General features: G+C 40.0%; 1 protein-coding gene and 1 pseudogene across 3 annotated transcripts; one reads left to right on the top strand and one right to left on the bottom strand.

The window, feature by feature from the left end:
- The first annotated feature begins 27,201 nt into the window (after nucleotides 1-27,201).
- MEP1B (meprin A subunit beta) lies at nucleotides 27,202-57,467 on the top strand. Of its 2 annotated transcripts, none has more exons than XM_025365416.1 (15): nucleotides 27,202-27,311; nucleotides 29,003-29,021; nucleotides 29,840-29,884; nucleotides 29,971-30,014; nucleotides 32,615-32,693; nucleotides 40,297-40,414; nucleotides 41,576-41,754; nucleotides 44,622-44,840; nucleotides 45,485-45,637; nucleotides 47,867-48,082; nucleotides 50,482-50,925; nucleotides 52,455-52,634; nucleotides 54,026-54,152; nucleotides 54,799-55,003; nucleotides 57,296-57,467. In XM_025365416.1, the coding sequence occupies exons 1-15, from the start codon at nucleotides 27,249-27,251 to the stop codon at nucleotides 57,308-57,310; spliced, it is 2,106 nt and encodes a 701-aa protein (XP_025221201.1). In that variant the 5' UTR covers nucleotides 27,202-27,248; the 3' UTR covers nucleotides 57,311-57,467. The 2 variants fall into 2 exon arrangements, with proteins under 2 accessions (XP_025221201.1, XP_025221202.1); XM_025365417.1 differs by having other exon boundaries at nucleotides 57,299-57,467.
- LOC112611510 lies at nucleotides 33,302-34,035 on the bottom strand (annotated as a pseudogene). Its single transcript, XR_003116674.1, has one exon. The product of XR_003116674.1 is annotated as a clustered mitochondria protein homolog pseudogene (transcript).
- Nucleotides 57,468-72,089: the final 14,622 nt, after the last annotated feature.

Here is a 72,089-nt window from a genome sequence, read left to right on the forward strand (position 1 = left end):
GTGGTTGCTCAATATATGTCTGCTGAACCGAAGGGAAACAGAATATATATTTTGGAAAATGAAAGGTGTGGACACAGTAGCAGAGGAGTATTTCAACATAGTGTAGAGGATCATAAAGGGGCAAAAGGGAGAAGAGAATATCCACCTCTCTGCTACTTCTCAGAGCAAACCTGCTGTACCCAGGGTTCCATGAAACTCAAGGTCCCGTTCCCTAGTTTTTTTGTTTGTTTTGAGACAGTCTCACTGTGGCCCAGGCAGGAGTACAATGGCATGATCTCCGCTCACTGCAACCTCTGCCTCCCATATTCAAGCCATTCTCCTGCCTCAGCCTCCCAAGTAGCTGGGATTACAAATGCGAGCCACCAAACCCAGCTAATTTTTTTTTTTTTTTTTGAGACTGAGTCTCGCTCTATCGCCCAGGCTGGAGTGCAATGGCTTGATCTTGGCTCACTGCAACCTTCACTTCCCGGATTCAAGTGATTCTTATGCCTCAGCCTCCCGAGTAGCTGGGACTACAGGCACATGCCACCACGCCCGGCTAATTTTTGTATTTTTAGTAGAGATGGGGTTTCACCATGTTGGCCAGTCTGATCTCAAACTCCTGACCTCAGGTGATCCACCTGCCTTGGCTTCCCGAAGTGCTGGGATTACAGGTGCAAGCCATCATGCCCGGCCCTAATTTTTGTATTTGTATTTTTATTTTTTATTTTGAGACAGTGTCTCACTCTGTTGCCCAGGCTGGAGTACAGTGGCATGATCTCAGCTCACTGCAACCTCCACCTCCCAGGTATTCAAGCAATTCTCCTGCCTCAGCCTCCCAAGTAGCTGGGATTATAGGTGCCCACCACCATGCCAGGCTAATTTTTAAAATATTTTTAGTAGAGATGGGGTTTTACCATGTTGGTCAGGCTGGTCTTGAACCCCTGACCTCAGGTGATCCTCCCGCCTCGGCCTCCCAAAGTGCTGGGATTACAGGTGTCAGCCACTATGCCCAGCCCCCTTCCTTGTTTTGATCCATACTATCACAATGTCTACATGTCCTTCTAGTGATTTGAACAGCAGCCTTTATAACATAATCATGAAACTTTAGATTTCTAGAAGACAAATGACATAAGAGTCAATGCCTTGTCTGAAAGATCATATTCGCATACCTTGCCCAGAGTAGGCATTTAATAAAGGTTGTTTATAAATTTAACCCACTCAATAAGAAGTCCAAAAGCTAAGCACAGAACCACACGAATGTGGGAAATTACTGAATTAAAAGGAAATGTTATTTAAATAAACCATATAGATAGATACTACCTAAAACATAGCTTTTGTTAAACTTCCAACAAATCAAAATTATATTTTAGTAAAATCATATTTTCTCAGACCAGCAGTAGGGTAAAAACTATGGATATAGGGCAAAGGGTGTGGTATCATCCTGTTTCCAGGAACTTATAACTTACTGGAAAATGATAACATATCTGTAAGTGCAGTTTCGACAAAATATGGCAAAAATAGGTGCTATAGATGCTCAGAGGAGGGAGGAAGTCTTCGTAGAAGGGATTAGCATTGGCCTGGACTTTGGAAGGTGAATCATAACTATATAATAACAGGAGCGGGAAGCATTCTTGGGGCAGAGGCTCAGGAAGGTGTGTTCAGGTGAGGGTGAGAACAGGGTGATCAGAGCAGAAGTTCAGGAGGGTGTGGCATGGGGAGATAAGACTGAGATGCAGAGGGGCCACATCGTGAGGACGCCTGGGAGTCTGTCCTCAGAGTCTGTCCTTTACCCCAGAGGCACTGCAGGCCTTTGAACAGGGTAATGACGTGGTGGAGGCTAAACTTTTGAAAGATTATGCAGGATATATTGACATGGGTTTAATTAGAGACTTAGATGTTATTTTGTTTTATAAAAGTCATCCAGACAAGCTGGGCATAGTAGCTCATACCTGCAATCCCAGTGCTTTGGGAGGCCGAGGCAGAAGGATCACTTGAGATTAGAAGTTTGAGACCAGTTTGGGCAACATAGTGAGACACTGTCTGTACAAAAAAAAAAAAAAAAAAAAATCAAAATCAAAAAAGTTTGTCAGGCATCGTGGTGCGCTTGCAGTCCTGGCTACTGGGAAGGCTGAGGTGGGAGGATCACTTGAGCCCTGGAGATCACAGCTGCAGTGAGCTGTGATCATGTTACTTCACTCCAGCCTGGGTGACAGTCAGACTGTCTCAAAACAAAACTGTTTGGGGGATGTAGCTTTGGGGAGGGATGTGCAAGGAAGCTGTAAACACTTGGTATAATTGGCATATCAAGTACAAGATTGGAGGGGACAGGAGATCAACAACTAGGCAAAGTTATAAATACAGAGGGAAGACCTCCAGCGCCATGCTGTCTAGATTGCATTGACTCTTGTAGCTTATAGGCTGCCACTGAAGGGCCGAACCCAGAAAGTGACATGGTGTCTTGCATTTTGGACAGACCACTCTGTACATACAGAAGAGGGGGTCATGTTGGCAGAAGGAGCCAGTTAGGAGGCCAAAGTCCAGAAGAGAGAGATGCTGAGAGCCTGAAAGGATAATGTGGTAGGGGATGATGGGTGGGGAGGAGAAGGGGCTTTCCAAAATGTTGAGGAGGAAAAATGAGTCATGCTTGATATGGCTTAGGTGTGAATATGAAGGACAGGATGAGGTCCAGAAAACTCAGGTGTTCTTAGTGATGTGCCCAGGTAGGGGGAGGAGCCATTAACAGAGAGAAGCTTGCAGGAGATAGGTTTTCTCTAGGAGGAACAAAGTGAATTGAGTTCTAAATGAGTTGATTTTGAGATATGTCCAGCAGGAGCTGGATTTTGAATGTGAAGGTTAAGGATAGGAGGTCAGTGAAACCATGAGAACAAATTAGGTCACCCAGACTAACATGGAATAATATCTAATAGGTGTTAACATTCACTACACCTCTCCTATGTGTTCATATGTATTAACTTACTTAATTCTCCCAAAACCCTATTTATGTAGAAATGAGAGGTTAGAAATAATAAGAGAACTTCCAGTCTCCCTACCCCCACACCTACCTATCTACTCACCTCAGTCTGCTGACCTCAAGTGCTTGGTCTTCTATGGATGAAAATAACTTTCCTCAGAGTGCAACCCCTCCACAGTGGAATAGATCTCATCCTCTCACACCTACTAAAATAACATTGCTTCAGCAATTGTCCCCTCCTTCTGTCCTTCATAAAATCCAGCCTCTCTACGGATCATTCCTCAGTATACAAACATACTATTATTTCTCCCAGTTCGAACAAAGCCAAAACCACAACCACAACCAAACCCCTTCACCCCATCCTGCCTTCCAGCTTATGTTCCATTTTTGTCCTTCCTTTTACACCTCAAAAGAATTGTCTGCACTCATTGTCTCTACCTTCTCTATTTCATTCTCATGCGAACTCATGCTGGTATGGCTTTTATGGCTTCCACTCTGTCTAAATTGTCCTTAACAAGGTAGCCAAAGACCTTCATTTTGGTAAATCCAACAATCAGCTCTCAGGTCTCATCTAATTTGACCCGTCTGCAGCATCCTGACTCAGCTGATCACCTCCTCCCTCTTCCGTCACTGGAGTTGGAGGCTACCAAGCTCTTGGTTCTTATCCTACCTCTCTGCTCACTCCCTTAGTTTCTTTTCCTTATTCCTCCTCATGTCCCTGAACTCCTCGTGTCCCATTCTCCTGCCTCAGCCTCCCGAGTAGCTGGGACTACAGGTGCCCGCCACCATGTCCGGCTAATTTTTTTGTATTTTTAGAAGAGACGGGGTTTCACTGTGTTAGCCAGGATGGTCTCGATCTCCTGACCTCGTGATCCGCCCGCCTCAGCCTCCCAAAGTGCTGGGATTACAGGCGTGAGCCACCGTGCCTGGCCTGGATTCCTCCTTTTCTTTGATATTCCACATCCAGCCCAAATTTCCATGGACTTCACCTTTAAAATATTCCTGGGATCTGACCTCTCTGTACCATCCTCACTGCTGCTCCCCTGGTCTGAGCTGTCCTCAGTTCCCCTGTGGATTTCTGCAATAACCTCATAATCTGCATTTGTCAATCTTTCAGTGTATTCCCAATAGAGCAGCCAGAATAATCCTGCTAAGACTCATTTGATCTTGTTATTCCCCTGCTTAAAAATCATCCAGTGGACACTTATGCCACAGCGAGTAGGAGCCAAAGTCTTGGAATGTCCTACAAGCCCTTCCCTCTCTCTACCCCACTCCATAAACAAATTGAGCTCCCCTCTTGCTACTCTCTTCATTTGCTCCACAACTCAGGGCCTTGTATTTGCCATCTCCTATGGCTGGAACTCTCTTCCCATAAAATCCCCAGAGCTTGCTCCCTCACTTCCTTCATATAATTACTCAGATGTCACCTCCTTGTTAAGTCCTTCCCTGACAATCCTATTGTGTATTTCTTCCCCTCCCCTGACACTCTTTATTCCCTCTCTTAACCATGGTGGATGAGTGTTGTGCTAACTTAGCTGAGCTGGAGTTATTCCCAGATTCTCTTTCCTGGAGAGCTCTGAAGTCACATGGGCCACAGATAGGTGTCTCACATGCAGACACATAGGAACCTGACATGTGATAGGTACTCAACAAATATTTGCTGAACTAAACCAAACCAGGTCACGCCTTGACAAAGTGACCTGGCAGAACTGAAGGAACCACCATCTTGTTTTACACTTAGAAGACTGGCGCAGCTCAGTGCACTGTTGCTACATGTTGGCCTGATGAGCACATGGCAGTTGCTGGACCCTTGACAACTCCTCTAGCTCTAGCTGGATCTTCCTCTAGTTTTTCAGACTCTTAGGTGAGGGATGTATTTAGCTTCATGGTGAAGGAGGCCAGCTTCTCCCTCAGTATCCCTCCTGCCACCCTCCACATCACCAAAGTTAGATGCTTAGAGATAGTGAGAGTTCCATAAGAATTCCAGTCAATCCTCTTGGCTTACAGCTCAGCTGTGTAGGTTCCATCTTGCTTCCCTTACTTCATGTCCATCTTCCTTTCCTGACTACCTGCCCTGTTGATTTCAGGCACCAGCGCCTGACACAGAAGCAATAGTGTCCATATAGACTGTTTAACCAGCCCCCACATTTGCATAAAGGCAAATCCCTATAATAAGTGCCTATAATAAGCCATTCCACATGTTTACATGTGGTATGTGGATAAATGTTTAACAACCAGCTTTCTGGAAGAAAAAAAAAAAACCAAAAAACCCTAATTTGTAGCATTTGCCAATTTCCCTGGTATAAATATTCTTACTACGGCCAATTTCAAGCCACTAATGTTACATCACTGAATGGGAAGGAGAGAGAAGAGGAGATGCTAATAGTTCTCTCAGTCCAGTCCTAGCCAGCTCCAGCCCACCACTGTGAATACCTCTTAATGGTCTTGTTTCTCTGGTCAAATCCTAATAAACCTATTTTTTTCCCCCCACATCTCTTAGCACCTTCTCCCATGCTCTATATTTTAGTTATCTGTGTCCTGCTTTGAAATGTAAATTCTATCAAGGCAGGGATTTTTGCCTGTTTTGCTGTATTCTTGACTCTCAGAACAGATTTTTTTGCCTTTTTTTTTTTTTTTGAGACGGAGTCTCACTCTGTCACCCAGGCTGGAGTGCAGTGGCACGATCTCGGCTCACCACAAGCTCCGCCTCCCAGGTTCACGCCATTCTCCTGCCTCAGCCTCCCAAGTAGCTGGGACTACAGGTGCCTGTACCATGCCCGGCTAATTTTTGTATTTTTAGTAGAGACGGGGTTTCACCGTGTTAGCCAGGATGATCTCGATCTCCTGACCTCGTGATCCACCTGCCTCAGCCTCCCAAAGTGCTGGGATTACAGGCGCGAGCCACTGCGCCCGGCCTTTTTTGCCCTTTTATATAATCATAAAATTAAGTTTATCAAGTAAATTTGATCTCTAAAAATGAGCATGTAGAACAGCTCCTTTATGATAGCTTCTATATATGTTAAAGTTGTTTTTTATTATATTTATTTATTTTTGAGACAGAGTCTCATTCTGTCACCCAGGCTGGAGTGCAATAGTGCCATCTCAGGTCACTGCAACTTCCGCCTCCTCAGTTCAAGCAATTCTCATGCCTCGGCCTCCCGAGTAGCTGGGATTACAGGTGTACGCCATTGCTAATTTTGTATTTTTAGTAGAGATGAGGTTTCACCATGTTGGCCAGGCTGGTTTCAAGCTCCTGGCCTCAAGTGATCCACCCATGTCAGCCTCCCAAGGTGCTGGGATTACAGGCATGAGCCACTGCGCCCAGCCAAAATTTTTTTTTTTTTTTTTAATACCAAGGCAACTATTTTAACTCTCCTTCCCTAGTTTCTTGTATAGAAAGAAGCCTTTTCTGTACATTTCTATCTTATCAGAACAGATCTTGGCACTTAATAGCCATTCCACATATATTTACTGAGTGAATGAACGTAGTATGGGAGGATGCGGCAAGCATAGAACCCTGGGTCTGGCAGAGGAAGAACCTGAGTAAGAATTCTTGGAACTTGTCAAGGCGTGACCTGGTTTGGTTTAGTTCAGCAAATATTTGTTGAGTACCTATCATATGTCTGGTATCTTGCGAGCTACTGAGATCATAAAAAGAATATGGTATGTTTGCCAATCTGGCTGAATTCAGCAAGGTTAGAGAAAAAGGGAGAGAGGTTTCAGGGTAAGCAGGACATAGACAGTTTCTAAAATGAAGAAATATTCAATAGAGCCAAAGGCAGCATAATGGATGATTAAGAGATTGAGAAGTATCTTCTTTACAGAGCAATTGGAAAAGTTACAGCGGATTTTCTCTGAGACACTACTTTCTCTGATGTTATATTCTCCAATACTTTGACCATGTTCTGTTGTAGCCATCTGATGTAATTCATTTTCCAACAGCCATCCCTTTTGGCCTTTTGGCAGTGGGATCTTTTTTTGTGGTGGTGGTTGTTTTTGTTTTGTTTTTGAGACGGAGTCTCACTCTGTCACCCAGGCTAGAGTGCAGTGCTACGATCTCAGCTCACTGCAACCTCCGCCTCCAGGGTTCCAGCAATTCTCCTGCCTCAGCCCCCGGAGTAGCTGGGATTATAGGTGCGTGCCACCACATCCAGCTAATTTTTGTATTTTTAGTGGAGATGGGGTTTCACCATGTTGGCCAGGCTCATCTTGAACTCCTGACCTCAAGTGACCCGCCTGCCTTGGCCTCCCAAAGTGCTGGGATTACAGAAGTGAGTCTCGCCCCCAGCCTAGCAGTGGGATCTTAGAGAACAGGGCTGATAAAAACTTGTGCCCTTGGTGCCCAGGCCAGTGCTCGGCACTTGAAGACCCACAGCACCATGTTTGATCAACAACTAAATTACAAAGAGATTTAAAACATTTTAGACATCCCAGCTATTTGTTACAGGCTTTTCTTAGTTTTTCCCCATTGTTTTCCACGGAAACTTATCAGAAATTGAAATATTATAATACCAACTGTATCCTTCAGTTCTCCAAAATTCTGATTTTGGAACCAGAAAAAATATTAAGTTGCAGTTTATAATGAGACAATTCACATTTGGGATTAAGGGAAGGTTGATTTGAGGCCCAAATAAATCTTTAGTTGGGAAATGCCACTGTGTAATTAATAACTAGCCTAGATTTCTTTTACTTATTTTCTTAGAAGGTTGTGTTTTACAGGATCTCTAATCCTGAAAGGTCCTTCCCCCACTCCCCCCTCAGAAAAACATTTAATAGTGACTTAAGAAATCATAGAAGTCATGTCTTGGGTAGACGTGAGGCTAATCCTGGAACTTTGATTACTATGCCCACCATTCACTAAATTATGCTCTTCTGGTCTAAGAAAAATGTCATCTGACTGGAGATTCCTCCTCTGACCACATCGTATAAAATAGCTCCCCTCCTCAGCCTTGCTGCCTCCTTTCTCGAGTTCTATTTCTTCCCCGCACTTATGTATCCCTGACATTGTGTTCCGTGGTAACTAATTGGTAATTGTCTTCTCTCCCACGGGAATGCAAGCTCCACAAGGGCAGGGTCTTTATCTGTTTCGTTTACTGCCTCATCCCCAGGACTGAGAACAACACCGGCAGAAAACAGTTACGGGAAATACGTTACATGGATGATTATGAGCTTTCTAGAGCAATAAGTTGATTTGTCCTTTTTATTAGGCATATTACCCTTTTAGAATCGGTTTTCAAAAACTGGTAAAGACAAGAACGTGAGGGCTGACTATGAGGCCTGCCTAGTTCATGGCACTAGCCCATTCCCCAAGTTAGCCCCTTTCTCCTTTTCGTAAAGTTAAATAGATGGGTCTTCAGCTGTGTCCCAACCCTTCCCTGCCCCACTCCTCCCCACTCTCCCCAGGCCTCCCTCTCGTTTTCTCCTCTCCCCAGTCTCCACTGGCTCCTGCTTTGCTGCCAGCATGCCAAGGCTAGGTCTAAGCTTTGTTAGAACCTGCTGCTCCCTTCGTTACTACCCTACCTTTCTCCTTTCTCTCACCACCCAAATCCTAAATCGTGAGGATAGTGCTGACAACTCTTTCTTTCCATCAATTCCTCCCTGAAACTTTTACCATCTGGCTCCTATTCCTAGATATTTCTGGAACCTCCTTCTTATGTAACTATCCTAAATGGTCTCTCTGCATCCTATCTGTATTAGTCCGTTCTTATGCTGCTATAAAGAACTGCCCGAGACTGGGCAATTTATAAAGGAAAGAAGTTGAATTGACTCACAGTTCCAGAGGGCTGGGGAGGCCTCAGGAAGCTTACAATCATCACAGAAAGGGAAGCAAACACGTCCTTTTTCACGTGGCAGCAGGAGCGAGAAATGAGTACCTAGTGAAAGGGGAAGCCCCTTATAAAACCATCGGCTCTCGTGAGAACTCACTGACTATTATGAGAACAGGATTGGGGAAACTGCCCCCATGATTCAATTATCTCCACCTGGTCCCTCCCACAACACGTGGGGATTATGGGGACTACAATTCAAGATGAGATATGGGTGGGGGCACAGCCAAACCATATCACTATCTTAACCTTTTGGAACCCATTTGCTAAACAGGCAGCAGAGCAATCAAAAGGAACATCTGTTCCTAAAGGAACACCTGATCATGAGAGTTTCCTGCTTAAAAACTGCAGAGGCTTCCCAACTTTTTTAGGATCAAGTTCAAGCCTCTTTCGAATGGCATCCTCAGCTGACATGGCTGGCTCCTGACCACTCTGCCCACCTCATCTCTCAACATTTCTCTGCTGAGAATTGATTGGGTTCTTTGTCCGAATCCATTGTTTCATTCATGCACGCAGCAACTCTTTCTTTGCTGTAATTCCTTTGCTCTGGGTGCCCTCTGTCTAAAATGTCTGAATTTCTTCTCTCATCTCCATCCAGCTTACTCCAGTTGATGTTTTAATACCCCGGTCTTTTAAATTTTTTGAAATAATGAAGTATCTATCTGTCCTGTCATCTGTTGACAACCCATCATTTCTCCACTGATTTTCAGTGTCTCCTCCAGCATGTGGTAGATTCTTACGTTTAGGTCTGGTTTGGGGCCTTATATTATTTAATCTATTAATACATCCATTCCTGTGTTGTTATTATTTTTATTATTAAAAATTTCAAATGACTTTTAATATCTGATGTGAGGGAAGGCAAGCGTCTCCCCCCTTTTCCTACATAGTTACTAATATCCACCACCCCATCTGTCAATTTTTTCTTTTTATTTTGAGACTTTTTTTTCCTATTTTTTTCTTTTTTTTTTCTTTCTGAGTCTGACTCGGTTGCCTAGGCTGGAGTGCAGTGGCATGATCTCAGTTCACTGCAACCTCCGCTTCCCAGGTTCAAGTGATTCTTGAACCTCAGCCTCTCGAGTAGCTGGGATTACAGGCAGACACCACCCTGCCCAGCTAATTTTTATATTTTTAGTAGAGACAAGGTTTCACCGTATTGTCCAAGCTGCTCTCGAACTCCTGGCCTCAAGTGATCCACCTGCCTTGGCCTCCCAGAGTGCTGGGATTACAGATGTGAGCCACCGTGCCTAGCCATATCAGTCAATTTTTGGTCAAATTTTCTTGACTATTTTCAGATGCTTACTTTTCCAAGTGAGTGCTAGAATCTCTTTTTTCACATTTCTCCTTCTTCAAAACAAAAAAGGGATTTAGATTGAAACTACTATAATTATAAACAATTTTATTTTATTTTATTTTTTTTTGAGACGGAGTCTCGCTCTGTCACCCAGGCTGGAGTGCAGTGGCCGGATCTCAGCTCACTGCAAGCTCCACCTCCCGGGTTTACGCCATTCTCCTGCCTCAGCCTCCCGAGTAGCTGGGACTACAGGCGCCCGCCACCTCGCCCGGCTAAGTTTTTTTTTGTATTTTTAGTAGAGACGGGGTTTCACTGTGTTAGCCAGGATGGTCTCGATCTCCTGACCTCGTGATCCGCCCGTCTCGGCCTCCCAAAGTGCTGGGATTACAGGCTTGAGCCACCGCGCCCGGCCATTTATAAACAATTTTATAAAGTATCATTTTATTCTTACAAAGTCAGAAAGAGGAAAACGAAAGAGCTAGCAATTGTTCAACTATAATTTGTGTAGTCCTTACCATTAATTTGTTCTGTGCATTGGTTTTTGATAAGGTAAAATTGTTGATAAAATGATGTATTATCAAGAAAAATAGTCCGAGATATAAAAATTGGCTAAACAGAATGCCAATTTCAGTGGAGTTCTATGTACAGTCCAGAGAATGTTATCTGATTTTATAGGGATGTGTACCTTTGATTGTCTCCTAATGACTAGGGCAGAATTGAACTTGCAGGAAACTGGTAGTCATGGCAAACAATTCTTGTCAACAGAAATGCAAATGCTTTTGTCCAGTAGAGATATAATTGATTTCTGACCTGTAGAAAGATTATCCCAAATGCTGCATTTCATTTTCTTACATAATATTAATAAGTTTTACAACCATTAGCATATTTATTTCAGCATTCCTAATTGCCTCTGTGTATATATGACTGTTCAAATTTTCTCTTAAACTGATTCTTACATCTTACTGGTTTCTTTCTTGATTGAATACAATCTTTGACATACATACATTTTATATTTGCATGAGGGTCATAATATGAGCTTCTAAATATTGTATTGTAGTTGTATTGTGCCTTAACAAAACTATGTGAGAAATGTGATTAAAGCAAATTCCTTTGCTTACACCCTTTAAAGGAATTCTTCTAGAAATGTAATATATGCTTATAAAGTAATTCAACTGTACAGAAGCCACCGTGCTTAGACTTAAATTTCCGAAAGAACATATTGCCCAACCTCTTATTTGAAAACAAGAACAACAGACATGCTAAATTTCTCAGACGATTTAATCATAAACAGATAAAGTTTATGACAATGTTGCATAAACAGGGAGAGGCCTTTGGGAGGCAAACTGAAAGATTTATGCTCAGTAGGACTATTTTATAGAAAAAGAGAATATTTATATAATCCTTGTTAGATTAAATACAGAAATTTTACAAGTTGGTCAAAAGCAGCTAACAGTAAAACAGGGGGCAGGGAACTAGATTCCCAGAACAAATCTTAGTCCTATTAAACTTCCTCAGGGCTGGGCGTGGTGGCTCACAACCTGCAATCCCAGCACTTTGGGAGGCCGAGGCAGGTGGATCACCTGAGGTCAGGAGTTCAAGACCAGCCTGGCCAACATGGTGAAACCCTGTCTCTACTAAAAACACACAGACACACACACGAAAAACAGCTGAGCATGGTGGCAGGTGCCTGTAATCCCAGCTACTTGGGACGCTGAGGCAGGAGAATCACTTGAATCTGGGAGGTGGAGGTTGCAGTGAGCCGAGATCACACCACTGTACTCCATCCAGCCTAGGCAAAAAAGTGAGACTTGGTCTCAAACAAAACAACAAGCAAGCAAACAAAAAATCCTCCTTAGAAAATGGCTTATTAGTTTTATCAGGAATGCTAATTTCTTCCCACGAGAAGTTCTTTCCAAGTCTAGGCTTTGGGACAATGTTGTTTGCACAAATCTTACATTTTAGTGTAAGTGTGAGGAAGAACATTAATGTTTTGATTTTTCCCTGTCTTTGATGCCCTTTAAATAAATGTATCAAATTTCAAATACTTTTCAAATTGTTTTCTTCTAATTTTTAGTTTTTGATATGTAGAGACGGGATCTCGCTATGTTCCTCAGACTGGTCTTGAACCCCTGGGCTCAAGCTGTCTTCCCACCTCGGCCTACCGAAGTGCTGGGATTACAGGAGTGAGCCACCAGGCCTGGCTTTTTTCACTAAACTGGGGCTTCTTTACTTTTCTTAGAGAGTGAAGTGCCCAGGAGAGGGCAGTGAGGCTGAAAATGAGGGCTTGGAGAGGGCAGCGGGAGGATTGGGAAGCCCACAGGAGGAAGGGGAAAGGGATGTCAATGCTGGAAATCTTCCCAAGTCCTAAACTCTGAGCCGAGAGGACAAGTCACAACTTAGAGTTGGCATGGTTTTGCAACCTAGGAAGACTTAACCCTTTCCCATCTTGTTTTGGAGCCCACCTCACACCTTGTCAAACATATTAAAATGCAGACATTCCACATCACATAAATAGATTCTTCTTCCCATAAAATATTGGGCATATTTTTATAATTCTGCCTTTGAAAACATTTGGCTATGAGTAACTTTTAATCTTTTATGCCTTTCTTCATAACCATGTTTACTTGAGGCTTCTTGCAAAGTGAGAAAATTTGATATGTCATTTTTTAATGCAAAAATATTTATGAATATTAAATTTAACGACAGATGAGTTTGACATATTATTTGGTAGAATGTTTAATTAGACATTTATTGATTCACATCTGTAGCTTTATTTTTAGTTAGGAGCAAATAATTTTTCCCCCTAGGTCTGTCTCAGGCATGTTTGTAGACTGCATTGTTCAAGCTCATTGGCCCTGGGCCCTGTTTCTATGGTTCCTAATGGATAAAACAGCTTGCTGACAGTCCTCTGACTTGATGGTTTGGGCTGCTTCCTGGAAATGCCATGAAAACACTGCCTATCCCTTCATGAGAATTCAGGGCAATGTCTATGCAGGGACAGTGGGGACAATTGAAAGAGGCAGCTTCCATTCTAACAGTTTTGAGCCATGGACTTGTTAGTCTAATGAAGCTCATGGATGCCTCCTCAGAATAATGTTTTAGATGTGCAGTATAAAATACACATAGGATTACAAAGGAAATCAATTCTTATTGAGATACTGTTAGGAAAAAGAACAAATTCGTGATATAGTAATACACACGTTTCTTTTTTTAAGTTATTAAATGACAAGATCTAGCTGTGGGCCTAAGAACTATAGTAATTTCAAAGTAGCAATGAGTATAAACAATATTTTGAGATATAGGACTTTAATGTGATCTGATATGAAAATATTTGATGTGTCTATTGATGACAAAATCACAGGTACTTATACCATGACTATGACTTTTTGCCTATTTTCTTTTTAAAATTTCTATGTATGTATCTATGTATCTATCTATCTATCTATCTATTTATCTATCTATCTATCTATCTATCTATCTATCTATCTATCTACCTACCTACCTACCTATCTATCTATTTTTGAAGCCTACAGCACCCAGTATTCCCAGGCTGGCTCTCATCCAAATACTATCTGGGATTGACCCTTTTTAGCTTTAGCTTTGGAAATCAAACAAGATTGGGTGGATTCAGGGTGGTAAGGATGTAGATGTCTATTTTCACAATGGAGAGAAATGCTACATTTTAATTACAAGCTAATGAAATTAAGGTGTAATTATTTTTTTCTTTCTGATTCTCAGAACCTGTGATTTCTATCCATGGCTGTGGGCCCCAAATTAAGATCAACGGAGGTGAAGAATGTCCCCACTTTGGTGAATTATTATGGCGAGAGGATGATAGATACCATACGACTCTCAAGCTTGAGAGATTCTGAAGCAGAGTCTATGGATCTCTCAGCTCCCAAAGACACGGTCTTGAATTCTTCTGATGTAGTATCAGTGGAACAGAAAGTAAGTGGCTTTGCTGATACAGAGTCCTAGAAAATTTCACAGGATTTCTAATCTCCTGTTCCAGGCCAAGATTATGACTCTCAAGTCTGCTTTCTATTCTCTCACCAAATGGCCCCCAGAAAGCTCTCCTGAGCCTCCCTACCTTGGAAGCTTTTAATTTCATTCTAAAATTTATGTACTTTAAAGTTCATACTTCACACCAAACCACCCACTAACCCACCTTCCCATCCATCCATCCATCCACCCACCTATCTACCCATCCACCCATCCACCATTCCATCTACCCATCTACCCATCCACTCATCCATCCATCCATCCACCCACCCACCCATCCATCCACCCATCTACCCATCCACTCATCCATTCATCCACCCACCCATCTACCCATTCACTCATCCACTCATCCATCCATCCATCCATCCACCCACCCACCCATCCATCCACCCACCCATCCATCCATCCATCGATCCATCCATTTAGTAATGAGCCCACACCATAAAGGTATGAATGTGTAACTTACCTCCCTTTTCAAAATCTCCCCTTGTTCATAACCTCATAGTAAGAAATATCTACATTAGTGCAAAAGATTGTGCATGCTAAAGTCATCCTCAGATGTTTCTAGCATAATTGAAGCAAATCAAGTCATTGCACTATGCAGTTTTTGGGCCAATTTGTGAAAACTGGTAGTTATTCTTGACTTCTGGTCCTCAGATCTTAAATGTCTAATACTGATAGTAAAATTGCCTATCCCACATGTAAGTGTGGTCATGATTTCCAAGACTGTTCATTATTTCTCTGGTTTTTTTTTTTCTTTCCTCTCTCAGATGAAGACAGACCAGCAGCTTGTACTTCCTTTCTTTTTTGTCATAAAAAAATGATAAGCTAATATTCCGTGCCTGTATGGTGGTATTCTTTTGTGTTCTGGGCCCTGGGATACCCCTTCAGAACTCTCATCTGGTAGCTGACTCCATGGAAACACTTACCTGTGACTTAAGTTAAGACACTTGAACTGGGAAGCAAATGTTTTTCTTTCCCTTTTACTGTAACCAAAACCTGCAATGAGTCACATCTCACCCACTCCATGCTCATCTGGCCCTTCTGGCCACACGGAGCAAAGTCAACAACTAAGGCCCAGCACACGCAGCAGCTGTCAAAGCTGAAGTCCTCAGTCATTGAACAGCTGAGTATTATCATAGATCCTAGGGTTCCCGCAGTCCATATGTAGGGGAAGCAGCTTCTTCTCACCACCATGGTGGGGATCTGAAAACCCAGCACACATGACACTCTTGCCTTGACCCACTTCCCCATCCAAGGGCAGAGTTTGAAGTTCAGAATGGTGCGGCTCCCTCTCTCCCTCTCAGCCCATCAGGCCCTTAGGTGACTCAGTAAACCTTGCCAAAACTAGGCTCTCTGTTCTCTTCTCTACTTGGACTGACCCAAGTAGAGGGGGTCCTCCCTTTTAAATTGGCTTCCGAGGTCCAGATATAGACTATGAGCAAGTATTTCACTGCTTGACCTTTATACTTGGTGGATACCTTTCTTATAACTGATCAGATGAAGCCCTTACAGTCTATTTAAATGCTTGTGCCCCCTGTAAACTATTTAAGAGCAGGGATTATGCCAATTGTTTCTATGTCCCCAGTATCTAGCGCAATGCCAGGATGTGGTTTTCCATAAATATTTTGAATGAATGCATGAATATGTCAATTAAAGAACACTTTAGTTTTCTCTAATAATTCCCTTGTGCATGAACTTCCTTACATACATGTCTGTGGTCCATATTGTAGTGTTTGTTCTAATTTCCAGGCACTTACTTTACATACATAATTTTTAATACGCTAATCCTGTCCTTTTACTACTTTCATTTTATATGTAAGAAAGTTGAGGCTGGGCACAGTGGCTCAGGCCTGTAATCCCAGCACTTTGGGAGGCTGAGGTGGGAGGATTGCTTGAGCACAGGAGTTCAAGACCATCTTGGGCAATATAGGGAGACCCCATCTGTACAGAAAAAAAAAGTTGAGGCTCAAGGAGTTTAACTTTCTTATGCTCAGGTGGCTAATACAAAGCTGAACTTCTCAGCTAAGGGTTCAAACCCCAGTCTTTTTTAGTGCAGCTCTATCTTCCCATCACCATGATGCAACAGTGTCAAGGTGTGTTCCATAGAATCCTGAGGGTCCTTGAGACTCTCTCAGAGCCCACAGGTCAAAACTATTTTTACAATAATACTGACATTTTTTGTATTTAAAAAAAAAACCAAAAAACTATGTTGAGAACTGTACCTTGGTACAAAAGCAGTGATAACAGTAGTCATTGTGTTTTTCACCACTGTGCACTTTCAGTAAAAACAATAATAACAAAACAGTCTCACTTTAAAATGTCCAGATGATGCTATAAAAATTAATTTTATTATATCTAGACCCTTGAGTACACATCTTTTTAATATTCTGCATGACCAAATGTGAAGAACACATTTGGAAGAAAAGCATTTGTGTGATTGAGTTGTGGAAAAGATGCCTTTTTCATGGTACATCATATTTACTTGAAGAACAACTGACATGCAAACTATGGTTACTAGGCATTTGGCAGACATGTACTTGAAAGTGAATGGAGGCCGGGTGCCGTGGCTCACGCCTGTAATCCCAGCACTTTGGGAGGCTGAGGTGGGTGGATCACAAGGACGGGAGTTTGAGACCAGCCCGACCAACATGGTGAAACCCTATTTCTACTAAAAATACAAAAATTAGCTGGACCTGGTGGCGCACACCTGAAATCCCAGCTACTCAGGAGGCTGAGGCAGGAGAATCGCTTGAACCTGGGAGGGGGAGGTTGTAGTGAGCTGAGATCACACCACCGCACTCCAGCCTGGGCAACAGAGGGAGACTCCGTCTCAAAAAAAAAAAAAAAAAAAAGAAAGTGAATGGAGTGAGCCTAAAACATCAAGGAAATCAATTGATGGCATTTACTGGCAATGAAAAAAATTAAGGTTTCAAGAGAAAGTTGGAATTTTAGAAAGCTTGTATTTGCTACTATGAACTTGACAGTTTCCCAGACACATCTAAAGTTTTCTGATGAGATTGGTGGTGGTATTAACAAAGTGATTTATTTCATAAAGTATCACTAAATGTGTCAACATTTGGAAGATCTGCATAACTCAGTGAACCTAGATTTTTCTAAAAGATGAATGATGTTATGAAATGAAAATCATGCTTAGGTAAAGGATCCATTCAAATGTAAGGTAGACCAATAGATTTGAATATAACGGCATACGAAATGGACTTAAAAATAACAGAATATGAAGAGTTCATTGATGTGGTTTAAGAAACTACAGCTTGTTGAGTTTGGGCGTAGTACTTAAGTAGAACAGCCACAATTATCTAAAAGGCTATTTCAACTTTTTCAACTACATTTCTCTTTGAAGTCAACTTGAGCACGGGAGACGTGCTCATCCATCCACCCATCTACCCATGGGTGTGTGACAAGTATTTTTTTTTTTTTGCTTTTGTGCAGGATATTTTCTACTGTGAGGTACAGCGAATGCTTAAACAATGCCATGGACCCCCTCCCACTTCAGGAACACGTTGTAGTGCAGTCTCCAAGGCAACAGCGTAGTCTTGAACTAAGTGTATGACCCTGTTTACTTTTTGGCCTCTTTCTGTTGTTGACTGCAGGTAGTGTCATTTACATCCTTTGGAAAATGTTTGTTATTCTAGTAGTTTTCTCAGAAGGCACACACTGTAAAACAAAACAAAAAGTCAATGCAGTAGAGCAGAAGCAAGATGATGCTCAGTGTTGGGCGCACAGAAGAAGCCACCTGCTAGTGGTTAAACTGGGTTAACTGAATCTTGGTGATCCTGTGTCAGGGGCCTATAACATGTACACTTGATACTCTCAGCTTACGTGTTTTTGTTAAAATATTGAATGGTTTTTATTTCTTAGATTAAATTTTTTTCTTGGATTTTATTTTTTAGAGACTTTATTTATTTTAGGTTCATGGCAAAGTTGGGTGGAGGGTACAGAAATATCTCATATATCCTTCACCCCACACATGCATGGCTTCCCCACATCAACATCCCCAACAAGCATGGTACATTTGTTACAACTGATGAACCTACATTGACACATCGTTCTCACCCAGAATTCATAATTTACATTAGGGTTTACTCTTGGTGCTGTATGTTTTATTTTGACAAATGTATACTAACCTGTATCCACAATTGTAATGTACAGAATAGCTTCACCCTTTTAAAAGTCGTTTATGCTCTGCCTATTCATCCCTTCCTGTTTTCTACCCCTGGGCAATCGCTGAACTTGTCACTGTTTTCTTAATTTAGCCCTTTCCAGAATGCCATATAGTTGGAATCACACAGTGTGTAATCTTTTCAGGTTGGCTTCTTTCACTTAGTAATATACAGTTAGTTTCCTCCATAGCTTTTCATAGCCTACTAGCTCATTACTTTTTAGTGCAGAATAACATTCCATTGTCTGGAGGTAACACAGTTTATTTATCCACTCACCTACTGAAGTGCATATTGGTCACTTCCAAGTTTTGGCAATTAGATATAAAGCTGCTCTAAACATTCATGTGCAGATTTTTGTGTGGCCGTAAGTTTCCAACTCCTTTGGGTAAATACCAAAGAACACAATGCTGGATCATATGGTAAGGATATATTTAAGAGATGAAAGATTTATATGCTCTGACGAGAAACCAGAGCATAGTAAGACTATGTTTAGTTTTGTAAAAAACTGCCAAACCATCTTCCAAAGTGGCTGCACCATTTTGCTTTCCCATCAGTAATAAATGAGAGTGCTTGTTGTTCCACATCCTCGCCAGCATTTAGTGTTGTCAGTGTTTTGGATTTTGGCCATTCTCATTAGGTTTGTTATGGTATCTCATTATTGTTTTGATTTTAATTTCCTGGATGACATATGACGCAGAGCATCTTTTTATATGCTCCTTCACCATCTGTGTATCTTCTTTGGTGAGGTATCTGTTAAGGTCTTTGGCTCATATTTGAATTGGTTGTTGTTTTCGTATTGTTAAGTTTCAAGAGTTTTTTAAATGTTGAACCAGCCTTGCATATCTGGGAAGAATCCCACTTGTTTGTGGTATATAGTTCTTTTTATACATAGTTGGGTTTGATGTTCTTCATCCCTTTGCTTTTAATCTTTTTGTATGTTTATATTTAAGGTGGGTTTCTTGGCCAGATGCAGTATCTCATACCTGTAATCCCAGCACTTCGCAAGACTGAGGGTGGGGACTGCATGAACCCAGGAGTTGGAGACCAGCCTAGGCAACATAGTGAGACCCTGTCTCTACAAAAAAATTTTTAAAAAATTAACTAGGTGTGGTGGCACATGCCTGTTATCCCAGCTACTTGGGAGGCTGAGGCAGGAGGATTGCTTGAGCCCAAAAGTTTGACGCTGCAGTGAGCCGTGATAGTGCCACTACACTTCAGACTGGGTGACAGAACAAGACTCTATCTCAAAAAAAAAAAAAAAAAAAAAAGGTGATTTCTTATAGACAAGGTATACGTGGATCTTGTTTTATGATCTACTGTTACAAACTGTGTTTTTTAATTGGTGCATTTAGGCCATTGATGTTTTAAGTGATTATTTGTATGTATGGATTAATGTATACCACATTTGTTGCTGTTTTCTGTTTGTTGCCCTTTTCTATGTTCCTATTTTTGTCTTTCACTCTTTTCTGCCTTTTGTGGTTTTTGTTGAGCATTTTATATTATTGGATGTTCTCTCATTTCTTAGCATATCAGTTGTACTGCCTTTTAAACTTTTTTTAGTGGTATCCTACAGTGTGTAATATACATTTACAACTAATCCAAGTCTACTTTTAAATAAGACTATACAACTTCATGGGCAGTTGTGAGCACCCTATAATAACAAAATAATCCCAATTCCTCCTTCTGATCCTTTTATCATTGCCGTTATTCATTTCACTTATATATAAACAGACATGGACATATATATGTGCATATATAATCAAATACATTGCTATACTATTTTTGAGCAAACTGTTATCTGTTAGATCAATTAAGAATACGTATAATAAAAGGTGTTCTCTTACTTTCATTTATCCCTTCTCCCATGCTGTTCCTTTCTTTATATAGATCTAAGTTTCTGATCTATATCATTTTCTTCCTCTCTAAATAACTTCTTTTAACATTTCTTGCAAGGCAGGTTTAGTGGCAAAAAATTTCACCAAGTTTTGTTTGTTCAAGAAAGACTTTATTTCTCCTTCACTTTTGAATGATAATTTCCCGAGGTAAAGAATTCTTGGGTAATTTTTTTTCCTCTCTGAACACTTTAAACATTTCTTCACTCTCTTTCTGCTTGCATAATTTCTGAGAATTCTAATGTAATTCTTATCTTTGTTTCTATATAGGTAAGATGTTCTTTTTCCTCTGTCTTCTTTCAGGATCTTTTTTTCATTATCTTTGATTTTCTGTTGTTTGAAAATGGTAAGTTTGGGTGTAGATTTTTGGCATTTATTCTGCTTGGTATTCTCTGAGCTTCCTGGATCTGTGTTAAGGTGTTGGACACTAACTTGGGGGAAATTCTGAGTCACTGATTCACATATTTCTTCTGTTCATTTCTCTTTTTCTTCTCCTCTGGTATTCTCATTATGTGTACATTACATCTTTTGTAACTGGCCCACAGTGCTTGGATATTCTGTTTTGGATTTTTCCCCTCAGTCTTTTTTTTCTTTCTGTTTTTCAGTTTTGGAGGTTTCTATTGAGATTCCTCTAGTTGTGAGATTGCTTTCAGCTGTATCCAGTCTACTAATAAATCTATCAAAGGCATTCTTCATTTCTATTACAGTGTTTTTTATTTCTTGCATTTCTTTTTGGTTATTTCTTAGAATTTCCATCTCTCTGCTTATATTACCCATGTCCCCTTGCATGCTGTCTACTTTATTTGTTAGAGCCCTTAGCATATTAATCATCGTTGTTTTAAATTTCTGGTCTGATAATTCCAACATATCTGCCATATCTGAGTCTCGTTCCATTGCTTGCTCTGTCTTTTCAAACTGTGTTTCTGCTTTTTAGTATGCCTTGCATTTTTTTCTTGATAGCTGGACATAGTGTACCAGGTAAAAGGAACTGCTGTAACTAGATCTTTATTGATGTGTTGGTAAGGTGTGGGGGGAGGGGAAGCATTCTATACTCTTATGATTAGATCTCAGTGTTTTAGCAAGCCTGTGCCTCTGGACTCCATGTGTGCTTCTCAGACCTCCCCACCTCACCCCCATAGGTGGGGCAGGAAGGCTAGAGTGGACTGGAGTTGGGTAGTTCCTCCACATGGAAGGGTAGAGTCAGATGGAATTGGGTGTTTTCCTTCCCTCGGGTGAGTTAGGCTCTGGTAAAACCCCAGCAGGTGAGGCTGTGGTTAACTAGTTTCTCCTTGTTAAGAAGAACATAGTGCTTTTATGGTTTTCAGAATAGTTTCTTTCAGCTGCTCTTGATGTAATCATGAGGGAATTTTTCTCTGATGTTCACTGTGAAGGCTTGATGAGGCTTCTAGAGGTAAAACTTGGAAAAGCATGCCACCCACCCCTTCCCCATGACAGATCCCCCTGGAGTTTTTATCACTCAGATTTGTCCACTTTGACCCTCCAGGAACTTGTCAGTTACAGTTCAGGTTTCCTTAACCCAGTGATGGTTCCTTACGGCAGATTCTGCCCTGTTGTGATTCTTTGTATTCACCTGTTGGTCTTTCCCACTTTAGCACCAGCAGTTTCTCCTCTAACCTAACTTCTTTTATAAATCTAAGAAGAATTGGTGATTTTTCAGTTTGTTCATATTTTCACTTCTTGTTAGGGCAGAGTGGTGACTTCTCACAAGCCAGACTGGAAACTGGAAATCCCATGAATGGCTTTTAAAATCATGTTAGTGTTGGGTACACACAATCCCATCCTTGGGAAACACAAGAAAAGAAGCAAAAAAAAGTAACTGTGATGGTTAATTTTATGTGTCAACTAGGTTAGGTTATGCTACCCAGATGTTTGGTCAAACACCAGTCTAAACATAATTGCAAAGGTATTTTTTTCTAATGATGAAATTAACATATAGATTACTCCATCCAGATATGGGTGGGGATCATCCAATCAGTTGAAAGCCTTAAGAGAGAAAAGAGTTTCCTTTTCTTCCTCTAGGTCTTTAGAGGAAGAAGAAGCACACTGCCTTGGTACTCTAGCTGCAACATCAACTCCTGCCTGGGTCTTTAGCCTGCTGGCCTACCCTGCAGATTTTGGACTTGCCAGCCTCCACAATCATTTGAGCCAATCCAATCTATCTATATACACACCCTATTGGTTCTGTTCCTTTGGTAAACCTTGACTAATATAGTAACATACTATAATTTTGAAAAATGGGGTAAAAGATGGTAATTTGGGGGAGGGACTTGGAAGATCTGTGTGAAATATGTGATTTAGTCTGTCCAATACTGGGCAATACAGATGTCTTGGGAAGATGTCTTATGAGCCCTTCCACCCCTTCGTTGGCCGGACTCCAATTGAATTTGTGCTCTCATAGAAGACTCCAATTGAATTTGTGCTCTCTTCCCAGGGACTTCTATAATTACTCTATCTTCATTTTTTTCTTTTTCCTAAATCCATTTAATTTAATTGAAATTCAAATATATATATAACTTCCTAATATGTTAGGGAAATGTTTGTAAGATTTCATAAAGAGCTAGTATTGGGAAGCATGACATAACTTACAAAAACTTTTTAAGAATCACATTCCTAAGAGAAGTATGCTTTCCTGATGGTGCCAGGGGATCTCAGAGCAGTATATAAATCCTATCATCTCAGCATTGGGTTTCCTGTTGATGATATTACCTGGGGAGAAATGAACACCAGAGGTGGACCAATGACCAAAGGCAGAGACAGGTTTCTGGGATCAGATTCCTAATGCCATGAAGAAGCTTGGAAAGGCTTCCTACAGGCAGAATACAAGTGATGGAAGCTGGAGGTATGTTAGACCAGCCAAGTGTAGCTTCTGCAGTAGAGCTTCATTGACAACCTCAGAAAAGAACACACTGTAAAAGATATCTATTTATTGTTGGGAAAATACATTTTTTGGAAATTGGATTTCAGCCATGCCTCAATGACTTCCATGAGATTCCTAGTGAGGCTCTGCCCATGTCCTGTAATTAGGGTTCAAAACAGACTCCAACATCGTAAGAATGATCGCTTCCTGTTCTTCCTGCTTCCACTTTTCCCAACTTCAAATACGAACAGCCTTTATCAACACAGAGAATTCACTCAGGTGTTTCAGTTACAAATCTTAGCTCACAAGCTCCCAGAAACAACTGTGCTTAATAAATGTCTTTCTTTTTCTTTTTTCTTTTCTTTTCTTTTTCTTTTTTTTTTTTTTTTTTTTTTGAGACAGAGTTTCACTCTTTTTACCCAGTCTGGAATACAATGGCATGATCTCAGCTCACTGCAACCTCCGCTTCCTGGGTTCAAGCAATTCTCCTGTCTCAGCCTCCTGAGTAGCTGGGATTACAGGTGCCAACCACCACTCCCAGCTAATTTTTGTATTTTTAGTAGAGATGGGGTTTCATCATGTTGGCCAGGCTGGTCTTGAACTCCTGACCTCAGGTGATCTGCCCCACCTTGGCCTCCCAAAGTGCTGGGATTACAGACTTGAGCCATTGTAACCGGTCTGTCTTTATTTTTCTATAATCATACTCTTTTCTTTCGATTTTAAACTTTTTATTGATATATAATTGTTTATATTTTGGGGGTACATATGATGATCTGATACCTGTATACAATGTATAATCATCAAATTAGGGTGATTAGGGTATCCATCAACCCAAACATTTATCTTTTCTTTGTGTTGGGAACATTTCAAGTAATCTTTTCTTGCTATTTAAAAATATATAATAAATTGTTAGCTATAATTTACCTACTATACTATCAAATACTAAAATATTTCTTTTATCTAACTGTATTTTGTACCCCTTAACCAGCTTCTTTTTGTCTCCTCCTCCTCCCTTTCCTTCCCTTCCTAGCCTCTGGTAACTACCAATCTATTTTCTACCTCCATGAGATAAATATTTTTTTTAGCTCCCAGATACGAGTAAGAACATTTGATATTTGTCTTTCTGTGCCTGGATTATTTCACTTATAATGATCTCCACTTCCATTCATGTTGCTGAAAATGACAGATTTCTTTTTTATGACTGACTAATATTCCATTGTGTATATAGACCACATTTTCTTTATCCATTTGTATGTTGACAAATACTTAGGTCGATTCTATATCTTGGGTATTACAAATAGTGCTGCAATAAACACGGGAGTGCAGATATCTCTTCAATTTACTGATTTCCCTTCTTTTGGAAGGGAATATCCTCAGCAATGGGATTGCTGGATCATATGGGAGTTCTGTTTTTAGTTGTTTGAGGAACCTCTATACTGTTTGCCATAATAGCTCTACTGCTTTACATTTTCACAGTGTGTAAGTTTTCCTGTTTCTCCACTACCTTTCCAGAATTTGTTATCTTTTGTTCTTTTTGATAATAGCCATTCTAACTCAGGTAAGATGATATCTCATTGTGGTTTTGATTTGCATTTCCCTGATGATTAGTGGTGTTGAGCATTTCTTCATATAGCTATTGGCAATTTGTATGTCTTTTTTGAGAAATGTCTGTTCAGGTCTTTTGGCCATTTTAAAATCAGATGATTTGTGTTTTTGGTATTGAGTTGTTTTAGTACTTTATATATCCTAGTTACTAATCCCTTGTCAGAAGGATAGTTTGCAAACATTTTCTCCCATTCTGTGAGTTGTTTCCTCACTTTGTTGAGTGTTTCCTTTGCTGTGCAGAAGCTTTGTAGCTTGATGTAATCCCATTTGTCAGTTTTTGCTTTGGTTGCCTGTGTCTTTGAGGTCTTATCCCCCAAAAATCTTCCTACAATGTTTACCTTGAGTAGTTTTATAGTTTCATTTAAATCTTTGCTTGTTTGTTTGTTTGGAGACAGAGTCTCGCTCTGCCACCCAGGCTGGAATGCAGTGGTGCGATCTCGGCTCATTACAACCTCTCCCTCCTGGATTCAAACAATTCTCCAGCCTCAGCCTCCAGAGTAGCTGGTATTAAAGGTGTGTGCCACCACGCCTGGCTTAGTTTTGTATTTTTACTAGAGATAGGGTTTCACCATGTTGGCCAGGCTAGTCTCGAACTCCTGACCTTGTGATTCGCTCACCTAGACCTCCCAAAGTGCTGGGATTACAGGCGTGAGCCACCATGCCCGACCACATTTAAATCTTTAATCCATTTTGGGTTGATTTTTGTATATGATGGAAGACAGAGATCTAGTTTTATTCTTCCATATATGGATATCCAGTTTCTCAGCACCATTTATTAAAGAGACTGTCCTTTCCCCAATGTAAGTTCTTGGCATCTGGTTTCTCTGGCTTCTTTAGTCTGTTCCATTGGTCTGTTATAATAATTGATATTTTAGGCTCCCATTCACACAGGTGTCAAAAATTTAATTGCGACCAATTCAGGACTCACATTTTACCTTTAGGCTTGTGCCTAACCTTCATTAATAGTCCTAATACATTGGGAAGGTCCCTTATGATCCCTGATGTCATCTATCCTCACAGGCATCCTCTAAAATATCAGTCCCTCTGTCTGGTCCTTATTTGTGATTCTATGCAGTCTGCTATGGTGACATCCTTATTCCTATCCACATGGCCCTTCAGGCATGACAGCTTTTTCTGATACTTCTGTGCTTCCCTTGGCCTCAGGAGTTATTCTCCTCTTCCCAAGATGTGCCTTCTTCTGAGAGTCCCTTTGCTTCCTTGTAGCTCTAGCCAAGAAGCAGGCCCATTTGATTTTGGATCCTACAATATATCTGGGGGATCTCAGGGATCAAGTGAAGAACTGACTATAACTACAGTTTTCAATTTTCCCTTTTAATTCTCATCCTACCCTCATAGGGTGGGAAGGGCTGGCTTGTACTCAAGAGCAACCTCTCAAACTTCTTGTCTATGCTACATGTCTCTTGATAGTCTTCTTATTAGCACAAAATGGGGTGAAGGCTAAGCTGGAGAGGGGAAGGGGAAACTAGAAAAATATTATTACTATTATTATTATTATTATTATTATTATTATTATTATTATTTTCAGATGGCGTGTCATTCTATCACCCAGGTTGGAATGCAGTGGGGCGATCTCAGCTCACTGCAACCTCCGCCTCCCAGGTTCAAGTGATTCTCCTGCCTCAGCCTCCTGACTAGCTGGGATTACAGACATGTACCACCACACCTGGCTAATTTTTGTATTTTTAGTAGAGATGGGGTTTCACTGTGTTGGCTAGGTTGGTCTCGAACTCCTGACCTCAGGTGATCCACCCACCTTGACCTCCCAAAGTGCTGGGCTTACATGTGTGAGCCACCATGGCCAAAATGAGTATTTGAAAATATTATCCTGCATCATAAGTAACTTGAATAACTGCATCATAAGTAAGTTGAAGCCATGGGAACTGAGAGAGCAGGTTGTTTCTAAGGAGAAATTATCCCAAGAAAAGAAGCAAAAAGTGAGAAAGAATTAAGAGATGAATGGGAACATTATTTTATTAGAAAATCAGTGACCATTCCTACCTTTATGACCCATGTCCCACCAGTGTTTGCTTGATGGGAATTTTTAGGGATGAGGTACATTGCTGTCTTACTACTTTATATCTGAATAACGGGTGTGCCTGATTTCTAGCACATTAATGGATTTTATAACTCAATAAATTATAGGCAGCCAATAAATTTTTATTAAATGAGTGAATGATAAAAAGCAGTGGACGTAACTGGAACTATTAAAGCGGCATGGGGCTATATGAGCAGAAGGAGTTTCATAAGATCAAGATTAAAAATTCATTTGATATATATACTTTTTGTTCAAGTGGTGTTTACGAGTCTTGGGGACCAGTACATACATATTGGAGAATGTATTCATTAAGACATCTCAGCCAGGCACTAAACTATTGACACAGGGAAAAAAAAAAAAAAAAACCCAACGAAACAACTCTGCAGAGCGGGGTTAAAAATACTGGACTTTCATCCCTCGACTGGAGGTATTACTATAGCGTCAAGCTGACCTGCAATATGGATCACTGAGATCAAAGGCTATAAATTATAATGTTTGCCTTTTAAAAAGTAAATTCAACCCTGAATGTCATAGTTAGCTACTTTCAACTGGAAGCTACAACATGGATTTATGGAATCTGTCTTGGCTTCTGTTCTTGGATGCTCTTCTCATGATTTCTGGCTTGGTAAGTAAACAATATATAGAAAACAATTTAAAAATTTTGGGACAGTTGATATTGATTGTCAAAAAACAACTGTTTGTTAATTTTTTGTTCTTTATACATCTTGAAATGTTGATCTCAAATGAGTGTTTCTTCTTGGAGAGTAGAGGTGGGCAGGGTGTAGGAGGTGACAAATAGCCACACCAGAGTAGAGATGTTGACATAAAGTTATGTTTTCCTTTTAGTTTCATCATTGTGTAACAAGTTTTCTTTTGATGAGATTGTAAATGTGAATTTTGAAAATCATTCCATTTTTACTGGTGAATGAAATGCAGATTGCTCCACAGTTAACTTGAGACATAAATGAGTGTCACAGGCATCGTCAGTGCTTACAAAGTTTTGTAACACGGTATTTCTCTTCTGCTTCTTCATCAATTCAGACTAATCCTTCTACAATTTGGACTAATCTTTTCTATCAGGTAGTTTGTATCACAAACCAACTCAAGGTTTTAAATGAAGTTTCAAATGGCTGGTGGAAAACCTTCAGTTGTTATTTTAAAATAACAATTATTATATTGGGGTGATATTCAATAAATAGGAACTAGAGCATTGCAAACAAAAGATATTGATGAATACATATTAAACTGTAATTAGGAATAAATCCTTGATAATTTTATTCTGTAGGTGCCCTGGCATTCCTCTGGGAGTGTATGCCTGTGTGTGGTTATAGTGTGAAACATGCAAAGCACTTGTTAATGTCAAAAATGATGGTAACCTTCCATCCAGTTCATTCCCACATTTTATTAAACACTCCAAATGATTCTAATATTTAGATATGTAAGCTGTATTTGAAAAAAATTGTACTTTACACTTTTGTGACAATTTATTACAGCTCACAATGTGCTTTCTTTCACATTATATACTGTAACCCTCACAATACCCAGGCAAAGCAGGTACTGACCATATTTTATAGATAGTTTGAGTACTTGGAAGGTGAACTGAATTACCCTTAGTTAGAAGAACCAGTAACATAACCCAGACAGTCCTATGAGCTTTTTTATTTAATTACACTAAGACATTTCTCAGGTTTACTTAGTTTTTTTTTTTTTTTTTTTTCTTTGGACATGCAGTCTGAGTTTCATTGACCATTTGTGGAGAATCTATTTTCAGAAAAAAAATTAATCACAAAATGTCCCCTTTTTTTCCTTAAATATTTGTATTGTCTTTGAAGGCAGAATTATTCTGGGAGAAACATGAACGTAAAATAACTTGATAAATGAGTCATGAATAAAATTTCTTTTTAAAGAATTGTTATAAATTACAATATTATTTCAACATTGAGAATAAATTATTAGCTTTTTCAAACATTGCTCCATGAATGCTTCAGAAAATCATGTGTAAAGTGAGCACTTATTTGAGAGCTGGAGTCTTACGTTCTGCCTTTTTTCCCCCCATTTTTTGAAGTTGGTTTCTTGTTTCCTTCACCCTCAAATTGATTTAACAGGCAGTTTCATTTTCTATACGAAATGAGAAGACCCTTTGGTCAAAAAGTCATCTTAGACTTCAATTTAGCCATCCTAAATACATGTCAGGAAATAATCCATAATATTAATGACAAAACAAACAAACAACAAATGGTTAGATATAAACTGAATCCAAGAAGACCATTCATGGGCATTATAATAATATATTTTGTTTATGTGTTTATTTCCCAGTCAACTCCAGAAAACTTTGGTGAGTCTATTTTGAGTTTTGCTCTAGGCTATAGAGAACCTAGGACGTATTTAATGCTAAATATCATACATAATTACATATGCATAATTGATGCGTAATTGCATTGAACTTTGATCTAACACTGGATTCTTTTGATTTATGGAGCGACATTTTATTGTCCATGTTCCAAGGTTCATATGCCCGGCAGAGAAATAGATGGTGGTATAGGAAAGGCCAAGCACAGTGACTGACACATAGACATCCCATAAATGCTTGCCGTTATTGTTTTTTTGTGTCAAATCAGATGGACCTATTAATAACAGTCTACTCAGTATTCACTTGCATACTCAGAGATTTGGCCATATTATATACACCTTTGCAACTTAAAATAATAATTCAAGTTTAACTTAAGAATTTTGCTTGAAAGTTCCAAGGTATACTACTAGCAAGTGATATACATGTATGAGTAGACTGGGCTAGTTTGACCAAATTTAATCATTTGTTTCTTATTTAATCTAGTCTTCTAGTCTTTCAAATTAAGCTTAATAACATATGGAGTGACCAATTTCTTATTCCTGAAGTCATTTGACATTCAAGGAAAGTCGATAGGACAGAATACATACATAAAAGCTCTTTGGAGTCCAACCTGGCACATAGGAGATTCTTAATCAATCACTCAATCAATCAATTAATCAATGTATGTTGAGTCTGAATCTAGTAGTAACTTACTTGAGGCCAAAAGAAACTCACTTAGTTCTGATTATATAAATGATAAAGGTTTTCTCCTTTTATAAACATAACGTTCAATTTTGTTGTTGTTGTTGTTGTTTTAATCAAAGACGTAGATGGCGGAATGGACCAGGACATATTCGATATCAATGAAGGTTTGTGGATTTTTTTTTTTACATAATCTCTTAAGTATAGAGTTTGAATCCAATTTGCTAACATGAATTTTTATCTTTACTCTTAGGTTTGGGACTGGATCTTTTTGAGGGTGACATCAGACTTGATAGGGTGAGTTGAAACAGTGTAAGGAAGAATCTTCCATTAACCACTGCAAGCCAAGTTCAGAGTAACTAAGAAAGATTAGACAGCATGAATTTTGTTAAGCCCAACTATGTCTAAGGGTGTAGAATCATGGCGACACATTTATTCAATAAATATGTTATACTCAAAGAAATGCATATGATTGTGTCTTCATCTTTCATTACTCAGATTTCTATGTGGTTCAAGCCACCATAACTCATTACATATGTCTTAGTCTTATTGATTTGACTGATTTTCATCATTGGAGTAATATGACATTTTCATTTTAAAATAGGACCTCACAGATTCAATCTGGTGGAAGCAAAATTAAGCTGAATTTGTAAACATCTTCAATGAATCAGGCTTTTTACCACACACAAAAAATAGATTTTGTGACTTCTACCCTGGCCTTAGCTAAAAATTGCCAAGTTAAGACCCTCCTAAACCTAGTCATAAAGAGTGCTGATTCTCATCTAAGTCATCATGCCACACAGATAAACACAGGTACCTTGCATGTAGATTAGGGGGACTAAAAAGTTCATTATCATAAAAGCACTATTTTTTTCAGTGTTCTCTCACAGAATGGAAATAAGCACTAGTTTTCAAAAGAAAAGATATAGTTTATTGTCCACTAGATTGAAAAATATTAAGAAACTTACTACTTACTATCCCTTTTGGTGATGATAGAGAGAAACCAGTATGCTTGTTTAGGAATGTGTTTATAACATGTTATTATACTGGAGAGTATATAAGCTTGAAAAAAAGAAAGAAGATTTGATTTGATAAGAGCTATCATAATTTAAAATATGTACACCATATGACCTAGAAATTATCCAGCAGATCTTTTCGTGTAAAATTCTGCTCTTCCTTCCAACACAGTCCTGAGTCACTCCCTTACTTCCTATGTCATAAGCATCAACATCCCTTACAGTCCTCCCACCCTCAGGAAACAGAGCTGCAGTGTCCCAGGCTTAGTCCTGAGCCTACTCTTCTATCTGTACTCTCTCTTGATCTCACCTTGGTCCAGGGATTTCAATGTCATCTCCATGCCAATTAATCCAAAGGCATATCTCTGGTCCTTTCCTTTCCCTGAGCTCCAGACTGGTCTATCCAAGCGCTAATTTGCCAGCTCCACTTGAATGTCTACAAGACATCTCAGACCTAAGGTGTCCTCTGATCATGTGAACCCTGACCTTCCCCCTAAACTGTTCCTCCCCACTCTCCTCTCTTCATAAAGTCATCCTCACAACCTGACTCTACTCAACTGAACACAGAAAAACTTCAAGAGTCACCTTTGCTTCTCTTCTCTCCTTCACTCCCCATCCAGCCCATCAGCAAGTTCTGTCATTTCTAGCTCTAACACACACTGCAAGTTGTCTACTTTTCTCCAGCACTCTAATTCAGGCCCCATCATCTCTTGCCTGGCTTTTTCCATTAGCCTCCTAATTTATCTTTCTATTTCAGATATGGTTCCCCCATAATCTTTTCTACCCTGTTACTTGTCCTTATCTCTCACGCAAAGTCATTTTTCAAACAGGCAGTGACTTCATTTCACCTCCTGGCTTGAAACTCTTCCATAGTTACCTATGGGTTTAGAATCATCTCCGGATTTAGCCGTAGCCTTCTAAGCCTAGCATGACTTAGCTCCTGCTTCTCTCCTCCCCTCTCCCTTCCCCTCTCCACTCTTTTCCTCTCCTCTTATCTCATCCATGTGTTCTCTTCACTCATTAGGCTACTGGTCTCAACACATATTCAAAACATACCAGGCATATTCCCACCTCAGAAGCAGAATAACTAATGTTCCCTCTGCCTGAAACCACTTTCCCAGGACCCCTTTCAACGCTGGTTCTTCTTGCGATCCTATTTCCCCTTAAATGTCATCCCTTCAGAGAGGCCTGTCCTGATCACTCCATCTCATGTACTCCCTCATCCCTCTGCCCTTGTTCACATCTGTCTTTCTAATTTCCTCCCTATTGCGTTCATCATGCTTAAACATATATATTTTTTCATACTGTTTCTCTCCTCCACTAGATATAAGCTCCATGAAGCCAGGGACCTTTATTACCAAGGACTCTCTATTCTCTAGGACAATATTCCATTTGTTGACTGGGTAAATACATTAGTAAAATATTATTCATTTTCCATTACACAGTTTAAAATCCTTTAAACATTTTTGAAAACTTTGACCCAGCACATGTGTGACTTTTTCTGATATTGTGATATCCAGATCATCAAGGTCTTGCTATCACTGTTTTCTTGCCTATTTTTAATCTTTAAGTGTGGGAAACTAACCTATAAATCTACCAATATTTGTAGTTCAGTTTTCCAACAGTTATTTTTTGCATTATTCCTTCTTCAACTATATTAACAAAATTAATGATAGAAATTAGTAATTTCTTCCTAGAAACTTTGTTATATTATGATAAAAGTAGGGCTACACACACACACACACACACACACACACACACACACAGTTTGTGCGAACTGGGAGAGCTTTAAAATTCATTTATTTCTAGATTAACTACTGATTGTTTCCTAAGTGTTTGCCTTATTCATTTAACTAGCCCTTTTGCATTTATTTTTGACAGGCACAAATTAGAAATTCCATCATTGGAGAAAACTATAGATGGCCTCATACCATTCCATATGTTCTAGAAGATAGCTTGGGTTAGTATGTGCCTTGGAGTATTCACAACTAATGTATGTTTCTGATAAAATATGATTACAATGTTTCAAAGGGTGGGCTTATGTGGTCTTTAAGGTTTTGTTTGATTTGCTCCTTTGTGTGGCTATGTACATTTACTTTGAAAAAAATAAGCAAAATGAACAATGAACGTAACCTAAATGATTCTGTCTGAAATATTTAGTGTCTTGACCAATACAGCAATGCATTCAACCAACAGTTATGGAGAGCCTACTGTGTTATGCTAGGGACATAACGATTAGGGAGCCAGTCTTTTTTTTGTGGGGGAGGGCCTCTGCATCATATATTCATTGAACCAGTGCAAAAACATCTTTTGGGGAGCAGGCAGGCCAGGCCAGGGTCCCGGGAGGATACTGGGGGTGCGGTGGGGGTGAAACATGGAAGAAGAGGGCCTTGCTTCCTCTTCCCATGGCAGGTATGCCTCCTTCTCCTGGAGTCTGGATCCCTGGTGAATGGGGCCACTGACTGACTGTCCGTCTGCCTGTCCCTCTCTATCCCTGCAAATTTGGGGAAGAAGAGTCCTTGGCAGCCCGGGGCTGGGAGCCCAGGTCCTCTGGTGCCTCCACTGACTCGGGCTTCGTGGCCTTGGGCTCCTCGGCCTTATCCCTGTTTCTACTGGCCTCCTGGAGCTGGTGTCACTGCGTCACCTCGGCTTTCAGATTCTCCAAGTCTTTTTGACTGAGAGGAATGAAGAGGATGCCACTGATGCCTCTGAACTGCTCCAAGATGCTGGCCATGCCGGGGGCTGTGAAGTTGAGGGGCGGGATGTTGTTGCTGGAGCCATTGCGGTAGATCTCATTCATGGCGCTCCGCAGGACCACGGCTGGCTGGGTCAGGCATTTGGGGTACTCGGAGCTCTCCTTGATCTTCTCCTGGTCCTCGCCCAGCTGGGTATTACGGAGGGTGTGCAGCCCTTCCTTCTGGTGCTGCAGGGCCCACCGGAACTCAGCCATAGACCCAGGCGATGAGATGGTGGCCAAGGCCACCTTGAGGGCCTTGGGCCCGTGGTACTTGGTGCTGACGGCCAGCGCGTTGTCCAGGAAGCGTGGCGACAGGTCGTACTCCATCACCCTGTGCAGCACCCGCTCGATGCTGTCCAGCACGCCACCTCGGAGTGTCTTCCCCAAGCACCAGCAGCGTGAGGTAGCCGGCGCCCCACAGCAGGCTCAGGGCCGGAGACAGCTGCCTGCTGGTGAAGCAGTGCAGGGCCAGGTGCGTGTTTTCCTGGATGGTGTTGGGGTGCTCGATGCCCGTCACCCGCACGCTCATCAGCACTGCCTCCTGCTGGCTTCTCAGGGCCTCTGCGTACTCATGATGTAGTACCTCATGCGTACCCATGATGTAGTGGAGGCGGGCGAGGAGGCGCAGGCAGGCGCAGATCTCCACGTGCACCGCTCCCTACACTTTGCTAAACAGGTGCAGGGCCTGACTGATGGGCTCACAGGGAGCCAGTCTTTATTTTAAAGCAGTGGTTTCCCCTGTGACCAAGTATACATATGACAAAACGCATAAAATAAACAACTAAACAGAACTTGAAGAACTGGCATTGTTTTATCAACATTTTATTTTGCCAGGTCAGGAACTTCAACAACGTAACATGATAAAAGAGCTTTTATCATCCTCTTTTCATACAATAAATAATGTTATTAGTTTAGTATTAAAATGTTAAAAAGTCAGAAGAATCAAATTCAAAACTAAGGGCAGCTTTTCTATAGAAGAAACTTAAATGTGTTGGAAAACTCTAAACATGGTCTTCATTTTATCTATGGACTAGTGACAATGATGTCACTGACCAGCATTAGTGTAGAAATTGCTGTTTGGGAAAAGTTTGAGTAAAAACCCTGCTATAGTTTTTGAATTTTCTTTTTCTTTTTTTTTTCTTTTTGAGACAGAGTCTTGCTCTGGAATGCAGTGGCACGATCTCAGGCTTGAGTGCAGTGGCACGATCTCAGGCTGGAGTGCAGTGGCACGAGCTCAGGCTGGAGTGCAGTGGCATGATCTCGGCTCACTGTAACTTCTACCTCCCAGGTTTCAGCAATTCTCCTGCTTCAGCTTCCGGAGCAGCTGGGATTACAGGCATGTGCTAGCACACCTGGCTAATTTTTGTATTTTTAGTAGGGACGGGCTTTCGCCATGTCGGCCAGGCTGGTCTCGAATTCCTGGCCTCAAGTGATTTGCCTGCCTCAGCTTCCCAAAGTGCTGGGATTACAGGTATGAGCCACTGCACCCAGCCTGTTATAGTTTTTTAAATTTTCAACTTTTATTTTAGATTCGGGGGTAAGTGTGCAGGTTTGTTACACAGGTGTGTTGCATGATGCTGAGGTTAGGGGTCCAAATGAACCCATGACCCAGGAGTTGAGCATAGCACCCAATAGGTGGCTTCTCCAACCCTTTCTCCCTCCCTTTCCCCTCTTGTAGTCCCCAGTGTCTTTTGTTCTCATCTTTACATCCATGTGTATGTAATATTTAGCTCCCACTTATGGGAAAACATATGGTATTTGAAAACCCTGCTATTTTCCTTAAGGATCATGCATTTCAGTGGAGATTCACAAAAAAGTGAATTATGATAGAATGGAATAAACATGATTAGTGATATGTTCAAAGAGCTATGGGAGCACATTGGAGGGGCATTAAACTCAACCTGGATAGAAAAGCATATGCATTATAAGCAGAGGACACTATATAGCAGGACTGCCACAAAGGTTGTGTAACTTGTACACTATACAACGGACATGACCTCCTGGAGCTGGTGCCGCCATGCCACCTCGGCTTTCAGATTCTGCAAGACTTTTTGACTGAGAGGAATGAATGAAGAATGCCATTAATGATGCAGAGCTGCTTCAAGAGGTTGCTCTCAGGTGGCTGGGCTAGGAAACAAGTGGAGCTGATACCAGGTTTACGTTCTTTCTGTTCACCAGGAGGCATTTGTTTCTTTGTGTGAAAGTGCTGTTCATCCGTCTGGACAGCCAGCAACTGCACCCCCTGCTCAGATGTAGTGCCTCTTTCTAATCTGCACACAGGCACCATGTGGGCTAGTGTGGCCTCTGATAACAAGGGAAGGGTGCTTTAGCCAGATGCACCACGATCTGCTAAAGCTTGAAGAAGGGAGAAAACCCTGAGCTGGAATTTGGATTGAGAGTGGGGAGATAGGAAGTTGAGCAGGTAGGCAGAACCCAGGTGGGAAAGGACTTGGGTCTTTACCGTGTTAAAGAACTTGTGTATACTAATAACATGGAGCCACCAAAAGTATTATTGTGGCAGTGAGACTGTTAAAATTGCAGTTTAAAATAATCACTTGGGTTGAAGTATAGAAGATGTGTCGTTAGTGGGGTAAAAAGAAGGTAGGGAGACCAGTTAGAAGATCAGTGAGGAAATTCAGAGAAAGAATTAAGAGATTCCTAACCAAGACTTTCTCAATGGGGATAGACAAGAGTGGATAAATCTAAAAGCTATTTGGGAGGCATTTGTTAGACTTAGTGATTGACTGTAAGAGGTCAAAAAGAAGGTGGATGTAGGTAATGAGATTCTAGTGCTCAGGATTCAGTCCTGGGTAGCTGAGTGGATGGTAATGTCTTTAACAAGAATGGAGAATTTAACCTTGAGGAGCATGAGACAGAGAAGTGTGGTGGAAATTAGCTTTTGGCATGCAGAATTTGAAATGTATCAGAGTCACTGTGGTGGAGATACTAAATAAAGTGTTGGTATATGACCTGGTCATTCAAGATCGAGAAATATTTGGGAGTTATTAGGATATAAGAGATGGTTGAAGCTGTGAGTATGGATGAGCATTTCACACAGTGCCTTGCACAGAACAGGTGCTCCATAGATAACTGGATTTTATTGATTTATCCTGGAAGGTTGTGTTGAATAAGTAAGAAGATGGTCGAGAATGAAACTCAGTGCCATGTTTTGGAACTGGTATAGAAGGAAGATCTGGTGGAAGTTATTGAGAAGGGGGAATTGGCCAGAAACATAGATGAAAAACTAACAGTAGGGTAGGGAAAGCCAGGGCAGGAGTAGTTAGCAGGGTTGGAAGCCATAAAGAGCAAAGGGAGCATGAGGAGAGAAAGAGGTTCATTGACTTTTGGAATCAGGAACCTGAAAGATTTTGAATATATATGTTTTTTAGTTTAGTCTTTTGATTAAAAAATTTTTAAGTTCTTTTATTTTAATTCTCCTTCCTTTCTTCCCTCCCTCCCTCCTTCCTTCCTCCCTCCCTCCCTACCTTCCTTCCTTCCTTCCTTCCCTCCCTCCCTCCCTCCTTCCTCTCTGTCTCTCTCTCTGTCTTTTTTGAGATGAGTTCTTACTCCATCACCCAGGCTTCAACCTCTGCCTCTCAGGCGTAAGTGATCCTTCCACCTCAGCCTTCCAAGTATCTGGGACCACAGACGTATGCCACCATGCCTGGCTAATTTTTTGTATTTTTGGTAGAGATGGGGTTTCACCTGTTGTCCAGGCTGATCTTGAATTCCTGAACTCAAGCAACCCACCCGCCTCGGCCTCCCAAAGTGTTGGGATTACAGGTGTGAGCCACCACGTCCAGCTATATTTCTTTTTTCTTTTTTTTTTTTTTTAAATTATTCTCCTAAGTATGTTCCATGAAAGATTAGGGAGCTTTAATTTTATATATCTCTTAGGCTATATATTTTTTGCCATGTATTTAACCAAAGCCATCTAACATTATAAGCTTTAGTTATTTTTTAAACAACATTATAAACAACATAATGAATGCCTTGAGGACAAGAGCTATTTTTCATCTTGCAAATTGGAGGATTACCATAGTCTCTGGCATCTTATATGTAATAATATTTTTGAAATAAATTGATAAGCATATGTATATATATATATAAATGAAAAATGTTAGGTAAAAATTCAGCCTAGATCCTACCATCCAAGCTGTGCACATTTTTACGTAGTTATAACTATGACGTCTTAAATTTTTTGTTCTAATTTTTTCATTTAATGTTATTGCATTTTTTCATATTGTATAGTCTTTATAATAGAATCAAACTTCAAATTGTTATAGACTAATTTTTTAAATTATGTGATTTTGATTATTTCTTATTTAGAAAATACCTTTGTTTAATATTGTAGAATTCAACTTATTTTCTATGTTCAAATTAAGAAAAGTATCCTTATGTTTCAGAAATGTATACCATCTTCAAATGACTCAGACTAAGAAAATTACTAAGCAAGGCCACTCTTATAGGTAGCAAAAGTAAACACCTATGAAAGGTTGATTTCTGGAAGACCCTATTACTCAGATGCTAGTAGGTCAACCTGTGAAATTCTACCAGTAGGACTGTAGTCTTTGAGCTTGAACTTCAGATGTTACCTGGCTGGTAGATGCAACTTCCCTGAAAGGAGTAACACTCAAAGCAGCGATTTATACTTTCCAGGGCCTAAGTTATAATTCCTTGCCTTAGCACCAAGGGAGAAAAGGCAGTGGGGGAGGCTGAGGGTAAAGAGTTGGGGATAGAAATGAAGGGGAAGGTGCTAGAAACCTGAAGGGGCTACTAAGGGGAAACAATCCTGAACAGCTGCTTACTGAACTCCTAGGACTGCCAGCAACTTGCCTTATTTTCCGAAGCCTGGGGATTTCTATGATATGGTTCCAAGTGGAGCTTTCTATATCTATAAAGCAAGGTTAACTATGGCCCTTGGTAAATAAAGGCATATGGAAAATAAAGATCTTATCTTGGTAAAGGGCCTCAGTGTTTATAAAGCTTTCACATGTTACTTTATTAATTCAAGGAACTGTCCTCATTAAGTTTTGATAAATGGCCTAAACTAGTATGCTCTTTTAAGTTCTGTTTAAAACAGTGATATGGTGGTCAGTATTATCATACCTTATTTGAAGGAAATATTACATTTGAAATAATGACCCAAACATGATACTTATAGGACAGAACATTTTGAATGTTACAGCCATCCGTAGATACACACACACACACACACACACACACACACACACACACACACACACACTATGCATACTATTTCAGGGTGTTCATAGACCTTCCCATCTGAATGTCCTCAGATTAAAAGCCCGGCTGTGAGGCTTTAAATACATATTATAGCTTCTCAGATTAAGTATGTGGTGACAATTTATTTTGATTGCCTGTGATCCAATGTCCAATGGATCCAATTTGTAATCCTCTATTCATTAAAATGATAAAAACAATACTCAATGATGAAAAAAGATTTTGATGACATAATACTTAGTGAAAAAATAGTTGGTAAAATGCTATGTAGGTGACTTTATTTTTTATAGAAATATTAACATATGTATGTTATATGTGTATTCAAAGGCAAAATGTATGGTAAGGGTGATTGATTATACCTGGATGATAGGATTTTAAATTTCTTTTTATTAATATCAACATTTTAACTTATTTATAATGATGGTGTATTACTTATGTGGTATTGTAAAAGTCTGAACGTAGTGCCTTTTACAACTTATGGATTTTAGGGTCTTCCCTATGTGAATCCTGTTCTTGATCTTCTTAGACCTGCCTCAACAGAGGCATACCAAGTAATCTTCCTTGAACGTCTATGCAATGGTTACTCAAGAAGGGAGAAAGGAAATGAACATTTGACAAATGCTAATTTTACTTGGAACTTCACGTTTACTTTCTCTTATTATCCTCACAATATCCTGCAAAGTTGATTTTATTTCCTCACTTAACTGATAATAACACCAAAGCTCCAAAGGTTGATTGAATTAGCAAAAGTTTTATGTCAAAAGTAAGTGGTGAGGATAGAGAAGAACTTAGGTGTGTCTGGCTCCAAAGTCCAAGCACTTCCCCTCTGCCATACTGTCTCCTACCTCCTGGCAGGCTCCCATTTTTCATTTCACTAGGACCTGGCCATATGATGCCTCTCCATGTGCATCTGATACAGCCCCTTCCTCCTGGTCACTCACAAGTTTCTTTTCCTGCATATTGTTTCTTCTATGCCTCTGCCTTCTTTGAGCTCCATATCCATATCACTCTTATATCCAAAGCATTGGCTCTTACCCCTATTTTGGGCCACGAACTCACTTGCAGACCTCATGAAAGCTCTCCCTAGAAAATGCACTTTGCGTATGTAGATGTGCATGCACACACACACACACACACACACATGCATGCTTTGCATACTATTTCAGGCTGTTCATAGACTCTCCCATCTCAAGATCCTCAGATTAAAAGCCCAGCTGTGCGGCTTTAAATACATATTATGTCTTCTCAGATGAAGTATGTGATGGTGATTATCTATTTTGATTGCCTGTGATCCAATGGATATGTTCTCTGAGGTAAAGAAATGCATTTTTATTGTTTAGTAATGCACCATTAGTGAGTGCTAGAGAAATATGAGGCCAAATAAGGGATCTGAAGAATAAGCAGATACTGTATATGATATTCAATGGGTACTGAATTCTAATTTTTGTAAAAATAAAAGACTCAACGTTCATGAAGAGACTAACTCATGATAAGCAATACATTACAATGGCCTGCTTCCATGGTAGATTTTTCAATGGTGATTGTTTTAATAAGTATATTTTTGTTTGTTTTCTTCCTTCAGAAATGAATGCTAAGGGAGTTATCCTCAATGCATTTGAACGTTATCGCCTAAAAACCTGTATTGACTTTAAGCCTTGGGCTGGAGAAACAAACTATATATCAGTGATCAAGGGCAGTGGGTAAGTTGAAGACTTAGTCTTCCAAGGCATCTAAGGAGAACTCTAGTGCCTGGACGTTACATTACAGCAATCGTCCTAGGCTCTGATCTTTAGGAAGGGGTGGGGACGTTCTTGCTAGTTGCTGGAGAGTAAAAAACAACTGGATCTAGTTTTCGTAGACATAGAAATTATATTCCCATACACGTAACCACCTTTAGACAAAGTGGATGGGATTGCATGCCATCAGACCCACAACCTTGTGAATTTCAGGCCGTTTGTAATTTACATACTCTTTATCCCTTTCAAGTAAAAAAATGTGTATTTATGCGTGTCCATGTCTGTATTTAAGCTTATTTTAACCCAACCACTCTTATTTCTTGAGTTAAGAAGGCGACAGTATTATTTGTCTTGAGCTCAGCAATTCTGAGTGATTGCTGTCCCTGTAAAGTCCTTGTTTAATGGGCACAGGCATACCAAGGAGGATCTCAAAGACTTTGAAATTCACAGGAAAAACCAGGTCTGGACCACCTTGGGGATGATTTGCTCCTATGTAATATCTGGCGTTAGGGCAAGTTCTTTAAAGATCACCTGGTCTACAAGGTTTTTTAATATTATACAATACCTGGTATATTAGGCTGTTCTTGCATTGCTGTACAGAAATACCAGAGACTCGGTAATTTATACAGAAAAGAGGTTTAACTGGCTCACAGTTCTGCAGGCTTTATAGGAAGCATGGTGCTGACATCTGCTCAGCTTCTGGGGAGGCCTCTGCAAACTTACAATCATGGTGGAAGGTGAAAGTGGAGCAGGCACGTCACATGGCAAAAGCAGGAGCCAGAGAAAGAGTGGGGAGGGGGAGGTGCTACACACTTTTAAATGACCAGATCTCATGAAAATTCACTATTGCAAAGACAGCACCAAGCCATGAGGGGTTTGTCCCATGACTCAAATACCTCCCATGAGGTCCCACTTCCAGCATTGGGAATTACATTTCAACATGAGATGTGAGTGGGGACAATTGTCCAAACTATATCACCTGGGTTATAAGAGAAATGCACAGTGTTCAGATGTAACAGCAAAGGATTTAGGTGGGTAATGAGGTGGACTAGGCAGTGGAGATTCTGCCCTGAGACCTCAGATTGTAACATCCTCTTCCCCCTTTCTTGTAAACTCTCCTATAAGCTGCTGGTCTTCAGTGGGAAATAGGCGGGCTGGGAAGCAAGAACTTTCCATCGGGGCAAACTGTGACCGAATAGCAACGGTTCAACACGAATTCCTCCACGCTCTGGGATTCTGGCATGAGCAGTCGCGTTCTGACCGGGATGACTATGTCAGGATAATGTGGGACAGAATTCTGTCAGGTACATTTCTCTTATTTTCCTATGTTTTTAGTCAAGGACTGAATTTCTAAGCATGTGTCCTCTCTTGTCATCTGTGGCAACTGTTAATAATTTTAAAACTTTGATGTTTTGATGTCTTAATTCGTTCAGCTCAAACTCATTCTGAGTTATTGGAACACTGGTATTCCAGAACCCATATGAGCTAGATATGCTCTTAGAAACTGGGTTTGTGGTTTTAAAGCACATTCAGTCCCACAATATGTTCCTGAGTATTACGTGGAATGGAGTCTGTGCCCAAATTAGTTTAGCAAATCCCCAAGTCTTAGTCCATCTTGCGCTGCTATAACAAAACACCACAGACTGGGTAATTTATAAAGAACTGAAATTTATTCCTCATTGTTCTGGTAGCTGGAAAGTCCAAAATCAAGGGGTGGGCATTTGATGAGGGCCTTCTTGCTGTGTCGCATACCATGGCAGAGGGCAGAAGGGCAAGGGAGAGTCAGAAAAAAACAGGGCCAAATCTGTCCTTTTACAAGGAATCCACCCCTGCAGTAGCAAACCTACTCCTGCAGCAATGGGATTAATCCATTTATAGGACAGAGCCCTCATGCCCTAATTACCTCTCATTAGGCCTCACCTCCCAACACTGTTGCAGTGGGGATTAGGTTTCCAATACATGCTTTGGGGGGGGGACATATTCAAGCTATAGCACCTAGGTTAAAAGAAATTAGACTTATTTATCCCGCTATACTGCTCTGAGTCTTTATTAGGTTGACAGGAAATGTAAATCTCTAAGAAAAGTGATTTACAAAATGATTTGATCATGGTCTTTTTTTCTTTTTGCAGAGTAGCTTGTAGAGTATTTGGATTTATTGTTTCATGGAACAATTTTCAGTAATAGTTGAGTAGCATGAACTGTTTGTGATTCTGTGTTCAAAGTCACAAAGTCTTAATAACCATGTCTGACTAGAGCTCATGTTTTCCACATTCCACAGTGACACTCAGCTTCCTCAGCTGTCCTGCCTGTGCGGGGTGAGACAGAGGAAAGGGCATTGCTATTATGTCTGAGGCACTGTGAGGAGTGCCCTACACAAGGCCCCCTGACACCACACTTCTTGAAATCACAGATCTTGCTCTTCATCCCCCGCCTCTGTTTATCTCAAATGGGGTCAGGCATAGCAGCAAACTAAAAGATTTCTAGAGAAACAGCAGTGTTTAGCTTTAATCCACAGCCATACTCTTTAGGATTCCCAAAGTCTTATTTTTGATCAAAACTTCTGCCCACATTTGATAACACATCTTTATGTTTTGGAGATTAGAACCACCTCAACGTGTCCACAGAATCATTCCATTTCAAGTTGGAATCAGTTGCCCATTGGTATAATACTAAACGGCCTGATGTCTTCTCTAAATAGATTCATTTTTGTTTTTTTATTATTATTTTAAACTGACAAATCATAATTGTATATACTTACGGGGTACAGTGATATTTTGACATGTGTACACAATGTGGAATGACTAAAACAAGCCATCACCTCACTTATCATTTCTGTGGTGAGACATTTGAGATTTATTCTCTTAGCAATTTTGAAATATACACTACATTATTATTAACTATAGTCATCGTGCTTTACTTATTTATTTTGAGACAGAATCTTGCTCTGTTGCCCAGGCTGGAGTACAGTGGTATGATCTTGGCTCACTGCAACTTCCGCCTCCTGGGTTCAAGTGATTCTCCTGCCTCAGCCTCCCGAGTAGCTGGGATTACAGGCGCCCGCCACCACGGCTGGCTACTTTTTGTATTTTTAGTAGAGATGGGGTTTCAACAGGTTGGCCAGGCTGGTTCATCATGCTTTAAATACATCTACACGTATTCCAGTAACCATGAATTATGGTTAGTCAATAACCGCATGTCAACGCTTTCTAATGACTCCTTTGTAGGATAACTAAAAAGTTATCATTCCCAGGTTTCATCTCACCATCCCTTCAAAGTCTTACTTCCATCTCATCTACCGTGAATGTCCTCAGCCTGCCATCACTGCTGGCCAATGCCCTGAGTAGTTCAACAATACTTTTTATTGTTGTTGTTTGAGACAGGGTCTTACTCTATCACCCAGGCTGGAGTGCAGTAGCGTGATCACAGGTCACTGCAGCCTCGACTTCCGAGGCTCAGGCAATCCTCCCACCTCAGCCTCCTGAGTAGCTGGGACTACAAGCATGCACCACCATGCCTGGCTAATTTTTAAAATATTTATTTTATTTTATTTGAGATGGAGTCTCATTCTGTCACCTAGGCTGGAGTGCAGTGGTGCAATCTCGGCTCACTGCAACCTCCGCCTCCCGGGTTCAAGCAATTCTCCTGCCTCTGCCTCCCAAGTAACTGGGATTACAGGCACGCACCAACACGCCAGGCTAATTTTTGTATTTTCAGTAGAGACGGCGTTTCACCATGTTGGTCAGGCTAGTCTCGAACTCCTGACCTCGTGATCAGCCTGCCTTGGCCTCCTAAAGTGTTGGGATTACAGGCGTGAGCCACCATGCCTGGGCTTAAAATATTTATTAGAGATGAGGTCTCGCTTTGTTGCCCAGGCTGGTTAGCAACACTTTTTAGAATCCTCCTTTCCACGAGCAGTTTTACAGCCTTAGACTAAATGCCAGTGTCCTAACTATGGGCTGCAATAGAACCTTAGATATGTTCAGTGTCACTGCTGGTATTACAGTTCTAAGTTTGAATGTTATATTGTAAGATGGGAATAATGAAACTGTTGTTAGTTATAGCAAAAATTGTTTGAGTTTATTATATTCTCCATTTCTAAGGGAGCAGTATTTGGAGTAAGATAAGCTGAATTTTGTGAACATCAAGTAAAGATTTTTTATTTATCCTTTAGGCAGAGAGCACAATTTTAACACCTATAGTGACAGCGTATCAGATTCCCTGAACGTTCCCTATGATTACACTTCAGTAATGCACTACAGTAAAACTGCATTCCAAAACGGAACAGAGCCGACAATTGTCACAAGAATCTCAGACTTCGAGGATGTGATCGGCCAACGAATGGATTTCAGTGACTCTGATCTCCTAAAGTTGAATCGACTGTATAACTGCTGTATGTGACAGGTTCTTTGAAATGACTTGTATTTCCCTCTGTTATGTAGGAAAAAATGATGGTCTGTGCCATTTCGTCGAGCACCGGTGGGGTTTCTGAGATTATGGAGACTTGATATTCAGGAAGTAAACAGAATAGTACTCAGATCTCAATCTACACCTTGGAAGCAGCATTTTTCTTTTCACCACATCTGGTGTTGAGATCTAAAAACAAATTGGGTCCTGTAGGAATATGCCTCAGGCAGGTTTTTAAAGCTGTTACTAATTCAAACATGGGTAAGACTGATACTCACACTTCCTTTTAGCTAGAATGGTATGTCTAGTTGTAATATGAATGGGATCAAATAAACTGGATTGTGGCTTAATGATTCAAATAACTAGGGGAGTGTAGACTCAGATTTCTACAAATTAGATAATTTTTTAAAAAAAGATGGGGCAGGGAGCTTATTCAGATGTGCAGAATTCATTACCTTCTTTGTAGGGGTTCTGCAAATAAAGAGGGATCTTTGAGCCACCATCACCCAGAATCAGTCAGGTGTTCCCTGTAATACCAACCTGGCATTTCTAATACTGTGATAAGTTCAGTTTTTGTTACTTAGATTATCATGTTGTATGAGTGTCAATAATTGTTTTTTGCTTTTGTAGCCTCTTCCTTGAGTTTTATGGACTCGTGCAGTTTTGAATTGGAAAATGTGTGTGGCATGATCCAAAGTTCAGGAGATAATGCTGACTGGCAACGGGTTTCACAGGTTCCCAGGGGGCCAGAGAATGATCACTCCAACATGGGCCAGTGCCAAGGTAACAGGAGTGAGATACTCCTAGATTGTATACTCAGTGGCTACAGCCACGTTCTTCTCTATGAAAGACTGGGATTTTATCTCTAATTTCTATCAGAATAATTAATGATTATTCATTAGGTGACTACTGAGAAGTAGGTCTTGCACCTGATAAAGACATTGTTAATTGCTTTTCCTTCTGTGTTTATTTTTCTTTCTACAAGTCAGAGCTGGGCTCTGTGATGCCTCTACCAGTGCGTTCCCATAGGAGAGCATACCAGAGTGGGCCTCCTGCAAGGCCTTTTATCTCAGGGGCAGTACTATTGTTTTCTAGAAGTTTGCAGAATACAAGAGACTCTTCCCAATGGACAGCACTAGGCTGTGAACTATTGTTTCAGAACTGTAGCTGGATGTGATTATATGCTCCTGTTACAAAAATATCTAAAAAGCACCATTTATTTAATTTTCTTCAGATGCATATCCTTTTCCATTTTCATTTTGTTTTGCCTTAAGTAGCTATTTGGCTACAAGGACCACATTTTTACTTATTTGCTTATTCTGGCAACAAATATGTAAAACTAGACTTCAGAACTTAGGGCCAGTGCTTAATAATAATAGCTCAGATGATCTAGGCAGGAATTGGAGGCCTTCAATGGCAAAAAGGTGCTTTTCCTTTTATTTTTCTTTTTAAATGCATATTTGGATAGCGGATAGTGGTCCTCCTCAGACCAGAGGAAAGTAGATAGGGAGGGAGGGAAGAAATGAAGAAGAATCCAGACCAGGCAGCTCTCACTTTTTTCTGTTTTTGAAAGCTAATTTCTGTAGTAAGGGAAAGGTTCCCTAACGTTGTGTCTTTCAGAAATTGCCTGCTCCTAGAACCATATTTAAATGCCCAACACAATTCCCTGCATATAGTGGAAACTAAGCAAATACTTGAAATAAGGTAAAGAAAATTGGGCCGGGTGCAGTGGCTCATGCCTGTAATCTCAGGCCTTTGGGAGGCCAAGGTGGGTGGATCACCTGAGGTTGGGAGTTTGAGACCAGCTGGGCCAACATGGTAAGACCCTATCTCTACTAAATATGCAAAAATTAGCTGGGTGTGGTGGCGCATGCCTGTAGTCCCAGCTAGTTGCAGGACTGAGGCAGGAGAATCACTTGAACCCGGGAGGCAGAGGTTGTAGTGAGCTGAGATAGTACCATTGCATTCTAGCCTGGACAACGGAGTAAGACATTGCCTCACAAAAAAAAAAAAAAAAAAAAAAAAAAGGAAACAAAATATATATACATTCAAACCAGAATCACTAGCTCTGCCTTCTTTAGAGATGGCTTGGAAGATTAAGTATTGCACATAATGAAAGCAGAGAACTGGGAGGTGCCTCTGAAATTATCAGGTTCAGTTATTCTCTATTTTTTCATTACAAATATCATTTAAAAAATATTAAAATGTGAATCTCCCCAGATGGTTGCTGTAGTTACAGTATCTTCTGAGAGTTGAATTTCTTTCTTTCTTTTCTTTTTTTCTTCCTTCTTTTTTGGTGACAGTTTGAAGCCAAAGAAGTTAGAAAGTGTTTTTTAAAAAAAGGGGGCAGCCAAGGCCCTGGTTTCCTGGCTGGGCTCTCGCTCCTGTCCGCATTGTGTGTTCACCTCTCCAGAAAGACCTAGAAGTTGACGCTGAATTAGCCTTGGGAGACACAGATGCTACAACTCTCTACCCACGCAAGTTTCAAACCCTCCTTTTGACTTAATTTCCATTTTCCTTTTTCATATTCTTAGAGGGGAACAACCCTCTGTAGCATCTTTTTCCAGTGGTAGCTCTTCCCACTTGGAGCTGGACCAGGGTTGCGGACACTTGAAAGGTGTCCTGTGTAGACTCTACCTTTTAGCCCTGCTGTTTGGTCTTGACCTGCAGCCTTACAGTGGATTTTTTAAAAATTAGCATTTGATACTTAAACTTGCTGTATCTTTATAGCTCATAACAAACGAAGATAAGCAAGGATTAGTGCCCACGGAAAACTACTATTGTAAGTAAACGTCTTATAAATAATAGAGAAGTTTGAGTTTTATACTGTTATGTCAATCTGCTAGCTTTTGCAAGTGCCAGATATGTAGCTTAGGCTTCTGTCGTTTCTCCCTGGCGATTTACATATGGATGTTACTTACGCCTTGTGTAAAGAATCTAGCACCACTATTAACAAACACACATTTCCATACCCAGTATCTGTTTTCTCTCAATTCTGCTTTTCTTTAACAGGTTCTGGTTTCTTCATGCATTTTGATAGCAGCTCTGTAAATGTGGGGGCCACAGCAGTGCTGGAAAGTAGAACGCTGTACCCTAAAAGAGGATTTCAGTGCTTGCAATTTTACTTATATAACAGTGGCAGTGAAAGTGATCAACTGAACATCTACATCAGGGAGTATTCTACAGACAATGTGGATGGCAATTTAACCCTTGTGGAAGAAATAAAAGGTACAATGTCAACATTCTTATTGTTTGGATTCAAAGTGAGGCAATCTTAGGTCTTTTCTTTAGTTAATGCAACAATTTACAATAGGGCAGGGGCTACTGAGTCACTACCCTTCAACTAAGAACTAGATTCTTCTTGTTTTAAGTGGTGGCAAGGAAGCTAGAATGAAGACTCTTTCTGAGTGCTCTGTTATGTGACACTCACTTAAGAAACTGTAGATCAGTCTCTGGCAGTATGGAGGTCAGTTCTTGGTGAATAATAAAAATACAAAGCCGGGTGCAGTGGCTCACAGCTGTAATTCCAGCACTTTGGGAGGCCAAGGCAGTCAGATCACCTGAGGTCATGAGTTCGAGACCAGACTGGTCAATATATAGTGAAACCTTGTCTCTACTGAAAAAATACATAAATTAGCTGGGAGTGGTGGCACACGCCTGTAGTCCCAGCTACTTGGGAAGCTGAGGAAGGAGAATTGCTTGAACCCGGGAGGCGGAGGTGGCAGTGAGCTGAGATCACGCCACTGCACTCCAGCCTGTGCGACACAGCAAGACTCTATCTCTGAAAAAATAGATAAAATAAAATAAAATAAAATAAAATACCTAAAAATACGATGTGAACTAGCTTAGGCAAAATAGGACGGGCTCCTGGCTGAAGGGTAGTTACAGCCTGTGGGACAGATGAGGGAGACACCGGCTTGAGGGGGAATTATTAATAGCTCTGTCTCTGAACATTGCTGGGCACCTCTTGTTTTACCTCAGAATGGCTTTCTTTATAGGACTGGTACTTTGGTTGTTTCACTTCCCAGCTTACATTTGACCAAATTTGCTATCAGTCTGGAAAAAGGACTCTTCCTCTAATATAAAGCTTAGAAAATAAATCCCAGTGAAGAACTGGGATGCTTATGACTTCAGTCAAACACAGCCTCTGGAGCAATTCCTGAGTGGGAAGTGAGTACCCACCCTTCTTACCAACAATATGTCGGAGAGGAGAGCCATGTTGAGCACCTATGCAAGTAGATGGTTAAGGGGGTGACTGAGAAAGGGAGGGGCTGTGGGCTGGCAGATATATTACTGTCTATTCCACTTAATCATCTCCTGGCTTGAATGAATTGAGTAATTCAATTTGTTCCACAATTGGATCCATATTATGCAATATAGTATGCCATTTTCCTCCTGTTTTTACCAAGGAGAAACAATCTGAAATACAGGTGATATTTTTCTTTGTGAACACCTATAAGCAGTGAGGTTTTTAAGCTCACTAAGAATATACACATATTATACATATATATTATTCATGTAACAAAATAAAATATAAAGTATAATTATATATAATATGTATTATATATTAAATATATAAAAGTCATATATAAGCCATATGTTACTATAAATATTATATATTATGTATTAATATATAAATTAATATAGATATTGATATAATGTATCTATAATATATATAATTGTCCAGGATTGGAAGGGGGATCCTTTCTATTAGCAATCTGTGGGTGTGTCATTGATACACAATAACACAAAAAGGCACTTAAGAAACTTCCTTATTTTCTGTCATTTGGGTATGTCTAACTTATTTTCAAGTAGCTGTGTTTCACATTAAGCACCAACATATTTTTGTTTTAAGACTTTGTGTTAACCACTAGTTTGACATGAATTTCTCAGCTGCTGTCCATCTGGGGGTTTCTGCAGATTATTTAGTATACTGCTTCTTATTTGAGTATGTGATATAAGAAAATCAGACAAAATGGCATATCATGTGCAGCTAGCGAGGGTTATGGGCTAATAGTTGGGGAGGGAGTGCAGGTTGGAAAGAAAGAAGGTGGTACCAAATATCAGATAAATACTTACAATGCTGAGTCACTGGGAAGTAATCTAAAGAGTAGATTGCAGGATGTGGGCTTTCCAGGGTTTGGTGGATTTTGTTTAATATTAACAAAAGGTTGGTTGAAGATTTTGTATGTGAGGGAAGTATTCCAATCAAACCATAAATATATTAAAGAAGGCTTTGCCTGAGTATTACAGGAATCTTGGGTAGAAGTATTACGAGTATTGGGCTTGCTGGCTGTTTAACAATGGAGAATGCCAGGTAACTCATAGGTAGGGCATGAAGTACTCATGAGCTAGATGTTGTTATTTACTCTCTGATCTCTAGGAAAGGGTGATCTATTTGAGAAACAGCTAGACAAATATTCAGCTATTCCAGAGAACAGTGTGACCCCATAGAAGCACCTTTAAGTAAATAATTCTAGGCTGGAGCTTTGGCAAAACCATACTTCTGACCCATAGAAATAAATCGGTTTTGGATGATCCTTTGTCTAAGAAGGCTAGAAATCTAATGTTGACATGTACATAATTTAAACTTCTTTGTCTTTGAAATAATAATAACTCTTTTGCAGAAATACCCATTGGGAGCTGGCAACTTTATCATGTAACATTGAAAGTGACCAAGAAGTTTAGAGTGGTGTTTGAAGGACGCAAAGGCTCTGGCACATCACTGGGTGGTCTGTCTATTGATGACATCAATCTTTCGGAAACACGGTGCCCTCATCATATCTGGCATATAAGGAATTTCACACAGTTCATTGGCAGCCCAAATGGAACTTTGTATAGCCCTCCATTTTACTCTTCTAAAGGTTATGCCTTTCAGATTTACTTAAATCTAGCCCATGTGACTAATGCAGGGATATATTTCCACTTGATCTCTGGAGCCAATGATGATCAATTACAGTGGCCATGTCCTTGGCAACAAGCCACAATGACACTTTTGGATCAAAATCCTGACATTCGACAGCGTATGTCCAATCAGCGGAGTATAACTACGGACCCATTTATGACCACCGGTTCGTAACTCATTTTCTTTATTGCTAATAAACAATCATTGCTCTAGGAGGGATGGATAATTTTGGGAATGAGAGATTGCACAGTTAGTTACCTAGGGAAATTTGAGTCCCAAATCTTAAGAACAGATATTTAGGAGAAAGGTTTCAAGAATTGTGGACAGAGTCTTTCAGGCAGGAGCTCATCAGAAATGTCAGCAAGGCCTCCAACAAATAAAGAAGATACTGACTGTATTCCTGGGAACTGATGGCCCTTCTCAGATTTCCACTTCTGTGCAAGAAGTGTTGGTTTTAGAGTCTGACATGCCTGAGTTCAAGTCCAAGGTTTGCTTCTCATTAGCTATGTGACCTTGAGCAAATAATCTCTTAGGGCCCCAGTGTCCTCAACTGTAAAGCCAGGGCTGTAGTAACCATTCCACAGATTTGCTATGAGAATTAGTACAGGTCAAGTGTGGAAGCTGTGGAAAGGCCTGCAGTGGAGAGGCCCTCAGATGTTGGGTTTTTCTAACTCATGCTACCTTGTTCATGTCACTGGGAATGTCAAAAATAATTCAGCGTTGGAAATGGGGGTAGTTTTTGACCAGAAGGAAGGTATTGAGCAGGTGCATTCAAGTGTTGGTGGGAAGGGTGTGAGAATACATTATAATTTCTTAGTAAAAAGTTACAGAGGATTTGCTAATCGTGACATCATTCCCCAACTTTCCCATCTCAAAAAGAAGTAACCCACTGAAAGCAATGATCACACTTCTAATTTTAATAACTCTTTGCTTCTGAGACCCTCATAAAGGAAAACAATGAAATTATGGCAAGCTGAATATTTTTGCCAAATGTGAATTCTGTATATGAAAAACATGGACCAAATTGGCATAGAAAAAATCCAACTTAATCTCATAGGAAAACAATAATATTCACCAACAGAGTTGTAGGGACTTGACATTCAGAATTTTTTCACTTTTTCTTAAAGTGTTTCTTCCTGAATGACATTAAAAGCAGCTCAGGGCTGGGTAGGTCATTATCTTTTCCCAGAAGCAGTACTTCTTCTTGTCTTCTACTTCTGAAGCACTTTGCTTGTTAGGTGGATAATTCAGTTAATAAGATAAATCATTCTATGCTGATATTAAAAACTCTCTCAGCAATATATTGCTTTAACTGGACAAACTGTAACTTTGTAAAAGGACTCTCTTAGTAGCCTTAGGCTACTAAGAAATTATTCTAATAGATAGGAGGGTTTCTATGCCGTTCAATAAGTAGAGATATGATATTCCCAGGAATATCTGGCACCTAGGAAACTTCTGGTACCTCTCCACTCTTATTCTACAGTGTGGTCCTCCCTGCCAGGTAATTTCATTTCCTCTAGGACAGTATAAATGAACAAGCCCCAGCGATTTGCCAGGGAATACATCACAGGCCAATAGCATCATTTAATTATTTTGAGCTCCAGCCTAATTGTGTTTCACATTGCCTGTTCTTTCCTACCACCAAAAGCTACGATGATGATAAACACACTCCATTAATATAAATTGCTTTTTCAGATAATGGAAGCTATTTTTGGGACAGGCCTTCCAAAGTGGGAGCAGTGGCTGTCTTCCCTAATGGAACTCAGTTTAGAAGAGGTGGTGGCTATGGAACCAGTGCCTTTATAACCCATGAGAGGCTGAAAAGCAGAGATTTTATAAAAGGAGATGATGTTTATATCCTACTGACAGTGGAAGGTATGTCAATAAAAATAGTTTCATATAAGCTAGATTTTTGTTGTGGCCACTGATTATTTTCTGTTTATTTCTGCATTCCATTTTTAGGTGTATTATGTAGAGATGTGGGGGGAAATGGGCATGAGTGGGGTGTGAGGGGAACATGAATTATTGACAACATGAAAAAATTTAATTTGAAACAGTAAGGACTCCAGAATAAAGAATTTAATGACTACCACATGAAGCTATAGTGGAAATCTTTAGGTTGGGAAATTTCTTTAGAAATAAATTAAAATAGAACAATTATACTCTAGGATTCCCGAAATAAAAATATCACATCAGCACATGAAATGACTGGAAACGGCTATGTCTTATCTGTTTCAAATGTACATATATGCATACATATATACATACACACACACACATATATATATTGGCAGAAATGATATTAATCTCTTGTTAGATTAATGTTAAATTTCTTACTCCTGCAGCCAATAAATACATTTTGCAGCAATTCTGGTGGTTTTCATTTTTTATGTGGTAGGATTTTAACTCATTTTCTATTAAAGACCCACTTGGGTCTCAGTAAATCAGATTGTTGTTTGTGATGAAAGGTGGTGCAATTAAAACCCACAAAAATTTGACTCCAGTGTCCATTAGAGTAAATCTAGATGATACCTCTTGGAGAAATTATTCAGAAATAACTTTTGTTAAGAGAGAAAACATTTTATGTAGCAGAGAAAAAATATCAGATATGCATCAGTTCTCTTTGACCATAGCGATTTCAACCAGAAGCAATAACATACTGCAGAGAGCATAACACTATTTGTCAGGGCACTTGGTGTCTTTCTCCAAGTCTCCACCAACTTGCTCTACCAAGCCAGAGACCTCTGACCTTGGGCAATGCCCTCAATTACTTTACATTTCTGAGTTTTGGTTTCCTTATCTGTCTCTTGAAAGTTGGCATCAGGGGCTTGTACCCTTCTGGGCTCCCACAATCCAGGCCAGCACGTGGTTGAGTTGGAGCCCCAGCAGGCTGGCCTAGTTTCCCTTTGCCTAGTTCTTATCTCGCTGCCTATATCAATGTTGCTAGACTGCGCTTCAAGGTTACCTGAATTTCTCATAAGCCTAAAATCTGATCATTGTCTATTTTGAAACTTAAGATTGGGCTTGGCATGATGGCTCACACCTACAATCCCAGGACTCTGAGGCTGAAGTGGAAAGAATGTCTGAGCCCGGGAGCAAAGACCAGCCTGGGCAACATTACAAGATCCCACCTCTAAAAAAAAAAAAAAAAAAAAAGAAAGAAAGAAAAAAGGAAAAAAGAGACATTAAAAGAAAAAGAAACTTAAAGATCAAATGACTGTTAAACAAAAGCTGATTTCCATCCACACTCTTCCCCATCTTCCTAGACATATCTCACCTCAACTCTACGCAAATCCAGGCAACACCAACCCCTAGTGTCCAAGACCTCTGCTCAAAAACCACCTGTGAAAATGATGGTGTCTGCACTGTTCGAGATGGCAAAGCTGAGTGCAGGTAAGGATCATTTGGAAGAGATCTCTCCATTCTTTGGTTAGAAATTTTATTCCCATAATGTAGGATTAAATACTTGATAGTTCTTATGAATGAAATCAGTTGATTCCCATCTCACAGTCATTCATAGAATTTTTTGTGTTGTTGTCCCCCTTTTGGGGCTTTGGATAACCACAAAAACTATCTTTGTGATAGCCAACACAATTTTTTATGAAAAAAATATTACACTATATTCTAATTGTCTGAAAAAGTCCTCACAACAGTCCAGTCATTTTAAGTGTAGCTGCCTCCATTTCCTAGATGAAGATACTGACGTTCTGAGGAGCCCTTGGCCAAGATGTGAAGCTGGAGGGTGGTGGGCATGGGACGCTGAAAACTAAACTTTCTCTATTACCTGTGCTAACAGCCTTTCCTAACTTGCAGATGCTGTTTTAGTATCAGATTAGGAGGAATTCCATTTTTTCTTTCCATTGCTTACACCTGTGCTCTAGGTGCTTGTCTCTCTCCAGTCCAGAGTGGGTAAAATAGTTCCATATAGCAGTGACCTATTGGTGATCAAATAGACTAAAGGTGATCCACATCTTTAACTGTGAAGATTTCTGGAGTTACATATCAACTCATAACTCTGAGTCACACTCTCAATGTGCAGGTGCCGGTCAGGGGAAGACTGGTGGTACATGGGAGAAAGGTGTGAAAAGAGAGGCTCTACCCGAGACACCATCGTCATTGCCGTTTCCTCTACTGTCGCTGTGTTCGCCTTGATGCTCATCATCACTCTTGTCAGTGTCTATTGCACCAGGAAGAAATATCGTGAAAGGATGAGCTCAAATGGACCAAATTTGACTCTGCAAAATGTAAGTTGAGGCTGATGTTTGATTATTCACAACCTATTGGTGAAATCTTATGGAGAGGAACTAGGACATTTTTGACATACTTTGGTTCTTGCCTTCTTCTCTTTGTTTCCTATGCTGGGACAACTGATTTCAGACTATAAAAGTTCCTATTACTTTCACTGTAAATCAACAATTCTTAAATTGGGATTTATGGAGGTTCATTATCCTCCTGGAATTGTATACAACATTGTGTACAGTTGTGTGTAGGGGTTTTTTCCTGGAGTGTGGTGTGGTCTGTGACCTGAAAGGCACAATTGATTTTGCCTGCAAGTTCAAACCTTCCTGGTAAAGTGGAGAGGTGGCCTGCAAGTGTTTTTGTTCTAAAGGCTTTAGAGTGGTGCTGAGCTGAGGCCCGTAGGAGGGGGATGCAGGCATGTTTGGGGAAGCTTTTGCATTAAAGAAGGTTCCAGTTCATTCTGGCTTCACGTGGAATAACTAATTCTAAGGCAGGTTTTCAAGTAAAGGATTTAGTCTTCCCTCAAAAAATCTCTAAAATGTGAATAGACTCCTGAAACGACCCTGTTTCCAGTGGGTCCCTTGGGAAGCTGACTCTGAGATGGATATTTGTACACAGGAGGTTGATTGGGGAGGGCTCCTGGAACACATATAATAGGCCGAGGGAGCTGGCCTGGGCAGAGGGTGAGGTTAGACTGTGATGTGGTTGCAGCTGAGGCCTTAGCCCATCCTCCAGGGAGCTCTGGAGTGGGGATGATTCCTTCTTAGGCACATCCTGAATCAAGGGAGGGGGGCCAGGCCTTTGTACTCCCATCGCTGGAATGGGGCTGCCCCCAAAGAGGGGCATAAAATTGGACAAGGCAACGGCCTTTGGGGGAGGGCATTTCTTGCATGACAGCCTTCATTCAAAGGACAGGACCAAGCAGCAGTGCCCTAGCATCCACTACATACTCCAGCAGTAGAGCACAGAGTTTTACATGCCGATTCATATTCTTCCTCGCAAAGGAGCACAGAGAAAGTGGCATGAAATCTGAACGTTACCTAAAAATGAAGCCCTAAAATTCTTCCAGTTCTAGTTCATTCCAGTTGGAGTCTCTGAAAATTGTGACTGAAGCCAGTCAGAAAACATGCCCAATTAGAATATCTCCAAAAATAAAAATACCGCAATTGGCTAAAGCAAGAGTACATTTTCTTAAGAAAAACGATTATTCAAGACATACTATATTTAAAGTTTTGAGTTTTTAAAGGGGACAGACGGGTATCAAGATATTATTATTTATATCAAGATATAAAGTAATAAAAACATGTTTGACCAGTCAGTCAAAACCTGGACAATGATAATGAACTGAAAGGAAATCGTTGTATTATCGTAGGCTGTTGTCCTATTTCCTCCACATCAGGAAGATGTTTAATGCTAATAATATGGCAATAGATCAATTACCTCACAAAACTATTACAAAAGTGCTTAAAATATAAACAGATTGTTTTGTTTTAAGACAACTTTCAGCTTATTTTATGACTCAAAATAAAAGGGAAAAATCAGCGAATACTTGGCCTGGTATGTCAACCTGATGGCAGCTGTGCCTGCAAGTTCGGTCTCCTGGGCCATTGGGATGAGCCAGAAGTTGGTGCATGGAAGGTGGAACAGTGGCAGGGCAGGAGGGGACAAGTTAACTGGGTGGATGGGATTGCCAGGATATTTCCTTGACAATGGGAAGTGTAACAGCTGTTATAAGGACTCTAACTTAGCAAGTAAAAATTGGAAGGAGTTAAAGAAAAGTGACAAAACCAAAGAGAAGAGACAGAAGGAAACTAAGTTAATAAAGTGGGGAAACCATGAGAGTATCAGGGACATGGTAAGGATAGTAAGTGGAAACACACACATGCACACACACACACTCCATAATATTACAACAGAACTATTTTGTGTCTGGGTCATTTAAACACATTCCCAAGGACAAGGCAGTTGACTTACATTATCTTAGGCTAGGCATTTCTACAGTTAATTCACTGATAACAGATCTCACAGATGTTGTTTAGATCTTAAATCAGAATGACCTTTTTTTCTGAGGCAAATGTATGTGTTCACCATAATGTTTTAGCATCTGAATAATGTGGGCTCAAAAAGCCAGGGCTCTAAATGGAGACCAGGAGCAGGAGCCATTGCCAGCTAGGAGGGAGGCCAGGAGACTACTGATGGGGACTTCATTTAAAGACTAGATCGTTTTCTTGTGATTCATTTAAATAACAGTTTTTAAATTTAGAAATTAAATCATCAATTGTTCTTTCCTCTTTTAGCAGCATGCTTTTTGAAGATTAACTCGACAATACGGCCAGCAAATGAAATTAAAAAGGATTCTTCGTCATGGATTCGCCTAAGAGATGTTACAACCACCTCATTCTTCTAAAAATGGATCTTTTTCTGTAAATAGCTGGAAATACTATAAATCACTATTTTGGTCAAAGTCAATTTGGTGAAATACTGTTTGTGTTTCCTTCTTTTAAATGAGAGAAAAGCAATTCAGGCTCTTCTGAAAGTATAATATTGTCTAGAAAAAAGGGAGAGCAACAGTTAGAGATTGCTTTTCAAATTACTGATCCTTCCATATGGGGGCCACGTGTGGTGTCCTCACAAGTGATTCCTTAGAAACCCACTAGAAACACCCAGTGGGAATGATCCTCCATGCGGAATTGCAGCAGTTTCAGTGCCATCCTTTCCCAGCAGTGGGAAGGGTAATGGGATAGCTCCCCACTCTCTGTTAATATACATTCTTCTCCACAACCGGCTACTCTCTTGTTTTCTTATATAGTCCCTATGGTACATGAGCTTGGTTTAGAATTTGATTGAGCAAATGACTATAATCAGCAAGAAAACCTTTCACTCTTTGAGTGGCAAGTCTCAAAGTTTTTGGGTCTCAGGAGTCTTTACATTTTAAAAATTACTGAAGATCTCAAATAGATTACTGAGGATCTCAAATAGATTACTCAGGAATCTTCACATTTTAAAAATTACTGAGGATCTCAAATAGATTATTCAGGAATCTTCACATTTTAAAAATTACTGAGGATCTCAAATAGATTACCGAGGATCTATTTTGCTTGCAAGCAGCTCATTGATTTAAATAAGTGTTTATTAGAAATTCAAACCAGGAAAAATTTAATGTATTTATTAATCACAAAAATAAGCCCCTTCTATACTAACATAAATATTTTTATGAAAAAAAGCTGTATTTTTCAAAACACGAGAATATTTAGCAAAGAGAGGGGCATTGGTTTACATTTTCTGGGAAAATCTCTAATGCCTAGCTCAATAGAAGACAGCTGAGTTTTCACAGATGCTTCTGCATTTATTCTGTTGTGATATATTAATTTGTTTGAAGGATGTGAAGAAAATCTAACCTCACACAAATATGTTCTTGGAAAAGGAAGGCATATTTGAATAGCTTTCTCAGGTAAATATGAATATTCTTTTGAAATAATTTTGTTAAAAGTTGACAATGGTAACTTCTTAAAGGTTAGTTGCAATCAAAATCCGAAACCATATCAATGAACTTTTGTATTCTGTCCTGTAAAATCCATTAGTCTATCTTGTATTTTGAGTCTTTCAGCTATGTCTGATTTTGCAATACTGTGCATTGATAATTTAGAAAATATTGGTTCACTGAGTTATACAGCTCTTACAACATTTGACACATTTCATTATACGGTATGAAAACAACATTAGTTAATTGCACTACTGATTTCATTTTAAAGTCTTTCATGCTTGTAGCCCCAGCATTTTGGGAGGCCGAGGCAGGTGGATCACTTTAGTCCAGGAGTTCGAGACCAGCCTGGACAACACAGGGAGACTCTGTCTCTCTCTATATAAAAAAATTATCTGGGCATGTTGGCACGTGCTTGTGGTCCCAGCTACTTGGGAGGCTGAGGTATGAGGATTGCTTGGACCCAGAAGGTCAGGCTGCAGTGAGCTGTGATTGCACCACTGTACTCCAGCCTGGTGGACAGAGTAAGACTCCATGTCAAAATAAATAAGTAAAAACATGACTAAAAACCCCCAAATTAAATACATATATATATATATATAAAAGTATTTAAGTCTTGGGAAATTGTTATGCTCATGGTGGCAGAAACAAATTTTCCAAAATTTTAACTTTTGTTTGAAATATTAAATTTTATCATTGGCAATAAATCCCATCTTTCTTGTAGCATCAGGCTCACTTTACTCAATTTTTTAAATTCAAATTTTATTTAGAGATAATTGTAGTCACACACAGTAATAAAAAATAATTCAGAGAGATCCATCTATCCTTCACTCAGTTTCCCCTAATGGTAACATCTTGCAGAACTATATACACTACAATAGCATAATCAGGATATTGACATTGATACAATCAAGACACAGAACATTTCCATCACCACAGGAATCCCTAAAGTTGCCTTTATAGAGCCACATCCATTTCTCTCTTCTCCCACCTCCTGTTTATCCTCCGGCAACTGTTAATATGTTCTCTATATCATTTTGTTATTTTTAAAACATTCTATTAATAGAACCATTCAGTGTGGCACATTTTGGGATTTGCTTCCCTCTGCCCTCTCAACTTAATTCTTTGCAGATTCATCCAGGTTATCATGCCCATCAGCAGTTTGTTTCTTTTCACTGGTGTTGCCCATGATACGGATGGACTAAAGGTTGTTGAATAATTCATTGTTGAAGGACATCTGGGTTGTTACCAGCTTTTTGTCTATTACAAATAAAGCTGTTATAAATGTTTGTGTGCAAGTTTTTGAGTCTTCATTTCTCTGGGATATTGCATGGTTAGTTTTTAAATAAACTACCAAAATGATTTGCAGAGCACTATACCCTTTTGCATTCCCACCCGCAATAGATGCATGATCCAGTTTCTCTGCATTTTCTCCAGTTCTTGGTGTTGTCATGATTTTTTAAAAATAGAGTTTATTTTTTAGAGCAGTTTTAGATGCACAATGAAACTGAACAAAACTACATATACCTCTGTTCCCACAGATACACAGCCTCCCCAACTATCAACATCCTGCACCAGAGTGGTACATTTGCTACAACTGATGAACCTTCATTGACACATCAATTTCACTGAAAAGTCCATCATTTGCATTAGGCTCATTCTTGGAGTTGTACAATCTATAGGTTTGACAAGTGTATAATAACGTGTATCCACCATGGTAGTATCATACAAAATAGTTTCACTTCCCTAAAAATCCTCTATGCTGTGCCCATTCATCCTTCCCTCCCCACCAACCACTGGTAACCACTGAGTCTTACTGTCTTCATAGTTTCGCCTTTTCTAAAATATCGTAGAGTTGGGATGATATGGTATGTAGCCTTTTTAGATGCACCTTTTTCACTTATCATCAGTATTTTTTATTTTAGTCATTCTGATAAATATGCGGTGATATTGCGTGATTTTCATTTGCAGTTCCTAATAGCTAATAATATTGAACCTATTTTCATGTGTTTATTTCCCATCTGCATATTCTCTTGAGTGAAATATCTCTTCATGTCTTTTGCTCATGCTCTAATCATCTAATTAGATTTTTTTGTTCTTTTTTTTTTTTTTTTTTTGAGACAGTCTCACTCTGTCACCCAGGTTAGAGTGCAGTGGTGCGATCTTGGCTCACTGCAACTTCCGCCTCCCAGATGCACGTGATTCTCAACCTCAGCCTCTTCAGTAGCTGGGATTACAGGGGTGAACCACCACTCCTGGCCCCAAGCTTTTTTGTTCTTACATTATTGTATTTTGAGAGTTCTTTACATATTCTATATACCATTCCTTTGTCAGATATGTCATTTAGAAATACATTTTCCCACTCTGTAGCTTGTCTTTTTATCTCTTAACAAGGTGTTTAGCAGAGCAAAAGTTTTAAATTTTGATGAAATCCAATTTATCAATTGTTCCTTTTAATGGATTGAACTTTTGGTGTAAAGCCTAAGAGCCCTCTGCCTAGCCCTACATCCTGAGGATTTTCTCCTATATCTTAAAAAACGTTTTATAATTTTAAGTTTTACATTTAAGTCAGTAATAGAGTTTGAGTTAATTTTTGTATAAGGTGTGAGGTTTGGGTTAAGACTCATTTTTTGGGGGGAGTGGGCTTATGGATGTCCAATTGCTACAGTACTATTTGTTGAAAAGCTATCTTTCCTCTATTGATTTGTTTTTGCATTTTTTGTTTCACATATTTGTGTGGGTCTATTTCTAGATTCTCTATTCTATCTCATTAATCTATGTATCTACTCTTCTACCAATACCATATACTTTTGATTACTATACAGTCTTGATTATATAGTCTTTCTCTGCCAATGCCATACAGTCTTGATCACTACACATATACTATAGCTGTGTTGTAAGTTGTAAAATTGGGTAGACTGATTCCTCCCACTTTATTATTTTTTTCAAAATTGTTTTAGTTATATTAGTTCCTTTGCTTTTCTATATAAATTTTAGAATAATCTTGTCTATATCTGAAAAAAAACTCTCGCTGAGATTTTGACAAGAATTGAGTTAAATCTGAATATCAATTTTGGGAGAATCCACACCTTTTTACTAAGTTGAGTCTTCCAATCCATGAGCACAGTTTCTCTCTCCCTTTCTTACGTTCGTTTTTGAGTTCTTCCTTCAGCATTGTCTAGGTTTCAGCACAGAAGTCCTGTGCATGCTCTGTTAGATTTACATCTGTGTGTATCTCATTTTAGGAGAAACGTTTTATTTATTTATTTATTTAGAGACGGAGTCTCACTCTCTGACCCAGGCTGGAGTGCAGTGGTGTGACCTCGGCTCACTGCGACCTCTGCCTCCCAGGTTCAAGTGATTCTCCTGCCTCAGCCTCCTGGGTAGCTGGGATTACAGGCTGGAGTGCAGTGGTGTGATCTCGGCTCACTGTGACCTCTGCCTCCCAGGTTCAAGTGATTCTCCTGCCTCAGCCTCCTGGGTAGCTGGGATTACAGGTGCCTGCCGCCACATCTGGCTAATATTTTTGTATTTTTGTAGAGACGGGGGTTTCACCATGTTGGCCCAGCTGGTCTCAAACTTCAGACCTCAGGTGATCCACCGCCTCTGCCTTCCAAAGTGCTGGGATTACAGGTGTAAGCCACCACGCCCAGCAAGGAAACTATTATTATAAATGCTATCATATTTTAAATTTTGGTGCCCATGTGTTTATTGCTAGTATACAGTAATGTAATTGATTTCTGTATATTGAACTTGTGTCCTGAGCTCACTTAATTCTAGGAGATTTTTTTTTTTTTTGTAGATTCTTTGAGATTTTTTTTACTTAGACAATCATGCTATTCACAAATACGGACGGTTTTGTTTCATTTTTTCTAATCTGTATGCCTTTTATTTCCTTTTCTTGCCTGTTGGACTGACTAGAACTTCCAGAACTACACTGCATAGAGTGATGGAAGTGGACATTCTTGCCTAGTTTTCAGTCTTGGAAAAGCATTCAGCCTTTCATTATTAGGTATAATGTTATCTGTAGGATTTGTATAGATTCTCTTTATCAAGCTGAGAAAGTTCTCTATTTCTGTTTTTCTGGAAATTTTTATCATAAATGAGTGTAGAATTGTTTTAAATGCTTTTTCTGTATCGATCTATATAACCATGAGATTTTTCTTCTTTAACTGGTTAATACTGTGGATTACATTGATTGATTCTGAATATTGAACCAACCTTACTCCCTGGAACAAGCCACACTTGGTGATGGCGTATGATTCTTTTTATGTATTGCTGAATTGTATCTGCTTAAATTTCGTTAAATATTGTTGCCTCTAAATTCATAAGGGATATTGGTCTGTTGGGTTTTCTTTTTGAGACCGAGTCTCCCTCTTGTCGCCCAGGCTGGAGTGCAGTGGCATGATCTTGGCTCACTGCAACCTCTGCCTCCCAGGTTCAAGCAATTCTTGTGCCTCAGCATCCCAAGTAGCTGCGATTACAGGCATCCACCACCACACCCAGCTAATTTTTGTATTTTTAGTAGAGATGGGGTTTCACCATGTTGGCCAGCCTGGTCTCGCACTCCTGCTCTCGAGGGATCCAGTTGCCTCTGTCTCCCGAAGTGCTGGGATTACAGGCGTGAGCCACAGCACCCAGTCAGGTTTTCTTTTTTGGTATTGTCTTTATCTGGTTTTGATATCTGGATACTACTAGCTTCTTAAAATGAACTGGAAAATGTTGCCTCCTCTTCTATTTTGTTGGGGGAGAGAGAAGAGATTGTGTAGAATTGGTGTTAATTCTTTGAATATTTAGTAGAATTTTCAGTAAAACCATTTGGACCTGGAATTTCTTTTGGGGGAGTTTTAAAATTATGAATTCAATCTCTTTTTAAAATAGTTACAGGGCTAGTCAAATTATCTATTTCATATTTCATGAAGGTTATAGTGGCTGTTTTTCAAAAAATTTGATCAACTTCTTCAAAGCTGTCCAAGTTATGTGTGTATTGTTATTTGTAGTATTTTGGGTATATACCTTGGAGTGGAATTGCTGGGCCATATGGTAATTTTGTGTTAACTTTCTAAAGAGCCATCAAATTATTTTCCATAGCAGCTGAACCATTTTACATTCACACCATCAATGTGTGAGAGTTCCAAATTCACCATATTCTTTCCAATATTACTTTCTGTTTTTAAAAGTTGTAACCATCCTAGTGGGTGTGAAGTGGTATCTTGTCATGGGCTCACCATTACTTTTGCACCAGGAGTTCAAATGTCAACACAGTGAAAGAGGCCAATAACATCTTAGTAATAATAGGAAAATATTTTGAATCTCAATGACCCATGGAAGCATCTGAGGTTGCCAGGGTCTGTGAACCACCCTTTCAGAATAACTGCCCTAGTTGAACGTATGCAGGCAGTAATGGTAGACCTTTCTTTACCTGGCTAGTGACATTTCAGATGATTTTTCATGGTTTCTTGCCTTTCATAAGGGGTAAATATGGGGGTAGTGGTTAAGACCATGAGCTTTTGCATCAGATAGACCTGAATTTCAATCCTGGGCCAGTAATTGCTGTTATGCAATTTTGGGAGGCTTCCTAATTCTCTGAACCTCAATTTCCTCAGCTATAAAATGGGAACAGTAATCACTGCACCACGGAATTCCCATGAGGTTAAATAAAATAATAAGTACAGATTTTTTGGTATGCAGCAGGCATTCAACAAATGGTAGATATAAAAAGTAGGTAGTTTTAAAAGTGTGATATACTTTATTACCTAAACAGGAACAATTTTGAGGGTGAAAAAGGTGATGTTAAAAATGACTGTGGGCTGGGTGCAGTGGCTCAAACCTGGAATCCCAGAACTTTGGGAGGCCAAAGCGGTCAGATTACCCGAGGTCAGGAGTTTGAGACCAGCCTGGCCACCATGGCGAAATCTCGTCTCTACTAAAAATACAAAAATTAGCCGGACGTGGTGGTGCATGCCTGTAGTCCCAGCTACTTGGGAGGCTGAGGCAGGAGAATTGCTTGAACCTGAGAAATGGAGGCTTCAGTGAGCCAAGATCACACCACTGCACTATAGCCTGGGTTTCAGAGCAAGACTTCATCTCAAAAAAAACCAAAAAACAAAAAAACACTGTGGACAGCAGACTTTGGCTGTCCCTGGCAAACCTGGAAGTGTGGTCACCCCCGAAAAAGGAAGGTGTAGCAAGTCACTTTAGTGACAGAAGAATAATTGTGGCCCATATGCTGGTGGTGAAGGTGGAGACTCTGGAGTCAGATGGCTTGGGTTTGAATCCCAGCCACACACTAACTAGTTGTGTGCATTTAGACAAGTTACTTAACGTCTCCATGCCTTAATTCCCTCATCTCTATAATGAGTAATAAAAATACACATCTTGTAATGTTGTTGCAAGAATTAAATTACATAACACACGTAAAGTGTTTAGAACAGTGCTTGGCACATCATAAGCTCTGTGTAAGTAAAAACGGCTAGTGTTAGAAGAGGAAATATGAGGGGATGATAGAAAGCAGGGGGCAGTAGAAAGGCAGGAGGAAGAACATTAGAGAAAAACACATTATTCTCAGTGAACTGGAGAAAGGAAGAAGGAAGATAAAGAGGGGGAACAGATTGAAAGTGGTTTTTCAATAGGTGATATGGTTTGGATCTGTGTCCCCACCCAAATCTCTTCTTGAATTGTAACCCTCACTTGTGGACCTCCCCATGTGTCGAGGGCGGGAGTTGTACACCTCCTCATGTGTCGAGGGCGGGAATTGATGGATTATGGGGGTGGTTTCCCCCAGGCTGTTCTCCTGATAGTGAGTGAGTTCTCACGAGATCTGCTGGTTTTATGAGGGGCTCTCCTGCTTTGCTTTCTCCTCTCTCTCCTGCTGCCATGTAAGACATGCCTGCTTCCCCTTCCATCATGATTGTAAGTTTCCTGAGGCCTTCCAAGCCATTCAGAACTGTTAGTCAATTAAACTTCTTTCCTTTATAAATTATCCAGTCTCTGGTATTTCTTTATAGCAGAGTGAAAATACACTAATATGAGTCTGATAAGCAAAAGCAATAGCATATGTGCCTTTCCTTGCAGTATGTGTTTACGATGGTTTACAATAAAAATCCTGATTAAGAAAAGTCAGCCCTTTGAAGGTTGATCTCATCATTGTTTTCTATGTAGGGTCATGGCCATTTGAGCCACAAGTTCTACGGTTCCCTTGGGTGGTTAACACTACCAAGTTATGAGTAAATTGTTACTGCTCCATAATAAAAAAATTCTCAAATTGAGATCGAGATAAATTTTTGAGAATTTTATATTTTACTCTAGGGTCAACAGAAGAAAAAAACCTTCAATTTCTTACATGGGAATATAATCATATTACTCATATGTAGTATAAGAATGTATTATAAGGACAAACCAATGAGCAGGTATCTATACATTTTAGTCAAATGACTTTTTAAATATCATGTAGCTATATTTGGTCCAAATTTTAGTGACCTGTTAGTTTTAGACTTTAAATTTTTTGATAGTATATGGATTTTTGTTTTATAGTTGTTTTTAAAGATTATGTCTAGGGCATATAACAGTTTACGTAGTCGTGCATAATTGGTAGCAAACGTTTCCTCTTTTTCAACTATAAGAGAACTCCCATCCCACATCCAGTTATCTTTAAAGCAAGAGGGGAAATGGAACCATGTTAGCCTGTCATGGCCCAGTACTTACAATGAGTACCAGGAGTACCAGATAGTACCAGGAGACTTTCATTTGATTACTTTTTCTATGGTTCCCTGTGATTATTTAAGATAAGTGTTCTAAGGTAATAATTAACTGCTTCCCAAGTGGGAGTTCAAGAATTTTCAGTATCGTTTCAAAGCAGAGAATAGGTCCCTCCATGGAAGGTCTCAGTGCTGTAGAAAGGGGATTGGCTTTGCTAATCTCCAGATTTGGTTCCCTGCTAGCCTTTGATAGTTCCATACCCCTTATGACAGCAAGCTGTCAAGATAGACTTGTGAGGCCTATCATTGCACGTTTGTGATGCCATTGGGTTCCACCAGTTTTGACCGACAAGGGACAATGGATATTTGTGGAAAATGGACTGTTTTGTGGCTGTAACATAATTAGTTTCAATTCATGTGGACTACTAGCTTTAAAATGATGAGATTCTTGAAGAGTTTTTAATTTGGGATGTTTCACATTATTTTAAATTTTGTACAGAGACTTTATGCCTGCATTTAATAGTGTGTTATTTCAGATTTAAAGTTCCACATTTTGCATAGAATTTTGCCACATCACATTTCATAGGCAAAATTATCCTCTAGTAGTTGAATACTCAGAGAAGCACATATACTCATTCTCTCTTTTGGGCCTATTGGTACCCAGGGAAATTGATGAGTTAATCTATTTTCTTAAATACCAGGGAGAGATTGAACATTATTTAATCTGTGGGCTCAAAATGGCCTTAAAGTTCCTGCATTTCTACTGATATCACTAGTTAGGCCCTGGAAAAAATAGGACTCCATTCAGATTCAGATCATCTTCCGTATCAGTAATCGTATTTAAATAAGCGTGTGGACTGCAGGAAAGATAATTATCCTTTGGTATCTACGGTCTTAACATAAAACCAAATTTCACCACTGAAGTCAAGTCTGACTGCTAGAGTCATTAGATTAGAAGCTTCTATAACATTAACCCCAGTGTGAGCTGTATTTTACATCAGAAATGAAGGGCTTGCCATCTTTACAGTTGCCAATTACAAGAAATTTCTTCAGTGTTCTCGGATGCCTGTGAAAAGCTGTTTTGGAAAGATATAATTAATCACTGGCCATTTAAATAGCCATGAGATTTCATTTCAGACTAGCTTGGGAGGCGGAAACAGACTCTTCAAGTTGGACATGCATGAGTTTTGGGATTTTAGAGATTATCACTCCCTGCTCTGAGGGAATAATGCGGTTTTGGAGGAAGGGACACTGTACTCAGGTCTAGCCTCTGTGTCAGGTGTTTTGTACATGATCTTATTTAATCCTCCAAACAGTCTTTTGTGATAGGGGACATTGTTAATCCTTTTTTGGCGGAGGAGAAAGACTGGGTTTAGAATTCTGTCAGTCTGGCCATCAAGTCATGTCTCTTCTGTGAGACCACCGCGCAGTCCCCAGGCAGCACACGCCACCCCAGGAGGGTCCCATCATGCCTCAGGAGGGGGAGAGGGCGCAACCTGTCTCCTCTTTAAGTGCAACTTACACAGAACCTACATGGAGATCTTTAAGGTGGTAAATTACCAAGCAGAGCCCAAACAAATCAATGCCCTACCTCCAAAACGAATGGAAAGGAAATTAGACCAATAAGTGTGAGAATGGAGGTAAAAATCTGATTTGCAATTTGACTGAGACTACAAAGCCATTCCTCAGACTCAGCAGCCTGCTGTACTAGGGAACTTGACGTGCCAATAAAAGGATTGGCCCTCTCACCTAAGGCCTTTTCTCATCTCTGCTTTTAACTGCTTTTTATTTCCCTAAGACTTAAGGCTAATTTCCAGGTTTCAAAATTCAGTAAACCCTTCTGCCCAGGAGCTGATGGCTAGAGCAGTTTCCAGAAGGAGAGCTTGAGGTCCTCTTCCTGCTACAGTTCCACCCACACATGTGTATGTACCTGAACAGATCTCCGAGGGGCCTAGGAAAGGTATACACAGACAGGAGAAGGAGAAAGAGAGAAGTACAACATTTCCCTTTTTAATTTAAGTGATTACATTTTTAACATATTTTTCCAATAACTACAATGAGAACACCTACTCTGTGAGGGGAATTTGTTTTAAAGGTTCTGATTTCTATATCCTTTATATAACTGCCTCAAGTGTCCATAACTTAGATACTGCGCTGGGTTAGCTATCTAGGCTTTTACATTTTCCTTTTCCGTATTTTCAAATATTACTATTTTGGGGTTTTCTTGTGTTCTTACTCTAATGGTCATAATAAAAAGATTTAATATTTTGTTATCTTTCTGATCATTGTATAACAAAGAAAAACAAAAAACATCCCAGGTCCCCAAGAACTTACCTTCTCTGGATGAAGAGTTCTAGGGTAAAGGTTTCCCCTTCCTGGCAGATGACTCAGTTGTTATAAACCTTAATGACAGTGATTTGGTACACCTTAAAGCAGCTAGGTTGCGAAACATTTCACTTTAGATGGATCCTTGGAAAAGGATTGTGTGTAATAAGTACGTGGAATTGTCAGGATAATGCACCAGCTGATTAGGCAGTGCTTGTACAGTCAGTAACAAACACTGGCTTATCTGTAAACCTTAGCCACGACAGCACCCTCCTCATGAGGAAATCCTCCGTTTCCAGTTTGGCAGTATTTCGTGAATTAATTCTCGTAGTCCTCTGACAGCTTATAAACCAATATTAGGGTAAATATAAAAAAGGCAGTTGGCTGGGCACCAAGGCTTATGCTTGTAATTCCAGCACTTTGGGAGGCCAAGGCGGGAGGATCGTTTGAGGCCAAGAGTTTGAGGCCAGCTTGGGCAACATAGAGAGACCCTATCCTAAAAAAAAAAAAAAATAGCTGGGCATGGTGGCGTGTGCCTGTGACTCAGCCACTCAGGAAGCTGAGGTGGGAGGTTCCCTTGATCCCAGGAGTTAGAGGCTGTGGTGAGCTATGATCCCACCACTACACTCCAGCCTGAGCAAGCAAGACACTGTCTCTAAACACAGAAAGAAAGAAAGAAAGAAAAAAAAGATAGTTAGTATTGGCTGGGTATAGTGGCTCATGCCTGTAATCCTAGATTTTGGGAAGCTGAGACTGGCAGATTACTTGAGGCCAGGAGTTCACGACCAGCCTGGCCAACATGGTGAAACCCCCATCTTTAAAAAAAGAAGATAGTTAATATCAAAAAAGAACACAATACACTTCTCTCCGTGGAAGCTCCAACAGTCCCAAGAAACATCCCTTTTCTACTCTGAATCTCCCTCCCATTTGTGTCTTATTTTGGCAGGCACTGCCTATGTGTTATTCTTTCTTCTGGTTTTAGCTTTTTGGATCATTTTTAACGGCAGTGTAGTATATGAAGGAATAATGAAGGAAGGGGAAGCTAAGGAATGATGGCCCTGAATGACCAAATGGGAATGTGTACTTGAGATAATCCTCCAGCAGCCCCCGGATTAGTGACATTCATAAGCTATGTGATTGCCAACCTACAAAGCAGCCCACAAAAAAGAAGGAATTCCGATTAAATAGGGTCCACCGAAACAGACCACTTTCTCCAGGTGTCACAGTGGGTTTTTAGGTCTTCCGGCTAATAAGTGCTGGAGCTGGGATTTGACTAGGGAGCGAGGAGTAGGGGGACTAAGGGAGACTCATAACTCAAGAGTTCCTGTATTTAGTCGCAGAGTGTATAAGAAATGAGAGAGAAATTGTAGCTGCCTTTAAAGACAGTGCAGTGACTGTTGGTTAGTGATAGATATCCCAACGGAATCCAGAGAAGGGAGAAAAAAATCTAGGAACAGCTTCAAGACTCCTTGAGTTATAAGTGAAAAATGTACAAGTTGGCTTAAGCAGATGGGGACTTACTGGCTTGCAAGTTTGAAACTTGGGAAGGCTGGGACCCAAGCTGGCCCCAGGAATGACAGGAATCAGAAACTTGCATGTCACCAGGACTTCCTCTTGTCCTCTGCTCTCCCGCCTCCACCTCTGTCTGTGTGTTGACTTTGTTCCATCCAACCAGTTCTCTCTCTGTGGCAGGGGATGCGGCTGCAGGCGGTGTCAGACTGAGGTCCTAACAGCTCTGCCACAGACAGGACATGGTTCTTTCTGCCTCCAGCTCCATTTTGGAGCATTGTGGTGAAAGATTTTGCTTGCCCTGACTTAGTAATTTGCCAATTTCTTGTGGCCAGGGGTGAGGTGTCATGACGGACTCAATTTGGCTCAAGTACTCAGCCCTGTGGCCAAGGAGGGGGATGGAAACATGGCCTTGGGAACTCAAGATTGAGAGGCCACTGTATTTTGTGTCAGCTACAAGTAACTAATGTTGGAATGATTTAAAAAACAATAATTTTGGCTTATAATCCCAGCACTTTGGGAGGCTGAGGTGGGTGGATCACCTGAGGTCAGGAGCTCGAGACCAGCCTGGCCAATATGGCGAAACTCCGTCTCTGCTAAAAATACAAAAAATTAGCCAGGTGTGCTGGTGGGCATCTGTAATCCCAGCTACTCAGGAGGCTGAGGCAGGATAATCGCTTGAACCCAGGAGTCGGAGGTTGCAGTGAGCCAAGAATGCACCATTGTACTCCAGCCTGGGCAACAGGCGCAAAACTTCATCTCAAAATAATAATACTAATAATAACTTTTAAAAGGATAAATAGTGTTTTTAAAGCGGTTATGCTAGAAGGCAGATTCCATCCCTTAACCAGCTGCCCATGGAACTAGACTCATTGATCATCCGCTTATCTATTTGAAAAACCCACAGGCATTAGGATCAGAGCTGGGAGAGTGACTTTCTCCAAGGTACTCTTCTGCTAGGCATGATTAGCCCTGACTATCAGAACCCCATCCTTTTGCTTCCCCCACAAACCCTCACTCAAAGCTGCATTATTCTTGAAGACTTCAGGGAAAGAGAAAGCAATTAATGGACCCCAAAAGTTAGTGATTTCTGAGATGTGCCCCAAATAGTTAACTCTTTAGAGATGTTTTCCTAATTCATTAAAGGAAATGAAAGATTGCTGCTCTACTTAGCGTTTGAATTTCTTATGCTTAATCACAAATAGCTCCTTCCAAGTGATTCTTTAAAAAGATAAAGGGTCTTGCTATGTTGCCCAGGCTGGAGTGCAGTGGCTACTCACAGGCACAATCATAGTGCACTGTGGCCTTGAACTCCTGGGCTCAGGTAGTCCTCCTGTCTAAACCTCTGGAGAAGCTGGGACTACAGGTGTATGCCACCATGCCTGGTCCATGTGATCTTAAAAACAGCACATGTTAAGACTTGTAGAAATAAAAAAATTACTTAACTTAGCATTAGAGGTAGACTTAGCAGACAGAAAGAATATACCCAAATGGAAAACAATAACCCTAATTATTCAAAAATTCTAATGATAGTTGAGAAGAAAACAATAATTACAAATAAAGGAAATAAATAAATATTTTACTTTTTGTAGATTTTATGAGTCTATCATTGGAAAATTCAAAGGGATCTATCAAAAATTATCAGAGGTAATAAGTTCTCTTAAATGCACATATGCAATAAGTCTGCAAGATTTATTATTTGTACCTGTGAATGCCATAATGCTAAAATATATGATGCTAAGAAAAGATTGCTTTTTTTGTTTGTATAAATATTAAATTACTGAGAATTAACTCAGGACACAAAACATTTAAGGAAATCATAAAATCCTAACATGAAAGAGAAAGGAGGACAAGAATAAATGGACAGATATATGCTATTGCCAGTCGAGAATTTTAAGTAAAGAAGACAGTGATTCTTAACTAAATATAACACATAGGTTTTTGCATCATTGATGCATTACCAGTTGAAGTTATAACAGAACAGAAAACAGAACTTGACAATTTGGTAGTCTCCTGGAGGACTAAAGGACTCGATATGAAATAGTAAATATGTATATGTTTATGTAAAATTGCTCTATC

The sequence above is a fragment of the Theropithecus gelada genome, chromosome 18 (genome assembly GCF_003255815.1).
Source record: "Theropithecus gelada isolate Dixy chromosome 18, Tgel_1.0, whole genome shotgun sequence".
Classification (NCBI taxonomy): Eukaryota; Metazoa; Chordata; class Mammalia; order Primates; family Cercopithecidae; genus Theropithecus; species Theropithecus gelada.

Bases quoted from the DNA above. Each gene is read 5' to 3' on its own strand.
- MEP1B (XM_025365416.1), top strand. From the start codon at position 27,249: ATGGATTTATGGAATCTGTCTTGGCTTCTGTTCTTGGATGCTCTTCTC. The intron at 32,694-40,296 runs GTTAGTATGTGC...TTCTTCCTTCAG, and splicing joins TGTTCTAGAAGATAGCTTGG to AAATGAATGCTAAGGGAGTT. The intron at 48,083-50,481 runs GTACAATGTCAA...ACTCTTTTGCAG, and splicing joins CCTTGTGGAAGAAATAAAAG to AAATACCCATTGGGAGCTGG.